Source organism: Malaya genurostris, chromosome 1 (assembly GCF_030247185.1).
Source record: "Malaya genurostris strain Urasoe2022 chromosome 1, Malgen_1.1, whole genome shotgun sequence".
Taxonomy (NCBI): Eukaryota; Metazoa; Arthropoda; class Insecta; order Diptera; family Culicidae; genus Malaya; species Malaya genurostris.
In genome coordinates, this window is record NC_080570.1 from 98,961,988 (window position 1) to 99,034,076 (window position 72,089).

The window sequence follows — 72,089 nt, forward strand, 5'->3', positions numbered from 1 at the left end:
GGTTCTCGAATTAAATGATGATGAATTTTTAAAATTCAAACCGATATAGAAGATGACAATCCCGAAAAGCTTCAAAGTTGGACTCAAAACTGTTGTAATTTATTCGTCATATGGCCATACGAATCGGTTTGGGTTATGCTGGTTCCTGAATACCGGCTCTGGAAGTACCTTGAATTACCGTAAATTCTAAAGTGGAACTTTCATACCATGACATGTTTAATCGATTATCACACTTCTAGATTAAAATTCAATCCGATTTGCAGTTTCGACATTACAGAGTAATGAGTGATTAAAATCTCAAATTGTCGCTTAAAACAACGGTCATTAAAATAATGTCATGAAAACTTAAACACCGAAGAATATTCATGCAAAAAACACATGCGGATTGATAAAAAAAAAGGTATCATCTCACTGTTAGGTGGATTAAATACGTTTTTTAAGCAAATCCCGTAGAGACGAGTATCACATACAATTCGACTCAGTTCGTCGAAATAACAACAGGTCTGTGAAGTGATTTTTAGTACCTGAATTACAGAACGACTTGGACAAAAATTTTATAAAAATATTCACTTACTTTTCTCAAATACGGCTACACTGATTTTCGCAAACATTTCCATGGTGTCTAGTGATAATTTCAATTTCAATAAAGTGTTCCTATAGGTGATTTTATAAAGAGGAGCGAGCTCTTTGGAACTGATCGGTAAAATCTCCCATTTTACAGAACTCAATATTTGATGACCAAACAAACTCACTTTGGCTATTCCTGTTCTCAATTTCTGGGTTTGGAAGCTCATAATCTTTAAATAACACCTCTTAAGAAATCACATCGATTTCTCAGCATTCATTTGAATACCACAATATTAGATTCAAGTGAAAGTCATTATGATTCCACAGTATGTTATAGAGTGTCACATGGATCTTACTTCTCGTGGTGGAATAATAAGGCGATGAGTGTTTGGTGGGACCCTGTTACTAGTTTTTCACCAAAATAATCAACGATTTTGATTATTAAGCTACACTCTCTGGAAAAATAAAACTTACGTTTAACGTAAATTCAAGCAGGCCGTAAATTTTCGGGTATTGACCGAATATTACATCTGCCTGTTTTTGTAGTGGTAAGAGGCCAAAACGCACAACAACAAAGAGGCACTCCATGCTATGGTTTTAAAAAAATCGATTTTTTATTTTTTTAAGTGATGGGTATATTTTATAAGAACACAACAACAAAAATTTCAAGTCGTATTTCGAATACTTTCGAAAATAACATTCTTCGATTTTATTGCACTACACCATGTCAGGTGTTCGTAGCAACTTTGAAGGTTGCTTCCTCGAAACAACATCCTTGGATTCCATTCATACGATATAAAATAACCTCTTCTTAATCCAACTACTTGTGTGATAATGTATTTCTCTTGTCGTTTAAAACATATTTTTTTCATTAAGATAGTTTATTTCAAGACAAATTTTTACTACTATTTTTATATCGTTTATTTTACCCTGGCCCAATCCTAGTTATGGTCGTTCACCGGGGAGATAAAAAAGAATATAATTCCAACAATTTCAATGTCACAAAGTTAACATGATTTCGTGTGTGGATGGTAAAAATAGTTTATAGATGCTCCTGCGACGCTCGTGGTCCTTTTTGGTAGATAATTTGAACTGATATCAGACGCAAATTAACTCAGATTAATTCGGGTAGTGCACAAAAGCGTGACATAGCTTGTACATTGCTTATTCGACAACATTCCGGTAACCAAAAGTATCAGCTATAATACACTTGAGCTTGATAGATAATTGGTCACTTTCTGAGGTAAAGGTAGTGCGGGGGGAGAAAAATACTATTTGTCGCATCTCCGGAACCACAAATAACAACCGTTAGATCTTTGAACTTGAATCACAACCCGAAAGAAGTTTTCAAACCTGCCTCAGATTGTTAATATTGGTTTGACAATCTCCGGGAAAATTGAGCGGAGAGATATTATATTGCGGGAATCAGAAGTGATCATCGAACTTGATTCACAACATTAATGTAACTTCAAGTTTGTTGAAATCGGTTCAGTAATCTCGGGAACTATAAACAATAGTTAGTAGCTTTGAAGTAAGTCTATGTTTGTAGTTTGTTTTCGTCGATTACTTCATTTATACCATCATATCTCTGGAACCAAAAGTGGTAACCATTTAATCTTCTAATCTGATACATAACCTAAGAGTAGCTTTCAAACGAGTCTAAGCTTATCGAAATTGGTTCAACCGTCTCCGAGAAATTTTAGCGGAGAGAAAAAAAACATTGCAAAGTGCACACAAAAACACACAGGTATTTTCCAATCTCGTTGAGGTAAGTCCAATGGTAACTATAGGTACCGTTCACGACAAGTAACGCCATTAGTTGTGAATAGGCGAAATAAGTCTACCATAGCAAAGTTACCATTTGTTTACGCTGAATAAAATAGTCAAAAACAGTTTCAATAAATTTATTGTTTGTTGTCAGTCTTGTGACTCTTATATCCAATATAGGTACGTCCAACTGACTGCCCGTGAGTTTGCTAGCATTTCTACGATTGCAATTTATTTCCTTCCTCCACTCTAAAGCCGTGGACCATCCCGCGAATTATTTGAACTTTTAGGTAAAATTTAACAATCGAACAGTTATTATAAAAAGAAATTACACAGAAGCAATTTTTACTAAAGGTCTAAAATTAGAATTTTTTTATATTGTGATATTTCGAGCTAATTAATCGTTCTCAAAACCGATAGACATCAACAATCTTACGCTCGTTTGAAAGGTATTACTGTTCATCGATCAAACTTGAAGATGGAAGGCACTTCTGGTTCCGGTGATAGAATCATATAAGAGTTGTAGCTAACAATCTGAAATTTTACTCTACCTGCTCACTTTAGTCAATCTAGAGCCCGTTAACGTTTGCATTTATTGCATTTATTTGAAAAAAATTCCCGATTTTTTTATGGGTGCAGCATCAATCATAGTAACCCATGAGTCAACAGACAAAATTTGACAGCTGTATCAGTCGAACTCTAACCGTGATGGCAAAAACAGGGAAGCAACTCCGTTCAGAAGCGTTCAAAGAATGGCTGCTCATCGCATCGAAAACAAACATCGTTCGGCACTTTGTGGACGCCGAATACGTCCGTTCCGGTATCTACAACATTTGGCACTATTAGACAACAATCGAAGCATCGAAAGAAAACCCGGTTCCGGATGGCCGACGAACCTGAGAAATAAGAAGAAAGCTGAAAACAAAGACAAATACAATGAAAAAGTACCTGACGAACATGAACAAACATGTCAGGGATCGGAAGTCGCGTCTACTGGTTTCGGAGCTGCAGACAATGACGCAGCGGTAGCGGCTGAATAAGATGGTCAACTCGACTTTCCCGGCGAATCGCGACGTGACGGTTGTGACTGATGACAAGATCTATCTCAACCTTAATGGCACCGACTGGCAGGGCACTTTGTGTTTTACGTCCCCCACGAAAGAAAAGTTCTCCGAAAAGGTGCTGCTGAGGCTGACAATCACTGAGAAGGGGATGTCAAAACCGCTTTTCTTTCATTCAGGAATGGCCGTAAACGGGGAAGTTTATAGTACGAAATCATCAAGAAATTTATCAAGAAATAGCATAAAGGAGAAGACGCGGTGTTCTGGTCTGATCTGGCGTCGGCCCACTACTCGAAGCGATCGTTGGAAGAGATGGAGCGGCTGAATATCGATGTGGTACTCAAGTCGGTGAACCTGCCCACCTGCGTCTCGTCGAGAATCTCTGGGCCAACCTGGAGCGTAAGATCAACTCCAACAATTTTGTCGCGAAAACTGAGGAGTAATTGATAAATAAAACGAAAAAAGAACTCAAAAATATGCCCGGTTAACTGCCGGATGTTTTTGCAAGTAAGCTTAAAGAGTTACCTCCCTTCGAGAAATTTATGAAAAGCAATTATCAGTCTTAGCCTTTTTTATCTCCATTCGAAAAAAGTCCATTTTTTAAATGCAAACGTTAGAACACTATTGTGAAGTATTATTTTATGTTTAAATAACAAATCACATTCTGGTTCCAAAAGTTATAACCGAAAAAGTGACGTTATCGACAAACTGTATCCGGATTCGACTTCCGGCTACGCAATTACAAAACGTCGTTTCAAAGTGACGATGCGAAAAATGGATTTAGAAAATTCTCTAAATTTGGCTCAATACTGGTAGCAAATGTAAAATGTTATACTATTTCATACCCAAATAAACATTCTTGTTTTCCTTCAAGAGTCTATAAAAAGGTATGTTTTCATTCAAGATTTATGTAACTCATATTTTTATTAACATTCTAAAGAATCTTTTAGTACTATTTACAAAAATTGAGTAATATGAGCAAGGCATCATTACACCACTAGGTGGATTAAATAGGTTTTAGTAGAAATAACAACAACAAATTTTAATTTGTTTATATATGTATATACTATGTATATGTATATACTGTATACTAAATTCTTGAAGTATACAAAGTTAATGCACTTGAGACAAACCTCGTGATTAATTTGATTGATCATTTGTATGTACACTGAGGTCTTTTTTATGCGGTCTTTTGTCGTGAATACGACTTACTTTACTATGGGGCGCCTTTTAAAAATTCACCCTTTGAGAGAGTGATAAGTTTTTGATCGTGAATATCTCTTGTTGTATCTAACAAATCAACATAATTTTTGCTACATGCCATCGGAAATATGATCACAATTTTATGATAAAATTTTCAGTTGTGTGACAAAAATTCAAAATAAACTTTTCTGAAATGTTTGGTATCAACGAGTATCGAAGAGGAAAACACATGACGCCTGTTTACCTTTCTTCTATTTTGAAAGCTCATAGCTCATTGATCTGTGGAAGGATTTATGAAATCTAACTACCAATAGAATCGAAATTTTTCAACTTAAGCGTGTACAGCAACAGCATTGAAGTATTTCTATAGTGCACTATTAAAAAACCTGTCTCATTTAACCCATGTCAACACCAGCCAATCAGAACGCGTTCTGAGGAAGAGAACAAAATATCTGCTGTTGTACAAGAGATCGTTCGAGAAAAATGTTCCGAACAGTGCTTAATATCGTAGTGAGTTCCACAATTTGGTCCTTATGAAAGGCAGGAATGAATCCCGTACAGAATTCTGATAGTTTCTTTCAATGAATTTTTCAAATTCGAAATGAAATAATCGACATTAAAATTCTGTATGCGGCTATTTTATAGCCGTTAGGACCGCCCATTAGTGAAAAAGCTACAAACGAAATTACGTAAAAAGACACCTCTTAACAAAAATTGGACCAGTTTGGATTATATCGCCACTGCGAGAAAATGTATTGTGTGTCGTTCGCAAAGCTAGTTTCGCTTCCGACAAGAGCGATTACGTCACAGTTGCTAGTCGTTTGCATTGGTGAAAAAACAACGAATGGAGACAACGGTGGGAAGCATCACACAAAATCAGTCGTTCTAATGGCTCTAAATGTTTCCTAAAGAACTATTAGGATTTCTTCTTCACAAATCGAAGGTAAAAACCTCTTTTTAGTGCCAATCTAGAACAGTTTGATTAGATTTGTGCCCTTTTCGCTGTGTGAAATTTACAGTAATCGAGATCAAGTGAAACCTTCTTTGTTTTTGCGAAAGAATGTGAAAATGGGGAACGCTTGCATAATTCATACAATTGATCAACTAATTGATATTCGGAAGTGTTAAGGAACATGTCAGTTGTTTTCGTATTCACGACATCCAGTTATGTCTCTGACTTTACCCACCCGCCTCTTTTTTATGTGTTTTTTGCGACTTTTTTTATGCGAATTTTCATGCGGTTATGCGGTTTTTTCTATGCGAAGTTTCAGAGTTTTGCGGTTTTTTATGTGGTAGGTAAACTCGCATAAAAAAGACTTCAGTGTATAAGACTTCAACTTCAGATGACATTTTAGGAACGGGAACATAATGTTTTTATAATCAACAAGATGCTTGACATGCTCGCTATCTTGAATTATTTGTATTTAAATTTTGTCTCTTCTCTTTTCTGTTTCTGTACAATAGAATAAAAAAACTGACCATTTTACTAGTTTTACATGCTTTCTAGAAATGTTAAATAAGTTCTCTTCATCTATGACGTTGCATCGGTATTTAGTTTATGTAGTGTTTCTAGCCTTATGTTTCTAGGTGACAGTCACTCCTCTGACGACCGTTTTGACTTGAATAATCCTTAACGTTTTCCATTCGGATTTATTTTTGGACGCAGCTTTTTTCTTACCCGATCTTGCATATAAACTTTCATATTCCATTTGAAATGAACAATCCGTAGTCTCTCTTTTTTTTAAGAGTTGTTTTCGGAACTGAATTTTAACAGACCTAAAATTTAATGAGGCAATCTGGTCTTTTAGTTACTGTTGAATATTCGAAACTAATTTCCGTTTTTCCAGTGCTCAACAAGAGTGTCCTACAAATAGCTACAATTCATCTCTGCTTAGTCGTTTATGTTAAACTACTAGGCGATATAACAGTCTCACATAGATTAGTATGGATTCATGGCTTGAAGATGAAACATAAACAAAATGAGTATTAGTGTAACAACATCAATTTCAAAATTGTATTCTGTTCCCATCCCCGTCATAAAATTTACCTGGTCAGAAGAGTCAAATGACCTTAAAGTTAAAGCATTTATAATCGAAATAAAAACAATCGTATTTCCATAAGTAAATGCCAGTAAATACTCAAAGTTTGCAGATCTTGATAGTTGATAATCAAACAAATTCCTTTTGGCTATTCTCGTTCCGGAGGTACCGAAGAGCTTTTCGGTTTCGGAATAACAACATTAATTTTAAACCGTCATATAAATGACGACGTACAATATTCGAACCTGTCCAAAAATTCAATTCCCATTTAATTTTCCAAGCTTTGTGATAGCTACATAGATTCACTGCTCCTATAATTGCTTTTGATTTTCGGTTTCGGTGGTAGGTGTTAAAAGTTTCCGGAATGGTACAGAAATTTTGAAACAGCACTCAGGAATCTCTTTCTTACCTTGTTTCTGCACAGGCTGTATTCTTAATTCGTATCGTAAAAATGCTAATAAGAGATTAGATATCGTTTATTTTACCCCGGTTTCAACTATTTAGTCTTTTACCGGGGCCTAAATACTAATTTCGTTTTTATTGGTCTATGTTGTTAGATCAATTAAAAGTAATTGCAGTGTAAATAATTAGATATAAGCGGCCCTTACACGAGCATTATTTTTGTCATTTTTAATGATTTTTTTTTTTTCATAAATACGTTTATTTCATAGGCAATATACATAAGTTTTTCTTCGCCGTGGCATCCACAATACATAGTAGTTTAAACCTAATACATTTCGAATATCATATTAGTATGTTGGTACTCATTAGTTAATCTAAACACTGTTTTTATCAAGCGAGTTGCTATTTTAAATTACATTAAATAAAATACATTTATTTTGTACATGATCTTATAACTATTTCAGGATTGTTTGTATCAGTTCACCACTTATATTCAATATCCTATAGTTGGCTATTGGTTGAACTCATGGAAGAGAAAACAGTTTAACATAAAATAAAATTTAAATTGGAACTCCAATGGATTTAATGAAATGATAAAGAAGTTTCATGTATGGAAGGTCACGACAAGCAAGAATGTCGCGAACTGGGACATTGGATAGTCTACCTTGGGTACGCAAGGAATTTATTAGTTGAGATCTGACATCACGAAACTCCACGCATGTCCAAACAACATGGTCAATATCGCGGTAACCTTCGCCGCAAGCACAATGATTAGTCTCGGAAAGTCCAATTCGAAGGAGATGTGCATCTAACGTGTAGTGATTGGACATGAGTCTGGACATCACACGAATGAAATCTCTACTCACATCCAGTCCCCTGAACCATGCCTTTGTCGATATTTTAGGAATAATTGAGTGCATCCACCGACCCAGATCATCTTTATCCCAAGAAGCTTGCCAGCTGGCAAGTGTTCTTTGGCGAGACGCGCTATAGAATTCGTTGAAAGCAATCGGTCTCTCATAAATTTCACCCTCAATAGCACCACGTTTGGCTAAAATATCGGCTCTTTCATTGCCTGGAATGGAGCAATGAGCCGGAACCCAAACTATTGTGATTAGATAATTGTTATTCAATATGTCGTTCAGACACTGTTTTATTTTACCCAAGAAAAACGGTTCATTTTTGCCAGCAGCGTTTGAGCGAATGGCTTCAATTGCATTCAGACTATCTGTGAAGAGGAAATAATGGTTTAGAGATAATGTGACGATTACCTTCAAGCTATAATGAACTGCTGCTAACTCTGCTATATAAACAGATGCAGGTTCTTGAAGCTTGAATGAGGCCGAAACATTATTGTTGAACATACCAAACCCTGTCGCTTCTTCCATTCGCGATCCGTCCGTGTAAAACATTTTCTCAGAGTTAATATGCCTGAACTTACTTGAAAATATTTTTGGGATTTCCATAGAGCGTAGGTGGTCCGGGATTCCACGCACTTCGCGCTGCATGGATGTGTCGAAAAATAAAGTTGAGTCAGGTACATTTAGGAGGCTGACACGGATAGGAATATATCTTGAAGGGTTGATTTCCTGTGACATATGGTTAAAATATACTGTCATGAATTTTGTTTGAGATCGAAGCTCGACTAGTCGTTCGAAATTATTAATTACCATGGGATTCAGCACATCACATCTTATTAGCAGGCGTGATGAAAGCTCCCAAAATCGATCTTTTAATGGAAGAACTCCCGCCAGAACTTCAAGACTCATTGTATGTGTCGAATGCATGCAGCCTAAAGCAATTCGCAAACAACGGTACTGAATTCGCTCAAGTTTGATAATATGAGAATTTGCAGCGGAACGAAAACAAACGCATCCATATTCCATCACTGAAAGTATCGTTGTCTGATACAATTTTATTAGATCTTGCGGATGAGCACCCCACCAAGACCCTGTTATTGTTCGAAGAAAATTTACTCTTTGTTGGCATTTCGTTATCAGATACCTAATGTGTCCTCCCCACGTGCATTTGGAATCAAACCACACCCCGAGGTATTTGAAAGTCAAAACCTGTTCGATTATTCTTCCCATCATATGAAGCTGAAGTTGCGCGGGATCATGCTTTTTTGAAAAGACGACCAGCTCTGTTTTCTCCGCAGAGAATTCGATACCAAGATGAACAGCCCAAACGGACAATTTATCTAAGGTATCTTGCAATGGTTTTTGCAGATCAATAGCTTTGGATCCAGTAACTGAAACCACGCCATCATCTGCCAATTGTCTTAGTGTACATGGGGTTACTAGACAGCTGTCAATGTCATTCACGTAAAAATTATATAGGAGCGGACTGAGGCATGAGCCTTGCGGGAGACCCATGTAGCTAATTCTGGTTGTTGCCAAATCGCCATGTGAAAAATGCATGCGTTTCTCTGACAAAAGGTTGTGCAAATAATTATTTATAACCGCTGGGAGTCCATGTTGGTGGAGCTTGTCTGAAAGAACATCAATGGAAACTGAATCAAATGCTCCTTTAATGTCTAAAAATACAGATGCCATTTGTTGCTTTTGAGCGAAGGCAATTTGGATGTCAGACGAAAGTAATGCAAGGCAATCATTCGTCCCTTTATTTCTACGGAAGCCAAACTGAGTATCTGACAACAAACCGTTCGTCTCGACCCAAGTGTCGAGACGTCGTAGAATAATTTTTTCGAACAATTTTCTGATGCAGGACAACATCGCAATGGGTCTATATGAGTTGTGATTGGAAGCTGGTTTCCCCGGCTTTTGAATGGCGATAACTTTCACTTGTCTCCAGTCAGGTGGAACAATATTTTGCTCAAGAAACTTGTTGAACAATTCCAACAAACGTCTTTTTGCGAGGTCGGGCAGATTCTTCACCAAGTTGAATTTAATTCTGTCCAATCCAGGAGCGTTATTGTTACAAGACATGAGTGCTATGGAAAATTCCATCATTGAAAAGGGGCTATCAATGGAATCATCATTTGAAGAAGACTCCCTAACAATGCTATGCGTAGGAACGGAATCTGGACAAACTTTCCTCGCAAAATCAAATATCCATCGATTCGAGTACTCCTCACTCTCATTTCCTACGTTACGATTCCTCATTCGTCTGGCCGTATTCCAAAGAGTGCTCATTGAGGTTTCTCTTGACAAACCTTCCACAAAATGTCTCCAATAGCTGCATTTCTTAACCCGAAGTATGTTCTTGTACTTGGTTTCTAAAACCAAGAATTTTTCAAAATTCTGAGGAGTTCCTCCTCCTCGTTTTAAAAACGTCTTGAAAGCATTTTGTTTCGCGTGTTTAGCATCTGAGCACTCTTTGTCCCACCAAGGATTTGGAGGTCTTCTGTTAGACGATGGACCAAGAAATCGTTTGGTTTGGGCTTGTTCTGCGGCCTCCAGAATCGAACAAACGAGGAAGTCATATTCTTCAAGTGGGGGAAGCTCTTCCATTGAAGTTAAGACACTTGAAATATTACTTTGGTATTTAATCCAGTCAATATTTTTTGTCAAATCATATGGAATATTAACTGAATTAGCAATGCCTTTGTTACTGCTAATTGAGATGATGATTGGTAAATGATCGCTACCATGTAAATCAGGAAATACTTTCCAGGTGCAATCTAGTCGAATTGAAGTCGAACAAAGAGATAAATCTAATGCACTTGGACGTGCAGGAGGTCTTGGGATCCGTGTCATGCTACCCATATTTAGTACCGTCATGCTAAAATTGTCGCAAATATTATATATTAGAGATGATCTGCTATCATTGTAAACGGAACCCCACATCATTCCGTGCGAATTGAAATCTCCTAAAATCAAACGTGGAGCAGGAAGGGCTTCGACAATTTCATTAAGCTGTCGTTGTCCAACTTGAGCTCTTGGAGGAATATATACCGAAGCAATGCAAATGTCCTTTCCTTTAATGTTTATTTGACAAGCAACAACTTCTATACTAGAAGTCGAAGGAATGTTTAATCTATAAAAGGAATAACATTTCTTAATTCCTAAAAGCACTCCACCATACGGGGAGTCTCTGTCGAGACGTATAATGTTAAAGTCATTAAAATTTAAGGCTATGTTTGATGTAAGCCATGTTTCGCACAAAGCAAATACATCACATTTTTGACTATGCAACAAAACTTTAAATGAATCAAGTTTTGGCATGATGCTTCGACAATTCCACTGCAGGACAGTGATTGAATCATTTGCGGCGGATGATAAATTATCCATCAAATGATACAAAACCTGAAAGAGCTGGCCATTGAGCTGATAACTGTTTCAAAAAAGTTCTAGCTATTGGAAGGAATGCTGTTATGATGGTCTTTAGAGGTTCAGAAATATTGAATGCAGCGAAAATCCATTCTACAATTTCCGAAAATTTCAGTAATCCTGTTGGTGAATGTGAAATGGAGCCCACTGGATTATTGTCTTTTCTTGAGCTAGTTCCTGGATTGGTTTGTGAATTTGACAAACCGGGAGGCACAGTTTTTGGTTTTAAATTTGGCTTTTTAGCTTTAACACGGGGATCTTTTTTTGAAGGTATAATTTTAGGTGTCTTTTTTGGTATTTTGTGGTTTGTTAATCTCCTCTTAACAGACCCTTGAGGAGTGACAAACGAGGTATCTTCACTATTTCCGTCAGAGTCAGATTCCTCTGGCTCCGCAAGATTTGAAAAACCGTTTTCGGTTTCCAAAGGGGAGACATGTATGACCGTTTTGAGCATTTCTGCATATGTGCGCTTAGACCGTGCTTTTAAAGAAAGCTTCATTTTGTCTTTACGCAGCTTAAATGCAGCGCACACTGAAAGATCATCATGAGGGCTTTCCCCACAATAAACACATTTTTCAACATCTTTATCGCAAAGATTATCCTTATGAGGCCCTTGACATTTGATACATTTGGACTTATTACTACAGTAAGTAGCTGTATGTCCGAATTTTTTACAGTTCGTGCAATTCATAACATGCGGTACGAAAAGCCGAACAGGAAGACGAATTTTATCGATATAGACATGGCTAGGCAATGCAGATCCGGCAAATGTTACGCGAAACGAATCTGAGGGACGATAAGACTTTTTTCCATCGACAATAGATGCTGAGTACAATTGTTTGCACTCGAGTATCTTAACTCCCTCAAGCATGGAGTTTTTAAAACGGCCAACTCCATTTTTAAGTAAATCATCTGCTGTCAGACTTGCTTCAGTCACAACACCGTCAATTTCTACCTCCTTCGATGGAATGTAAACTCGATATTCAATAGCAAATAATTTACAGGTTACAATATCGTTTGCCTGTTTCAAGTCGTTAACTACAACTCGAATTTTATCTCTATTAACCTTACAGATTTCTTTAACTTCAGAGAAATGTGATGTCAAATCCTTTGTAATTTGCATCAAGTTTAAAATCTTTTCTTTTTTTCGAAGATAGACTATCCATGGCCCAGTGGTACCCTGTGGATAATGTTTAGCCCTCGGAGTATTTAAACTTTTACTAGTATCCGGAATCGGATTCGGATGATCTTCCATGAGATCATCCATTACATTAAATTTTTTTTGTAAATTAATAATACCAAAATAAAAACTTATGTTTAGTAAAATTTCAGATATAAGAAATAAAAAATAAATTAAATTAAATCTACCTTGTAGCTGATGTCTCTGTTCCTTTATCGTGAAGAACGACGTGAAGCTCTTCCAACGATTTCCAATTGGCAGTCTTTTGCTGTTTCCAATTGGCAGTCTTCTGTCGTTTACTGCTATCTCAGTTGCTCTGCCGTCGTTGTGAACACCACTGCACTTGCTGTACCTGACCCCAGGTACAGTGCTTTTGCTCTTGGTGGCGATCAAATGCGATGCTTGCAGTGTAGCACCTCGCGATATATGCCGTCTCTTTTGATCCTACGCAGCGTACAAATTCTGGTACCTGGTAGATCAGCACTGGGTTGCTTTAGCACCTCTGTGCCTTTGCACCCCTTCGTCTTCGCACCTTTATGCGATGGCACCTCTGTGACTCGTCACTTCTATGCTCTCGCACCTCTGTGTCTCTACACCTCTGTGCGTATGAACGGGATGGCCTTCGTTGCTAGCTTTCCAGTCGGGAAACGCCCCGAATATTGCGTTTGCTATGGGCAGTTTAACTACCTGAAGCTTAGAATTGTCTCGGTAGCAGCCGTTAACTCACGAGCCAGTACAATCGAAACACAACCTCTTCGCTTGAATGGTTTTTACTGAATGATTTTTTTTTTTTTTTTTTTTTTTTTTTTTTTAATGATGACTAAGTAATGATGTATTTCAAATTTGATAGAAATCTCGTCATTACTGCACCATTACACGTTTATTAAAATGATACTATTTTATAGTAATGACATTTTTAATGACTCGTGTAAGGGCCGCTATATCGTTTAGTCGAATCCGCATTGATTGGAAACATCCAACAATTACTTATTAAAATCAAATTACAGCAAGAAAAATCAGAAAAATGTGCTCTTTCCTAAGCACAACAGAACATGAGAAATCATCTTGAAGGTTACAAATTAAAACACACATCAGATATACATATAGAAGATATAGATATAGAATAATAATAATAAAATCGCACAACACGTGATTTGAATATATCACATCACATTCAATTCAATTTCAATTTCTTTTCGGTTCTACTTCGAAAAAATGCAAATGCAGCAGATACTGATCGAATCAAAATACAGAGGTCAATAGCAATGAATAACAGAATCTATTCGAATGTAGATGGCAACAAGAGAACAAAAACGATTGCAATAAACAACACCAGATGGCAGAAAAAGCGTAAATTATCAAAAGCTCAGCTGAGCTTTATCTGTAAGAGTTGAGCTTCTACTAGAATTCCTAGTCGCACCATCTACCGGGTTTTATCAAGGAAAGCTTAAATCATTACTAATCAATTTTGGGTGAGATTCATTAAAACGAAAATGAAAAAGATGATCATCACACAATTCGTTTGAGTAAAAAGAGATAGAGTAAGGCATATTCCATCATTTGTGATCATTCAAAATGTTACTGATAGTATTAAATTAAATACCCGCTAGAAGTGTGCTCGTCCAGTATGTATGTGTATGTCAGGTGAGGTAAAATCGAAACATAACCACAATGGGAGGCAAAGCAGTTAAAATCGTTTTGGGAAAGAGTTCACTTAAATCGCTTGAGCATATATAGTCTAATATTCTTACACTAACCGAAAAATTATTTTATCAGGTTAAAAAAGCATTTGTAATTTGTTTAATAGGGGAAAGGCGGGTAATCGTAATCGGTATATATCATCGCGAGCTCCTGTTAAAGTTAATCACTATATTTTAACGATAAACATTTGTATTTTATTATATTAACTTCATTCGGCTATATTTCACCTTCAGTGTTAATTTTATATCTATACGGAAAACGTAAATATAAAATCTGATATTCTCTTAGCTTATTTGGGTCGCAGAAAATGAGCACTATATCGTTTATTTCATATACAATTACGTTTTTCTTGGATTAGTGCCGCATCAAATTTCAAATTATACTCGTAATTCACAATTCACAATTTTCTTTTCTTTGCGTGTACAAGTGCGAAGCGTTTATTGTTGTCATGAGCGAATTTTTTGTTTCGCGCAGCTTAGAGAAAAACCGCGAATTGGATAGCGTTTTCCACATTTTTCAAGAAAAAATAGTGGTATACGTTGACATGAACATCAATCAGAACGCTGCCGTATGTTTTAAATGCAAATTAAAACATGAAATTTTTTTAATAAACCTAGTGGTGTAATGATGCCTTTCTCATATTACTTATATTTTCAAAAATATTTTGCATCGTCGCTCTAAATGACGGTGTATGTATGTATGAATGTATGTATATATGTATGTATGTTTGAAGCCACCATCAGTTCAAGGCATTACCAGTGTATGCGGGTAGACTTACAGTAGATCCGAATTTGATTATCAGATAGCTTTCATATAATGACTGTTAAGAAGGCCAAAATGGGTTTTGAGGACCCGGCGCCTTCCAGCAAGAACATCCGTCCATTTAATAAAGAATTTCGCTGTACCAGCTTAAACCCGCCTGATGGTTTGTTTGTTAGAAGGGTGCGTCTCACTCATTTCAGACCTTCAGGGAGAAACACAAAGCTTCCCCCGCGTGACTCAGGTTGGCAATCCACTCCATCATCCAGTCATTCACTTGTAAGATACCCTGATGCATTCCCTGCCCCTCCCCGTTGTCGATATACGTGAGCATAATACAATATAATATAATATAATATAATATAATATAATATAATATAATATAATATAATATAAATTTATATTAAAAAATATAATATAATACAGTACAATATAAAATATCACATCCTAATGCAATACAAAACAATACAATATGATATAATTCATTAAACACAACACAATATATCATAATATAACATAATATAACATAATTTAATGCAATACAGTATACTACCAAGATAGCACAAACATTTTTAAAAAGCTGTGTAAAGCATACAAGAGAAAATCCTTTAAAAATCACCGTTGCACACGACTTTGCACGTATGAATGTCTGTTGGATATCTGTTTTCTGTGATATAACATAATATAATATAATGTAATGTAATAAAATATAACATAATATAACACAGTATAATATAATATAATAAATCACAATATAGTATTACATTACACAATATATTCTAACAATATATTATAACATAATACAATATAACACAATACATAAACTTATAATAAAATATAATACAATATAATATGATATAATGCAATACAGTATAATACCATACAACATAATATAAAATAACACAAAATACTATATGAAATAATATGCTATGATACAATGTACAACAGTTGAGTAACAGTAAGTTATGCTCTTCTTTCGTCGCAGTACTGCAGGAAATATAATATTTCTTTGTTAATCATAATAATAATTACAATAATAGTAAGAATAATCATAATAATAATAGTAATAATAATGATAATAATAATATTAATAATAATAATAACAACAATATATAATACAATGTAATATAATTCAATTCAATATATAACAAATAATGCAACAAACAACAGAACCACATGTGACAATATACTACCATAAATATTGCACTTTAGGATGAGCTTCAAACTACAAGCCATTTCGCACCCTCTCATTCTGCTACTAACGTAGAAGGCGATAGTACCCAGTTAACGCCGTTCTATTGACCAAGTGTCATCATAGATGCTCTGGGAGGCATGAGATAGGAACTTGTGAGGACTTAGTTATCTCACCATTTGACGACCAAATCGTCGCTCTAAATGACGGTGTGCAATTTTAAACACATTTTACCCTATGAAAGCATGATGAAATTCAATAGAAACCTATGGAGCTATGAGATTTTTTATTTTACGAGTAACATTATTTGACGCACACTCACACACATACATACACACTTAGTCTTCCGGGCCAATTTTCCTTAGTCAATTTTTCAAGTGATTGCATAAACTTTTTATATGAGAAAGGCAATAAGTGTACTTTTATAGAAAAAGCCTCGTTACCCGATCAGATGGTAATAACTGAATTGTAACAACTGGAGTAATTTATTTCAAAAATCTTTTGTAACAAATTTTGAAATAATTTTGGCTGGTAAGCTGTTAAATAAACAAAAATCATAACAAAAAAGACTCTATCAGTATCAAAATCGTTACAGGTTTTGAAACGTTTGTATCACAATCATTTTTGAATTTGATATAAATACAGAAGTCAGAAAGGAGAAATTTATAACAATAGTTGTAATAAATTAGATAGAATAGTCCTGAATAATATCATTTTTATGTTTGATATTGTTAATTAATGTATAAATTAGAAATAGGTTTTAGAAAATTATATCACAGCCGATTTTTAGCATTGTTCCAACCAGTGCGGTAAAATTTCATTTTCAATCGAATAATATAAGATAAAAATGAAATTTCTGGTCGCTGACCGTCAGCATATCCCTACTAATTCATTTGACTTTTGCTGCCATTTTCTAGTGAAGTTCCCGGAATTCATCGTCAGTTGAATAACCGTATCTAGTCATTTGAAGTTTTGCTTGCTCAGTTTCGAGTGCCAAATAGTGTAGCTCCTTCATTGCCTTCGCTCTTGGTAGTAAGCAAATTCGAACGAATAGAATTATAAATGGAATAAAGTATTGAAAATGAAAACTGAAGGAGGAAACAATTAATTTATGCGTATTCTGTGATTGATATTTCAGCTATCTGGTTTGTCTTTCATCTATTATCTTAAACCAATTCGAATGTTTACATGAACCTCATTTGAAGGTCGCTCTCACACTATTGAAAGAGATATTTTGTTACTTCAAGAGATCAACTGACGGTGGTTAAACTAAGCCTCGATTGAAGAGAAACGAGTGATGAACTGAATGCTGCCCGTTCGGGCCGTCAGCAAACATTGTGTGTGTCAGAGAGTGAAGTTTACTGCATTAGAGAGATCGTTAATGTGTTCCACATTTAGTTTCAACTGAATTGAATGAAGTTTTACTGCACTGGTTCCAACCATAAATTGTTAATTTTTTTTATCAAATGAATAATTTGTTTATTGATCTGGTTTCTTCTTTTAGTTTTTTAAAATTCTGATCACTATATCTCGATATAAAGCAACGGAACAACTCATTTTGTCAAATAATTAATTATTATGACTCTTGGAAATGAAAACAAAGCATTATATTTTGTTATTATATTGATATCATAAGTTTTAGCTTTCAACTGTTTTCATTTGTTAATTATCTCAAAATAACACAAATTGTTATACATATCAACTGTTGATATACTTGTGTAATGATTTTGTTATGTGCATCTGATCGGGTATCTTGGTTTTGTGATAAAACCAACAAGTACAAATTGACTAAAAGATCACAAATTTACATATTTTTCAACTGAAACATGTAGATTTAAATGAGGTAAACCTGCACGCTATACGAAATTAAACAAAGCACGTTGCGAATGGAGCAAAGCCGTACGTACCGAGGCGTACCAGTTTTGCATTTTGAATGACGATTTGAAAGTTTTGACACTCATCGCCCTATAATTTCGGAACTGGAAATCGAATCGGGATGAAATTGCACAATGAGAGCTTTAATTTGAATCATGATTCGTGAAAATCGGCTTAAAAGTCTATTCGCACTATTCCGGGACGGCCGGAGCGGGACCATCCGGGACAATCCGGGACGTTTTTGTTCCTCATCGGCGATAATTGAGTTGCCGGCATGCAGTGCTGGAACGGTTCCTTCACGTGACAGTTTTATGTGAAATTCCTAAGTTGGTACCTAAAACTGTACTGATATTTGCTTTGAATGTCGTGTGCTGGAAACTTTCATGTTGTCTACTATCCAAGCAGTCACACATGAATGTCGCGCAAACCATGTAGATGAAAGTCGCATGTGACAGTCATTAGCGAGCGCTTCATGAATGTAATGGCGACAGTATTACATTCTATTGATGACTATCAGACAGTAGTCTGATAGTCATCAATAGAATCGGCTGCATTTTGCTTTCGGTGCGAATTTCATTTCTGGTAATTATCTTTCATGATGAAATTGAAAATGGAGTCATTTGTGGCTGTTTTCATCTTGATACTGTCCCATGAAATAGTTAAATTTCATACCATTATTGCAAAAGGAAAATGTCAATGTCAATAAAAAATCGCGGGTTAGGGTTGTCAATCAACGAAGATTGACAATTTAAAAAAAAAATTGCAAACATGAATTCAATGGAAAAGTAAGTGAATATTTATCGAAAATCACAACATTTAATCGTTTACTAGATGCACAGGGTTGTTAACCAGCGCATATTTTCAATTTTTGAAAAAAATGTAAACCAATAATTGATTGAATAAGCAAGATATCAGATTTTCAATATAAAATTTGTATCTTATGTGCTTTTTTTATATAAAAGATGTTTTTCTTCAGGCCTATTTGCGTACAAGCTTTACGTGGCCGGTTTATCGATACTCGTTACAAACCGTCACAATATGAGTATTTTTCGAACGGGTTACTCATGTTGTGATGGTTTGTAACTAATATCGATATGCCGGAAGTCGCCATCTTGGCTTTGAAACGACTTCCAACATCGTTTTCCGACTTCCACTTATCAAGTCTTTAATTTTTTTTCATTCAATTGATATTTGATAGTTTTTCAAAATTTCCCTTTTTGCATTCTTTGGCAACCCTACGCATCTTGACAAAGCTTAACACTACGATATTTGATCGACTCCACAGCAGCAATTTGAATTTGGTATACACGAGTATCAAAGAGGATACTTCATAAGGCGCGTTTGCTTTCTCGTATTTTTAAAGCTCATAGCTCAGTGATTTGTGAAAGGATTTATATAATCTAACTACTAATAGAATCGAAGTTTTTCAACTTAAGCGTGTAAAGAAAAAGCATTGAAGCATTTCAATAGTACACTATTGGAAAATCTGTCTCATTTGATCCATGTCAACACCAGCCAATCAGAACGCGTTCTGAGGAAGAGAACAAAATATCTGCTGCTGTACAACAAATCGTTCGAGAAAATGTTCCAAACAGTGTTTAATATCGTAGTGAGTTCCACAACTTGGTCCTTCTGAAAGGCAGGAATGAATCCTGTACAGCATCCGGATAGTTTCTTTCAATGAAATGCGAATCCGAAATGAAATATTGAAATTAAAATTCAGTATGCGGCTTTTTTTATAGCCGTTAGGACCGCCTATTAGTGAAAAAGTTACAAACGAAATCAGGTAAAAACAAGCCTCTCAACAAAAATTGGATCAGTTTGGATTCTATCGTCACTGCGAGCAGATGTATTTTGTGTCGTTTGCAAAACTAGTTTCGCTTCCGACAAAAGCGATAACGTCACAGCTACCATTCATTTGCATTGGTGGAGAGCATTACACAAAATCAGCCGTTCTAATAGCCCTAAAATTTTTCTAAAGAACATTTAGGATTTGTTGTTCGCAAATCGAAAGGAAATATTCTCAGTTTAGTGCAAATCTAGAACAGTTTGGTTAGATTTTTGCACTTTTCGCTGTATGAAATTCACAGTAATCGAGATCAAGTGAAGCCTCTTTGTTTTTTGCAAAAAATGTGTAAAAGGGGAATGCTTGCATAATTCATACAAATGATCAACTAATTGATATTCGGAAGTGTTAAGGAACATGTCAGTTGTTTTCGTATTCACGACATCCAGTTTTGTCTCTGACATTACCCACCCGCCTTTTTTTTTAGTGCTAAATAAGTATGTGCGAGATCCAGCAGGATATCTTTCTCATTTGCAGAATCTTGTCCAAATATGTTCAGCTCGCGCACTTTATCTTTCCAGTCATCCAGTGCAATTAAGTGTCTTATGATTATTATTATGTATCGTTTATTTTGCCCCGTACTTAATTTCCATTTTATTTAGTTTGGCACTGTTCACTTCAAAAACTTTTGTGTTGCTGTTTCTGGGGTACGTACATGATTTTACTAGTTTATTTGAGGATGTTTTAAAGCAAGGTTTGCATTTTCCAAAGACATATTCACGATCTTGAAAAAAAATATATATATATTATAATATTTATTTGTAATACTTAAAAAAAACTATGGTGCGCACTAATCGCTACATCCTACATCCTCTGCCAATTGGGTGGGTGACAAAGAGATATGGGAAAACTTGTCTGCATATACAACAAAATGGAAAGTGTAGAAAAACGATACAAAAAAAACTTTAGCATTATAGTCTTTTATCGTCTACAATTGAACTCAATTGTTAACTATGTATGTATTTTATCATTATGAAACTCTCCCCTCACGCTCTTCGACCGCCTGTTTAATTTATTCAATAAGGAACTTAAATTGACAAAAAATCATTCTCTTTGACAGGTACGGTTTACTTTTGTGATATTAAATAAAACACAAAATTTTCGATTAATGTAATTTTACAAACGAATCGGCTGACACCAAAAATATACAATACATACAAATATGCAATGAAAATAGGAATTCTATTTCTATACATTTTATGAAAATCTATGATGCTACCGATTAATAAAACGAAATTAAATAAAAAGTAACATTTTCTAGGAAATTACATCGAGTTCAGTCGTATCAGCCTTTGATTGTTTTTAATATCATTTTAATCGACACAAGGACACAATACAATTTTTATATTACTTATTCATTTATTGTTTGAATTTAACGAAAGGAGTTCCGAGAAAAAAGATTAAGTCCCAAATTACGACGACGGATGCCAAAATATAACTGCTGCAGGAGATCCACGGAATCAACTCGTGATTGAATACAATTCTCAACGAAAACAGCTATGATAATATCTCAGCGAACTGATAGAAGATCTAGGTTTATGACCAGAATGATGTATAGGTCAGTCCGGTGATTCTGGTTTAAGCATGACTTCCGGTCATCGGGCACCAGATGACTCGAAACCGATGTAGTGGCGACTAATCGACTTGTCCAAACGAAGATGGTGTGCGAGCAGTGGTAAAATCACCGAGGGCCTGGAAGGTTAGCATAAATCTTTTACATCGCGATACCTCTTATATTGCTCACATTGTTTTTTTAATCAGCCTTATTATAGACACACTCTTAAAAACAAAATGAAAATTACACATGACGTAAATCCAAGCATGCCGTATTTTCTTAGGCGGTGTACATGAATCCTTTTTATAAAATTACATGTTGCATCATTTTCGATGTCAAATTCAGATAAAGACTGTCTCAGAAAGTATGGACGCACTTTGATTTCGCTGTAAATAATTCACAAGTGTTATGTCGTTTTTCATTGAGAACACTCGTGGAGTGTTTTGCTCAATTCGTGCATTTTTCGTGCAGTCGGGCAATCAAAACAGATGCACTGTGTTTCATTGATTTGCACCGCACGAAAAAAATGCACTTTCGGAGCAATTCTCGGGGAACTATTTTGCACCCGTTTTCTTTTCAGAGCAGCAAGCGTGCAAACCAAACTTTACAAAACCGTTTCATTGATCAACTGTCAGGGCAAAACACTGGCACCGAGCGAGTGGAATCAATGAAAAACGACATTAGATATTCAAATTTTATTCGATATACTGATACTATTAGACTACAACAACAGAATATTATTCTCAAACTTTGCAACTTAGCCATTGTAGACTAGCTGGCGCATCTTCTTGTGAACGTTCCTCATTAATTTCCGTACAGACTTATTGGCGACAAGTTTTGACACTTTTTGTCAATCTTTTTCGAACTGTTGAATGGTTTCGGCTGCCGAGACATGTTTCCTAAGATGTGCCTTCGTTAATTCCCAAAATTCCTCAATTGGTCGAAGGTGTGGGCAATTTGGTGGATTCATGTTTTTTGGGACGAAAGTGTCATTTTTGGTAGTATACCATTCTACCGTTGAGTAGTGGCAAGAAGCGAGATCTAGCCAGAAGACGTAGGTTTCGTCGTCCATGATTATGCAGTTCAAATTTCCAGCAAGAATCGTATTGTACAGCTTTCGAACCCTCGCACAGTGGTTCGAAAGCTGTACAATATATATTGTATTGGTTGCATATAATTACTTTTAAGAAATTATTTACAAATATATACCGCGTGATTTGATTCCATCCCTAATTGTTCATGGCCTACTTTGACAAAAAATATAACCATAACTTTTTTTTCTGTAGAGATAGAAAGTTTTTTTCTTCTGCAAAGTTTTAGAACTATTGAAAATAATTTACTTTGTCAAATATACCAAAAGTCTAGGTCACACCGTTTCGGATATACAAAGCGTTTTTATGGCAACCCCCTTAAAATCAGTTTTTTATTCATAACTTGTTTCGAGTTATTTTTTTATGCATACTTTGTTTGGAATAATGGAAGATAATAAAAAATCACATATTTTTGTTGAAGATAGTGCATAAGTTTGTTGTTTCCTGGCAAAGTTATACAACATTTTACCATTTTTTAACCTATGATAAAACCTCTCACCAAAGCGAAATATGCAACTTTATGCAGTTGATTTTTACAAAATTTATAGGAAAAGATATTCCCAACACTACAAAAAAATATCTAAGTGGAACTCGATGGAACTTTTTTTTAAGGCCTTTTCAAAGTTAGTTTTAGTTATTGAATTATGACAACCCTCTTAAAACTAGTTTTTTAATCATAACTTGTTTCAAGTTATTTTTTAGTTTTTACTTTGTTTGGAATAGTTGTAGAAAATATAAAATCCCATAATTTTGTAGAAGGTAATGCATAAGTTCACTCTTTTCTGAAAAAGTTATACATCGTTTTACCTATTTTTACCTAAGAAACCTTGTACCGAAGCGAAATATGCAACTTAATGCAACAAACTTTTACAATGTTTATAGGAAAATATATTCCTAATCCAATTTATTTTCCAATGAGAATATCCTGAGTACTATTCGTGTGATTAATTTTCACTATGGCCATGCTGAAACCATGAATGGTTAAGAAAGGGAGGGCGTCACGCGACTGCTATTTCTGTAACTCACTTTTGCAGTGAGCGTAGAGATGGTCAATTCGCTCCTGAGCTATTCCAGTGAATCGAATCTTTAAAGTGAGCTGATATCTCACAGCTCTTTTTAAAAAACCGCACCGCACTGGTATACATGGATGCCAGGATCAAAGATTAATCTGTGTTTCACAGATTTTCAACCTTTTGCACAGATTTAAAAAATGGCACAAATTTTCACAGATTTCTAAAAAGAGTCACAGATTTACACAGATTCTGAAATCGATCACCGTTATGAGCTGCTTCGCACAGCTCTAAGTGAGCGTCTCACGATCAATATATCATCTTGAAAAACGTGTTGCTTCGCGATAACTCAATTTATTTACACGTTTAAAAATGAAATCTCTCCGTAAAGGTTTGTACTTTTGCAATACTTTTTCATATTTTGATTGGAAAACATTTTTCCATTTTTTTAATATGTGTTGAACTTTTCATAATTTTTCGGATTTTCAATATTTGAATCTCACTTTGAAAAGGCCTAAAAGATTGCATCGAGTTCCATTTAGATTTTTTCTAATATTGTTAATTGTCAAAAAGTAAACAGAATAAAAATCACAACAATTTGCTTAAGTTACGCGTGCAAGCATGAGCATGTTTATGCGTGTTTACGCGTACTTTGTAGTAGATCCTTAGGTAATAGAGGTAGGTTCTACGTAGATAAATCCAAAAAAACTGTTTTTAAAATAAAGTGACAAACTCAAAAAATAATTTTTTTACATTATTTCTATCTTCAGCAAAAATATTTCAAATGTTTTACCTTTTTTTATATATATAAAAAATAGGTATAGAATTCGCTCAAACTTTCGAAAAATTTTCCGAGGCCCGGAGGGCCGAATGTCATATACCAATCGATTCAGCTCGACGAACTGAGCAAATGTCTGTGTGTGTGTCTGTATGTGTGTTGTCAACTAAGAGGTCGAGATCTCAGAGATGGCTGGACCGATTTTGATCAAACTAGTCGCAAATGAAAGGTCTCCCCGTCACCCAGAACGCTATTGAATGGTTTTGAGATCGGATGTTTACTTTTTGAGTTATACGAAGTTTTATGTCAAAATTTTCAGTTTTTCGACAGTATCTGTCACATTTGACCTTGAAAACAGAATATGTTTCCAGACTTAGATTTCGCTCGGTAATACCTATCCAACAAGCCATAGATTGTTAAAATCCGTCCATTTTTAACGGAGATATCGATATTTTTGTGTAAGCCTTATTCCAGTAGAAGGAATTTTGAGCGCTGTATGAAAAAGCAATGCTTGGGAGCAACATGAAATACGATTTTTTATACTGTTACATATAATTGTTTCTAAGTACCAAAAAGACTGTGTACAGCATCCTTTTTTATGACAATTTGCCACGGACCAATTTTAGCACGGTTCATTTTTGGCAACATAATCTTTCGAATATGGCATGTGTAAACCAGATGATACCAGCATTGGAAGTAATTCCATAATTATATTGATTTAAACTATTTACAGCAATAAATGCTGGAAGAACATGACTTCCATATACCATACGACTCAGTTCGTCGAGATCAGCAAATGCGTGTGTGACAAATAATTTCACTCAATTTTCTCGGAGATGACTAAACCTTTTTCTACCAACTCATATGAAAAGTCGTATTCTCCCAAACAAGGCTTCTGAATTATGTTTGGATCCGACTTCGGATTGCGGAATTACAGAATGATATGTGAAACGAAATTGAAATAATGCAATTAATTTTTCTCGTAGATGGCTGAACCGATCTAAGATTCAAATGAAATCTAAGAATCATCTATGATTCAAATGAGAGGTCTTAAAATCCTATAAAACCTCTTACTTTTTAGTCAGATCCGACTTCTGGTTTAGAAAATGCAGGGTGATTAGTATAAAAATGTCCATTTCACATAAATTAATCAGGTTTATCGGGTTTGCAAATTTGGATAGTTGATTACCAAATAAATTTATTTCAGTTTAAGCGGTATTCTTTTTTGGATTCGGAATGTACCCCCAAATTTTAATTCGCACTACAATTTCTCAAAGATGTCTACACACTGCTCAGGTGAATTTAACTGATTTCGGCTACACCGATTTTAGAATTCCGGTTCCAGTATCGAATCGATTCTCAAAGCTCAATCATTTTCTCAAAAAAGACCAAATCGAACTTCAAAAACAAATATTACAGGACTTAAGGTCCCATACAAAATTGGTGAATTTTATCCGATTCTGGAATTACAGATGATGAGTTTATAAAGTTCATGTAAATTGTTTGGCGTAATAATTTATGGCCATTCGAATCATTTTGGGCTATGCTAATTCCTGAATACCGGCTCTGGAAGTACCATAAATAATGACGAAAAACTCTGAAGTGGAACTTACTTCGACATCTCATGGAATGTTCAATCGATTGTCGCACGCTATGATTGAAATTCGATAAAATAATGTCATGAGAACTAAAACACCTAAGAATATCCATGCAAAAACACATGCTTATTGATAAAAAAAAGGTATCATCTCACTGCTAGGTGGATTAATCACGTTTTTTTTTCTTTAAAATGAGATAGAAAACAAAATTTTTTTTGTGAAAAAAAAATTATGTTGTATTCGAAATTGGTACTACCCCCTTAACAAAAATTAAGGTGCCACTTTCAAAAGAAGCGTAATATAATCTTGTAAAACTTCTTCGAAGACACGTTAGCCCTTAAAAATCAGAGAAAGTCAGTACAGACTTTTGACCGTCTTTTTCCAGTTTTGGACCACTGTGCGTCGCCTTGGCGGCTTTATGCCGTCGAGCCATCTTGGCTTCGCTGATGTGGCTGCGCCATACAGGAGTTATAATAACACGAAAAATAATAATATGATGTATTCGAAATTACCCTTTCGGCGAAATGTCCTTTTCGGCGAAATGACCCTTTCGACGAAACGACTTTCGGCGAAATGACTTATTAGGCGAAACGACTTTCGGCGAAATGGCATTCGGTGAAATATCTTTTAGCGAAATGGCTTTCGGCGAAATGACCCGCTCCCTCGATTAATTGGCGTGCTTTGAGATCTAACGTTTCTTGGTGCAAGTCGCACTGTTGTTATCGATCTTTTGTCTTTTATTTCATTAGATTTCAGACCATGTAATTTTCAAATCACACAATTTTACATGTTCTTGAATGTAAATTTGTGTGAAATAAGACACTCCATTGATGTGCATTTTATAAGATGCCAAATCACAAGATTTGTTCGAGCTGTGTACTTGTCATGTAGAATAACATACGTTGTTGACACACTTGAACGATACACCGAAACTACACAGCAAAAAATATGGAATTTACATGTGACGTAAATCAGCACACGAGTTATATTATAAACACTTAATTCGTCAATGACTAAATTTAACTAGTATTACTTAAATATGTTGCAAACATACACACACAGAAAAATATGAATTTAACATGTGACCTAATTCTACGTACGATACAATTCATAAAAAAAACCCTAACTTATATAGATAAGGTAATAGATTCCATTCGTATTTACTTTTACAGTCTCTGACTGTGTAATTTGCACTTGGCTAGCAAGTTCCGTTGTATGGATTTGTATGAACCAATTATCCGTCGAATAGATGTGTGCTTTGGTGACTCAGACGATTGAAGGGCATACTTTGTGATCTAATGTTTCTTGGTTCTAGTCGCCCTATTGTTGTTTTATATTAAAGCCATGTAATTTTCAAATCAACTGTAGAAGTGTGTGTCATTATGAACGCTGTGTAAGATGATGTAAATCTACATGAATTTTTCTAAGTGTGTAAATCTCTTGACAAGTTGAGGTTAAGAAAGTTTACAACAAATAAGGATGAAAATATGAATGGAATACTGATCTCAATCTCATTTCATGTTCAATTTTTGTACAGTTACATTTTATATAGGAAATTCACATTGAATAATGTTTGAATCGAGTTTGCTCCTTAGTCTAGACTAGCAGTATAATATCATTTCCATTCATATTTTTCCACTTTCGATTCACAATGTGCCATTGTCATATCCGAAAGAAGGAAAAAGACGGCATGTCAGCTATCTGTTCTCTATTTCCATTTCACTTTGAACTGTAATATATCCCATTCTAGCAATTCAAATATTCGAGCATGCGCAAATCAGTATTCAACATACACCGCAAGTGACAGCATTGTGAATGCGTCCTCAGCTTATTCGCAGATACTATAGGTAAAAGATGCTAGGGCTTGTGGTCTATCATTCCGTTTTCTTTACGTGATTAGCGACATATGTTGTGTGGCGAGCACAGTTGGCATTATCCATAAAACACGAATAACATGCAAAGTATGTTATGAAAGCATTTATTATTTATAGTGAGATTATTTCGTGGAATCTTGGAATTCGGTTATACACACCGCAATGTCGGGATATTTGATGGCTGCGATGCGAGCTACTATCTTTATACACACTATTATCGTTTGATTATTGAATGACCTAATTGATCAACTCCTTATTAGTCAACAACGATGGTTTATTTACTATAAATTGAAATGATAGACTTGTTGATGTTTTTCAACTTGTTGATTGCTTTTGTCTAAAAAATCCACTAAAGTCTAAATTCATGTACAGTAATTTTGAAAAGGTTCAATCGATTTATACATTAGGTTCAAACTGCCGGACTTCGGAACTGATTTTTGAAGAAATAGTTATTACTGTCTTCTGTTAGATTCCAATCTATAATGAGGTTTAGAATATTCTCCGAGAAACTTTTATATACCAACCGCAATGGTGCAATGCACCGTCAATGATGGAGTTCCCAGTACGAGGCTTATCAGCAGAATATAATTTCTTACTTTCAAGCAATAATGTGCTTGTTTTTGAGAGTTCAAAGAGTTCAATTTTAACGCTGGCCACGTCCAAATTCAGATCTACTGGGGGAGGGAAGGATTTTAAATCAATGCATGATGCTACCAGAAACCGAGCAATCCTCTGCATGTCCATGTTATTTACATGAATGGGTGGTGTAAAGGAAATTTCTCCATGTTATAATCAATTGTTTAAGGCGACTGCCAATTATATAGGGTGATTTTTTAAGAGCTTGAGAACTTTTTTAAACAATAAAACGCATAAAATTTGCAAAATCTCATCGGTTCTTTATTTTAAACGTTAGATTGGTACATGACATTTACTTTTTGAAGATAATTTCATTTAAATGTTGACCGCGGCTGCGTCTTAGGTGGTCCATTCGGAAAGTCCAATTTTGGGCAACTTTTTCGAGCATTTCGGCCGGAATAGCCCGAATTTCTTCGGAAATGTTGTCTTCCAAAGCTGGAATAGTTACTGGCTTATTTCTGTAGACTTTAGACTTGACGTAGCCCCACAAAAAATAGTCTAAAGGCGTCAAGTCGCATGATCTTGGTGGCCAACTTACCGGTCCATTTCTTGAGATGAATTGTTCTCCGAAGTTTTCCCTCAAAATGGCCATAGAATCGCGAGCTGTGTGGCATGTAGCGCCATCTTGTTGAAACCACATGTCAACCAAGTTCAGTTCTTCCATTTTTGGCAACAAAAAGTTTGTTAGCATCGAACGATAGCGATCGCCATTCACTGTAACGTTGCGTACAACAGCATCTTTGAAAAAATACGGTCCAATGATTCCACCAGCGTACAAACCACACCAAACAGTGCATTTTTCGGGATGCATGGGCAGTTCTTGAACGGCTTCTGGTTGCTCTTCACTCCAAATGCGGCAATTTTGCTTATTTACGTAGCCATTCAACCAGAAATGAGCCTCATCGCTGAACAAAATTTGTCGATAAAAAAGCGGACTTTCCGAATGGACCACCTAAGACGCAGCCGCGGTCAACATTTAAATGAAATTATCTTCAAAAAGTAAATGTCATGTACCAATCTAACGTTTAAAATAAAGAACCGATGAGATTTTGCAAATTTTATGCGTTTTATTGTTTAAAAAAGTTCTCAAGCTCTTAAAAAATCACCCTGTACTATAAATGAGTTTCGTTTTAGAGTTTTTGATCACTATTTCCGGAACCAGGAACTCGGAACCGATATAGCCAAAGTCGGTTCGCTTAGTAAGTAACTAATATAGCCTACAAATTAGAAGAGTTTTGAGCCAACTCTAGGAGAATTTTACCCTCTTCTGCATTGTCGCTCTAAATAACGGTGTTCGTTTTTAAAAACATTTTACTCTATAATTTCGGAAACGGACGTCGGATCAAAATGAAATTTAATTGCAACATATGGGTCCATAAAACCTTTCATTCGACCATAAATTTGTGAAAATCGGTCGAATCATCTCCGACATTATTTGACACAAACACACACAGAGACATTGCTCAGCTCGATGAGCTGTGTCGAATGGTATAAGATAGTAAAAAGAAATGATTTATAATTACATTTCAATAAATGCTACCTCTAAACAAAAAGTAGCTGTCATTTTCAGATTCGATTTAATGACTTTTTTATTTCGTTGCGCTTTAATTTCTTATCTTTTTCATATACAGATTTTCAATACAGAATTTTGATCCCCCGATACAGATTTTCCTTCTGAAAAATATAGTTTTAAATGTGGCAACCCTGCATGCTATAGGAGTTTGAACAAAGCACTATGTATGCTTTGCTCGCAAAGACGGTGATGTTTTTTTCTTCCGTATCAGCACATACCAATGCGTACCGGTTTTGCGTTGTCATTTTGTATGACGGTTTGATAGGTTTTACCCTCATCGCTATATAATTTCGAGAGCGGAACTCGAATCTGGATGAAATTGCACAGTTTCATTCAAGACAATGAGAGTTTTTATTTTTAATCGTGGGTTGTTGCAATCCGTTCATCCGTTGTTGAGAAATCGAAGTGGGTTCCGTTCTGGAGCTTTCCTTCACTATTATCGGTGCTTTCGGAACCGGAAATCGGGGACTTGTAGTCCCAAAGCAGATTTATGTATCCACAAACTAACAAAATCTGACAACCAGATCAATTTACCAATAAGTTTCACACATATTTGCACCTCGTTTCACCATCACTTGTAAAAAACCTTTTTCAATCCACCTAAAATGGTGTAATGGAACCTTTCTTCGGATTATAAGTCAGCGATACTAGCAACAATGTACGTATCCAGATACGTGTTTCGGTCACTACTATGTAAGAAATAAAACAAATATAATAACTTCAACTCGCTATGAGTATATTTCAGAGTAATAACAACTTTTATTTTTATCAAATGGTTCATATTACAATTATATGGCCTATTGTATTAATAGAAATGTAGGTACATTCAAAATCACTCACTAAAACTAGTCAAATCATGAATCATTTGCATCCTAGAGAGATTTTTTTCTCCTTTATGCCTTGAGACAGGTGGAAAATGTGAAACTTATCATACTTTCCTTGCACAAAATCAATGAGGCTATGCACTCAGTAGTTCAAAGTCCCTCCGCTTCATGTCGCATCTGTAGTGCTCGTGCAGTTGGTCTCCTTACACATTTGCAGCATGACGGTAACCGGAATGCATCCTTGTACAATTGGTTAGTTGTTGGATTAATTGCCACTAATGTTCGATAATGGTACAATTGTTTGCATTCAGTTGTGTACAAGCTTCCATGCTCCAAGATGTCGCACGGTTGATCAACATTCCTGAAATTAAAACATCAGTGAATCACAAAATTCTGACGATAGAGTATGGTTATTTTAATTATAGTGTTAGAGAACGCCTCCCCCTTCGGAAAATGTTGAGACATTTCTAATTGTATCGATATATTGTCTTCAGGAATGTGAATATTTCATAGCAATACGACTGAGAATTATATTTTTCAGGATTCGGTTAGAAGTAATGAATATTGATTGATATTAAAACGATCACATTTTCATTTTTTTTTTTTCATTTGCCTTTGAGAAAACATAGTTTCCCTGCAGCCGTATAAAATGCCTCACAAAAAATCAATGGTATACCCCACAACAGATGCATTATGCCTCGTGAAATGTTAAAATAGAAAAAGCAGAAAACGAATAATTGAAATATTGGCTAAGGAAATTATCTTCGTGATCAACTAATTTCAATTGATTGATAATCGCTATAACTCTGCTTTGGAACGAGTCATACTACTGAATTGAGAGTGAGGCATAATATCCATATAGTGAGTATTAAGAAAAATAATAATAGGGTAAATTCTCAAATATTTATTTATGAGGGTACTGGTATAGTGTGATGGGTGAGTCAGTGCTTTTCACGCAGCTTGCCTTGGTTTGATTCCTAACCCCGCACATAGGGTATATTTGGAGTCAAACTTTTTCTCCAACAGGCATAAAACCTCCTCTTCTTTTGCATCAACAGATTACAATCATCCAAATGATACATTTCACTCAAACATAGTATTTCTAAACTAAAACTAAAATTTATTAGATAGTAACCCTATGAACAATTTCTTGATAACGTTTCGTGATAGATTAAAGTCGAATGAATTGGAACAGTGTAAGAATTCCGGCGCAGTCTATTCTGGATTGTAGGAAAGTTGCCACAAATGTACAATATTTTAGTCCAGGAGGACACCAAGATCCTTTACAGACGATGTACGTTCCAGAACAATTTGCGAAATATTAAAGTCGAAACTGACTACAGACTGTTTGCGACTAAAAGAAATGATGGAGCATTTGGAGGCGTTCAAAACCATTCTGTTGATGTTACACCAATTAGTCAAATTATTCAACTGATTTTGTAGGAACTCTGTGTCGGCTGTGGATTGATGACATGAAAAAAATTGAAGTCATCAGCGAACGATATTTTCATTCACTTGATCGAAAAATTTAGATCGTTGAGATAAAGTAAAAATATAAACGGTCCATGGTAACTTCCTTGAGCAACTCTAGAGGTAACAGTGAATGGTAAGGTTTCCTATTTTCACTATCAATTTGGAACACGCCTTTTCAATGATAGCGTGCCAATCAATTGAAGAGATACTTTGATGATTGCCTTAGATTGAAGAGGAACTTTGATGATTGCGTAGGAAATCTAATCATTCGATAAGGTTTTATTCAAGAATATCTTATGGCTATATCGTTGAAATTGGTTGCAAATAATTAGTACAGCCGATGAGTCTGCGTTACCAAGAATCAACCGGTTGGAAGTTGATTCTTAACCTTTAAAAGCGTAGTGTTGTTTTAAAACAGTATACCAGAAACGCCTCAACATAAAATATTGGAAAGTAATAACATTTTAATGGTGTGGATTTATCTTCAACCAACCTGTTGTTATGTTATCTCACACAAACTATACACTTATTATCTAATTGCCATAACATTCCTTTTGTGGAATTTGGCCTTTCTGTTTCAACAGACTTAGCTAGTACTATGGATCCTACTGACGCTAAGAATCCTTCCAGGTCGTGGCTCGAACATACGACAACTGGTAACTGTAAGACCAGCGTCCTATGCATTGAACCACCAACCCGGGACAATTTCGATAACTGCTCATAAATAGATGAACTAATATTAACTATCTTAGCCTTATAGTCCAAAGAACTTTAATTAATTTCAGCCCCGGGCATAGCGAGGGAGTGGAGAAACGGGAGGTACATCAACACTGCACGCCACCTAGGATGGTCATCTCCGACTTATGAAACCACAAAAAGACAAAAAACCACGAACTCGACATCATCAACGATGTTGAAACCGCGGACCATCCGCAGGGGGCACCCCCTAACCATAGGGTGTTCCTCGCGGCCCCGAAAACAACAACGCCGAACCCAACTGGAAATCATCAGCGTCAAAGAACCCGCGGGACACCTACAGGTGAAATGAGCCCCACCCTTATCGATTATTTTCTGAACTACTTAAGCCTATAATTGTAAGCTTATTATTTAATTTTGTTTGGATCGGACTTTTGGTTCCGGGATCACAGAATGAAATATTTGTGCTGGCTTTAAACTAAATGAAAATGTATAGATCTTTCAAGTCGAAAGCAAAACATCGGTTACATCGGTTCTCAGTTTCCGTTTCCGGATGCTCAGAAGAGGATGGTATTAGGACATTTTTTTATGCATGTATTTTAAGAATGAAAGTCTTGGGATTCCTTTCGTGGAATTTTACCATTCTGTTTAATCCGATCTCGCAGATGATTCGAAGCGTACAAAACCAATGGTTAGGGCAACGAATCTACTGAACTTTCTTCAAATCAGAGCTCGAAAATTCGACAATAGACTTGTAAGACTTATGGATTGAACTGCCAACCCGGGACGATTAAAATTCTTAATTTCAAAGTTTTTGATTTTTTGTACTACAAACCGTCAAGTAAGTATTTTGTTTGCTACAAACGTACATTAAATAGGATTGATATGCGGGTATGTGAGTTACGGTTCAATGATTGAAAATCTGTGCAACAAGTTGTTTAATAATGAAATAAATCATTAGCTTGAACCATTAGCTTGAACAACGAAAAAAGAAGTAACTCACGAACATGTTTCCATTCGCACACCCTGTACGTAGTTAGCAGTGTTGACGATCATCACAGTCTGATCGTCCTTGTTGAGTCCGCTCTTAGGATGAATCAAACGCTCCTCACTCCTGCAAAGAAATTCATCGTCGGAAGTATCGAACCGCTGCACCAGTTTATCTCCACTGCTTACTACTATATCTTCGCCGAAAAATTCTTTGAACTGCTGTCCGTGACTGTCGATAATATCGTTCACCAGCTGCTCCGGGTAATTTATGACGTCAGAACACACCGAATCTTTTGGATGACATCGATTCACATCTATCTTAGGAGTTAATTCATTAGGAAACACGAAGTCACTGGATTCTGAACTAGAAGCTGCAATTTAAGAGAAAAAATCATTGTCGATATGTTTAAGTTATTGATGCTAATCAATTGCATCAGATTGTTCAGTATTTCCTCGATATTAAACTTTTTACTTTAATTCAATATTATTGAAAAATCATGTTTCCTCCAATCAATGTAAAGATTAGCGATTTTGTTTCAATCATATAGAGCGGATGATATATCAGCAGGGAATTACTCAACAAAACAATTTGTGTGTATGTGTATTATGTCCGTACTGCAATTTTTGTGCAAACAACGCCTACTTCGATACGTCACATCGCCAGTCGCCTTCTCCGAAACATCATTTGTGCCGGCCGTAGTGGACGCAATTTTCTCTGGGAATACGTAGGAAATCGATCCGTTTGCGTGCTTTATTACGTACGATTGACTTGGGTCGAAGTCCTTACTAATTTTCTGCACGGGTCGTCGCGTTCTATTGTTTGTAGAACTATCCTGAGAAAAAATGAGTGGTCGATTGAGCCAATATAGAAATTTTCTCCAAAAGATAAATTGTTCCAAAAGTCTCTGAAGTTTAAAAAAAAAACATACAAGTCTGGTCGTCAATACCGCCGGCATAGATTCTTCTGGGTAATCTTCGGGATCAGGGGCTGGGTTCGAATACCCTTTACGTTTATAAATTTCCTGTATTCTTGTCTTTAATTCTTCATCACTTGTTTCATCATTACCCGGTGGAATTTCTCGTTCTCTCACTAATGGACGAAATTGTGCGGCTGAGTATGTCGGCTGAAATACAAAGTTTAAAAAAAATATAGTTACTATATAGTATAGTAGCATAAATCAAATAAACATATGCCGTTTTTCATTGAAAAACACTGGTGGCGTGGATTGCTCTGGTTTTGCACTTTCGAGCAGAAATGCAACATTCTGACGGTGTTTCATTGCGATTTCTGCTCAAAAGTGCAAAACCAGAGCAATCCTCGCCACCAGTGTTTTTCAATGAAAAACGCCAATAGATTTCCCACTGTACGGTGACACTAACAGCACCTCTAGTGAGAAACGGGTGTATTTTTTTCCATTAGCTACTGTGGTTGTGTTAAATGTGGAGGCAACTTTATGCATGCATTTTAGGAGCACTTACGCACCCATTCTCCACCAGCTTTTGGTGTCACGGGTTGCTCAACTACATTACTATTACACTGGGAAATCTATGTTTATTTGATTAATTATATTAGTGCAAATTATAGTCAGTTTTATTAATAAAATCATAAGTAAGTCATATCATACTAGAATATGGTTTTTAGTAAATACCATAAAACTCTTTCAATTGGTTGGTTTTGTTTATTGATGATCAAAGCAAAATTTATATCGATTTTAGTCCGGTTTCAGAAGTTTTGTAAATAGTCATCAAAACTTTGAAATGAAACTCAAATAGATTTGTAAGGATGGCTGGACCGATCCTAGCAAACCTTAATACAATTCAAATATATTTTGGTCTACCCGGCAGTTATTGAATTTCATCCGGTTCCTACTTCCGGCGACAGAGAAAAAAGTCTATTCGCACTATGCCGGGACGGCCGATCCGGAACTATCTGGGTCTAAGCTGCCGGCGTGTGCATGTATTTGAATGCCGGATTCGGCATAAAGTCCATTTGGTTGTCACCGATATTCCTCGCCGAGTTTTTCGGTGACATGATATTCCTCGGCGAGGAATATCGGTGGCAACCAAATAGATTTTATGCCGGATCCGGCATTCCAATATAGCTTAGTCATCGCCGGCAGCTTAGTCATCGCCGATGAGGAAAAAAATGTCCCGGATTGTCAAGGATCGGCCGTCCCGGCATAGCGCGAGTAGACTTTAAAAGTTAATACAAGTGTATTTTTGTCAAATATTTGAATTCGAAAAGGAATTCCAGAAGACTCGTTGCTCGCTTAAAGCTCGTCATAACAACAAACGAAGAAGTCTTGATCTTAGTTTTCTTGTGTTCAATATAATACTTAATTCAAAGTATCTCTCCCACGCACTAACATACACGAACGCTTTGAAATAGGTCAAATACAATTTTTGCTAAATGCGTTTTATTTATTGCCTAGCTATAAAGATAATAGAATTGCTTCAAAAACCCGACTTTCGAACGGAGCCTCCTAGACCCATAGTGCAACATACGATTTGACTCGGCTCGACGAGATTTATGTGTGTATGCGTCTGTATGTGTGTGTTTGTGTGTGCACCCTTCAATGATTTTTTGTACCAATTTCAACAAACTTTGGCTCATTTGAAGGCTACTATTGGACTATTAATCAAATTCGAAGATCAAATGGCCATGGCTTCTGATTCCGAAGATATAATGGTATAGATGACGTAACCGACACAACGCGTTGTGTTTTACCGCTCATTTTCTTCAGAGATAGAGGATCCAATTTTAACAAACTTAGACTTTTCTGAACTAACCGAAATAATCTGAATGAATTTGGTTAAAAAATTAGCCCAAATTCGTGTCAATAATTATTATAACGACAACAAATTTTTCAATGAGACTGTTTGAATGACAAGAGAAAGTCAATATCACACCACTAGGTGGATTACCAAGAGATTTTTTTGTTTTCAATTGAATGCAAACTATCTCGAGAACATTGTTTCAAAATTTCGACGAAGTTATTTTTATTTTTATAGCGTTGGAATTTAATACCTACATTCTTAGGAAAATTACAGGATTGTACCGATCACGATGACATGAAAAATGCACAAACAACTTTCTGTACGGCATTCTCGAACCGCATCGAGTGTAAGTCGGTTCGATACTGATTCTTAATGGCAATCTAATGTCGAACCAATTTTACCTAACGCACCATCTAAGTTTAATTATTTGGACCTTACTTAGGAAAACGATTGAATTTTATGCTGACTACACAATAAACTTCATTCGGTAATTTTCCAACTTTTGACGAGTTTAGAACCTTAAGGTACTGCTGTGATGAGATGTAAATTTTGTAATGTATTATTCCGAAAATTATCATGTCTGCAGTTGTGGTTGACCACGATTTTTTGGTTTATTCAATAAGAATAGATATCAGTAGTGAAAGCTACCGTGGAATAAACGAAAAAACGGAAGGGAGAAAATTAATTTCAACGACATTATTACTACTTTTTCTAGTGTGAATTACTATTAAACATAGGAAATCCTCAGAAATGTGCAAAATTTGATTAGGTTAGTTTTTTTTACGAACGAGCATGTTTTTAAACAGAAACCAATTGTTGTAATGTAATGTAATGTTGATATATCAAGTACTAGAATGTTAGCAATCGAGAAAAATTTATGTAGGATATTTGGGATAGTCTCCAGCATTTTAAAAGCGGTATTGAACCAAGTATAACGCTTCATTCTAAATAAACTTTAGTTTTTGCCCAATGAATTAATATCGTCCATCTCCGCGAAAGAACATTTTCTTATACTTGATTCTTATACTCTATGATGATTTAAATTAATTTACTCGTTAGTCGTTAAAAGCATGAACTTATTTAAAACCTACCGATCTGACAGCTCTTGCTGAAAATATCATCTTTAAACGACCAGCGCCTTTGCTTTGCATTTCTACGTCAAAGTGCTAATGCGAAATCTTATGATTTTAAGTACTTTGTTCAATTTTGGGATCTATTACAAGAACTGCTCATTTCGAAATGTAAAAAAATTTATTTTCTATTGTTTCGTATAATCATTTTTTATTTTATTAGATTATATGTGGACCAATATCGTGATCCGGAATCTGTTTCGATTCGGTTAAGGTTACTTTGGACGCTAAAGGACTAAACCGAAAGGCGGACTTTTTTTGGGTTAGGTGTGGCAAATGACATTTCATAATGTAAAGCAAAGCCTTGGTATTACATTCCTGTAGAGGAATTTGACCTTTTGTATCAACAGACTTCGCAGCTGTGTACAGAACCAGTATGGCTGTTGCTACGATTCTACCGACACTGCGAATCCTTCCAGGTCGGGGTTCGAACATACGACAACTGGTTTGTAAGACCAGTGCCCTATGCATTGAACCGCCAACCCGGGACACATTTCATAAATATACGACGAATAAAATCATTTGAAAATTAACAACATAAAATTTTCGCAAATGTTGAAATCGGAACTGAAAATTTCATAGTTTGAAACAGAGTTTTGGGTGCTGCAAAAATAAAATTAGATCGCCCATTCTATTGGAGAGATTTTCTTATACGCGAACACACATTGAAAATTAATTCCGTTCATGCAAGAATACATAAAATGAACCCATATAATATCTTCTCTACGGCATTATTGAGACGCACCGAGAGCAAATCGGTTCGATACAGAACACCGCAAACCGAGACACTGACAATTGGTGGATCTGATGATAAAGCGAATATTTCACCCATCCACTCAGGCAGTCGTTTACTGAGCAAAAAATTGTGACTGAGCCTATACTGATAGATTCTTTTTTGTGCGAAAGTCCGTACTGTGCAGAACGGTGGAATATTTTTTCATGCTTAATGCTTATTATTCAAACCGATTTCCAATGGTGAACTGACTGTAAACAAACCAAATAATGTTCGTATGACAAACTGAGGACGTCAAACTCTAAGAAAACTACAATGATTTTCATCACACGCGACTTGATAGTCCCTATTGTAGAAATACAAGTAGCAATTTTTGCATTCTTCAACACGATACAAGACTACGAAATTATAAAGGATAAAGAAAAGTTTGCTATATACCATAAGTTACAATTTTTTGTAAAGTAACATAAAATAACAGTTTTACAACTGACGGGCAATCGAACATTTATTCCAATAATACTATTTTAGAAGTTCGTTAATATAAAGACAAATTTACCTTAGCGAAATATACTCACTTGGCGGAGATTCTTATTTTACACTAACGCGATTTAACTTAACACTTATTTATCATAAACCGCATTTGCTCTATTTGCCATCCATAGAGTAAATACTAGTTCGCCGGTGCTCCTTTTTCCGTCAGGCAAAGAGCACCGATTTACAAGCGTTAGTACATATCAGATGGCGCCATTCCATACGTACACATATTAATGATCATTAAAACTAACACCGCATTGTAGAAGAAAAACAGGAAGCTTAAAGAACAGGAGAGTTATGTCCTCCGGTGTAGTTTTTAGTTTCTGGTATTTCCCGAGGCTTAGTCTTCGTATTGCCTTCGCTAGTAAGTAACTATGCAGCGGAGCAAAGGACGCTAATATCATAAATTAGGTCCCATATGCAGGAATGTTTCTGAACGTGCAAGACACACCAGGACAAAGACGAAACAAGCGCTACGGTCTTCTGCATTCAAAAGTGGAGGAATATGTGGGGAATTTTTCATTATGGGTAATTTTAGTTTTGGGTGCGTTTGTAATGCGCATTGCATTAGTAGTAGCAAATTCATATCTCATCATGAAATGAAGTTCATCAAGTTAATTTATTATAGCAAATATTGATTACATATTTTGTTTTTGATGTTTTATGTCTATTGTTTGACGGTTTTCACTATTATGCAAATTTCAATTATATTGTTATCAATCTGCCAAACAGAATATTAATTTGTACAATTTAGATTTCCATCAATTACTCATTGTTGTTCCTTTAATATTGTTGATATCAGTATTTACCATACTCCCGAAATCAAAAACAGATATATAATTATTTAGAAGATCTCAGACATGTGTTACAAAAATAACAAGACAGTAAACGTAAAGAAATGTAATACCATAACAGTTCCGGTGAAAAGGTTTAAAGTGTCTGTTAAAACACCCGTAAAAGGAACACCGAGAATAAGGTCCATCAGCAATCTTCAGTAACATTAGTTTTTTTATCTTTGGGTCCTCCCGAAAAGATATCCTGGGTATGGGCCTGTGCCACAGCCTAAGTTGTAAACTTTGTTATTGTACTGCTTTTCTTTATTCTACTCGTAACAACCATGCGTTCAGAAAAGTGCACTTTGCTTATATGATGTGCAACAATTTTCGGGTTTGATATGTTTCACTGTAGTAATATTTGTTAGGTAAAAATCACTGCTCAAACGAACATTCTGTAAGTCAGTTAGAAAAGCCTATTTTGAACATTAATTTCAACAAGTTACAATTGGAAATATCAACATCATGAGTGTAACCAAACGACTATGCAGTTTAACCCTTTCCAAGATTTGAAGATACTCGAGAGTGCCCCGTTACTCGGACGCAAAACATCACTCTATCCTATTTATCATTGCTTTTACCAACGGCGCCAGTGTTTCCAGGAAGCCATATTTGTACATAATCTTCTATAGCGGAAAGTCGACAAAAGAGGATTTGGGAGAGTACCTTGCAAGCGACGTTGAACAATGTGAACAATGAACACTCCTTTCATACATTCGTACGGGATAGTCACCTCATTCTAAGTCTTAAGAATTATCCAATGCAGTACTTTAGTCAGTAGCTTTCCTCGATGTTTGAGCAGATTGCCTGGTGACACCAAAGATAAATAATAAAGACATGTACGTGCATATAAATATTTTTGAAAAATGTGGTTCGTTCCCGGTACCTTCTCAAATGACCGCACTCACCGCTTGGTGGAGCGCGAGATTAATTGCATTGTTATCATTTGAACCAAAGTGTGCCATAAAATCTCAATATATACAAATGAGCTACCGAATCGAAACGGTTCTCACGGTTTGACATTTGCATTAGGAATGTATGATGGGAACTCAGCAGTGCAACCAATTTATCACCATTGGTGCCAGTTTCACGGAGGACCGTAGATGTGCGCCAAAAAAAGATCGTGACTGTCATGTCTGGAAATTCGTTTGTGGTGACACGTTAATTCATCCGGAAATGTGCCATCGCTGATCTCTATCGAATGAGTCGATTATTTAAAGTCAATAAATAGACGATGCAAAACCCATCATTTTTATCAAACTTAAACTCGATTCCAGTTACGCGTATGTAGTTCTCAATTTTCATATTATAATATTAGTTTAACGGCTACATATAATGTATACTATAAGATGGGGCTCATTCAAAACGGGCACCTTTTTTCTGACTAAAAATGTTGGCTGAGCTTCAGTTTCTCAGATATCGAGAACGCGTAATTATGAGATTATCCGAAGTATTGATAGCAGGTGCAATTCACAGTCAACTATTGATTTATAACAACAGTTTTCTTGACATCTTCTGTCACTTTAGACTATATTCCATCCCAGTTTATGGAAATCGAAAATAGTCCTGATTCCGATTAACCGTGCAACAATATATTGCTATAGTTTGATTAACTAGCGTTTGTTACGCTGTCGATCGGAACGCAAAGGCGATAAATAAATCGATGAGTTTCCAGCCCTGTACTAATTGAAGCATCCGAGTTGCTTCATTTCACCATTCCATCATTATAAATGTTTGCAGCACTTGCAGTTTGCAGTAGACTTGGGAACTGCAAATCGATTCACGATAAGCCACGAGGGACGCTGTTTTATGCTTCATTAAAATTTATTGGCAATGTAAAAATAGGATTTATTTTAAAAATATACACGAACCATGAAAATTGAATTTATGCTAACCGAACAGCACGGTAAATCGAGTGAAACGCATATTTTTGTATGTTTAATTGTTTCTGAATTATCACGTTATTTCGCCGGTACATAAATCTTATACTCGATCTTTAAAACTCATTAAAGTTGACAAATTTTCGAATTGTTGGAGTAGTAAAATTTTGAACTTACCTAAAACGGGTAGCTTTTAAGCTTACTTCAATGAACCTTAATCACTGTCTAGCAAACGAAATGCATTTGATAAATTTTCGGCCTTCTCTATAGAAAGATGCTTCGAGATGGTTCAACTGATTTCTACAAGATTTTGGTGAAATGAATGTGAGTTCCGTTTAGAGATATAGCGGTATAACGTAACGTAGATAACGTAACTGACAAAGTTCTTTTTTTTTAGCTCCACTCAATATTCTCAATTAATTTCAACACGCTTAGGTTGCGGGTAATTCATTATCAGTTAGCACATCCATCTAACATTTTTATATTTAATGAGAATAACAATTGCCAGTAGTTGCAACATTACTCAGGAAAAAATATAATAGGGGTCAAAACCGGGATTAGTTAGATACATAATAATAGAGGAATGTGTTCGGTTGTCTGCAGTGTTCGATTACCGGCACCCCACTGTAACTTTTGACAGAAAGCAGATAGCGTCATTCCGACAAATGTCATGTATGTGTAAAAGCAGCACGTTCTTTTTGTACCGAATACTAAAGCGAACAGATGCTTTCTTTTTTTTGCTGCGCTCAAAACAAATTTTAACTGCATGAAAATCAACACAAAAGTTTCATCTGACTTTTTTATAGTATCATAAATTTAAAAGCATCAATCGAAAAGGTGAGTGGATTGAATATTTAAGAGGTGAAATTTCGTGATTTAATTTTCGTGAGCCGATGTTAGTTACCGGCATCCTAAGGTTTTTCGGTTACCGACACCCCATTTTTTTCGACAAATCGTGCAAAATTGTCAGTGACATGCAGAGATGCCAAATCTGCAAATTTGTCTGTAAATTTTCAAATTTTGTAGTTAACCTGCAAACCTTTTTCGTCTGAAGACCTTTTACAGACTTTTGAAATTTCGATTGTTCGCCGACATTCGTCAGAATTGAAAATTGGCGCGATCTTTTTGTTTTTACTAGCTAAATTTATTGTTCAGCTGGCATTACTGGTGATATGCAACACATGGACAAATTGACAGCTGCCATATATCCGTCATATAAGAAAAAATTTGGTTCTCTAGTTCTATTCGCAATGGCGACTCCAAACAAATCGTCAATGTCAAAGATAAAGAAACTTTAATGCACTGATTAATGCCATAAATTAATTCGACTGCAGTAACGTATTAAATACCGCGAAGTTGGTGGAAGACCGACCAAATCAACACCAAAGGCGCTACCATCCAAATCATCGACCAAGAGAGCCAAGGCGAAGTCACCATAAGGCAATGAAGACTTTTGTCTAAAAGGCATCCGAAAAGAATAAATTCCGTTTTTTCTTTGAATAATTGCAGTCTTAACTTATATTTTTTCCATTTTTAGTGAAATTCCTTCGGGTACCGGTAACTGAACACCTTTTTTAAATGGCCAAAATTTATCACTTTACTAAATTGATAATAAATTTTTTACAATCAAATAAATCAACTTAGTTTCTTATTCATTTGTTAGCTAGGGACTTTAGCTTTAATGTATATATGTCCGCATAATGTGCACTTAGTCAGAAGTTATAATCTTAAAATAAAAGGGTGCCGGTAACCGAACACTCTCCTCTAACAATAACTATAAGATGGCGACGGAAAGTAAGACTAGATACAGTCACGCTAGTGTTTGGCTCACGATTTTTTATTTGGTTGTATGCCATAAGTTGTATGCTTGCTAACGAGGCTCCCTCGTATAGGGAAACAGTCGTTTATTTGTCCTATTTATAAAAGTGGCGATCGACGTAATGTAGCGAATTATCGCGGAATAACAAGCCTCTCGGCATTGTCGAAATTATTCGAGATAATTGTGAGCGGTGCAATTCTGGATTGCGCAAAGAATTATATTCCATTCGATCAGCATGGTTTCATGCCTGGGAGATCAGTTACAACGAATTTGTTGACCTTCACATCCCAGTGCATAAATAGTATGGAAGCTAAAACACAAATGGATGTTATCTATATCTATATCTAAGCTGCTTTTAATATAAAAAAATACCTCGCCTTGGACTATCATCGCAACTCGTGTCTTGGTTGGACTCATATCTTTCCGATAGGAAGCTACGCGTGAAAATAGACCACAGCATAGCATCTGAGGTTTTGAATAAATCAAATGTCCCACAAGGTAGTAATTTAGGACCCTTGTTGCTCGTATTACTCTTCAACGATGTGGTGTTGCTTTTGGGAGCTGCATGTTTATTTGTCTACACAGATGATTTAAAACTGTACCTCGTTATTCGTAGTGTAGATTATTGCCAGCTACTACAATGTCTGCTTACATTGTTCATCGATTGGTGTAGGAAAACAAACTCATCATAAATATGCCATGTTATTTCATCGGATTTCATCTCCGGTCATATTTGACAATTACATTGATAGTACAATTATCTATAGAGTGGATCAAGTATGTGATCTTGGAGTACAGCTAGATGCCAAACTGACGTTCGATGTTCATCGGTCACAAATCGTTTCGAAAACTACACGTCAATTGGGTTTCTTCGCTTAAGGCTTTGTATTGCTCACTCGTCCGCCCAATTCTCGAAAACGCGTCGGTAATCTGGAGTCCGCATCAAGTATCGTGGAGCCTTAGAATTGAACGAGTGCAGAAACGATTTGTTCGTATAGCATTGAGAAATTTACCGTGGAGAGATCCAGTAAACTTGCCACCATATTCAGATAGATAATTGCTAAGTTGATCAACGGAGAGAGCCTTATGACCATAATTTTCGAATACCGGATAGATCACTGCGTAACACAAACATGCTTCAGCACAGATTCCACAGGCCTGTGCAGGGCCGCCGATAGAAAATTCGGTCCCGGGGGACAGCAATATTACGGGACCCGAAACATGAGTATTAAAAATCATTGTGAGCAGAAATATCATCGAATCAAGAGATTTTTAAATATATTATTTTAACAAAATAATTCGCAAGACGAGTTTGTTTCGATTTCTCTTGTTATTAAGAATGGAAAAAAACAATTTTCAATCTTCGCATTTCAGGGCCCCAGAAAAGTGCGGGCCCGGGGGATTCCTCCCTGCCCCCCTCCATTCTCGGCGGCCCTGTGCCTGTATTCCAATACAACGAGCCAATTAACGCATGCATAAGAACATTAACTGCATTGGAAAAGTTGGTTGAGTTTGGAGAGCCTTCCCACCGCTTCGTTGACAAAATTAAGCGATCTGCAATAATTTGACTACAGATACTTTATTATAATTTAATTTGCCATAAGTTTTTTGTACTAGCTTTTAAGTTGTTTTGTAGTTACCAGGTAATTGTTTGTGATTGTTTTTAAAAGATAGTGGTTTTTCACACCTATCTTGATGGCTTTTTTCATTGAAAAACATTGGTGGCAAGGATTGTTCTGGTTTTGCACTTTCGAGCAGAAATAGCAAAGAAACACCATCATAATATTGCATTTCTATTCAAAAGTGTAAAACCAGAGCAATCCACGGTACTAGTGTTTTTCATTGAAAAACGGCATGAGAATGACATAAATTTGTTGCAACTCAGATGGGCTTTGTCCCAGTCTGTTAGTACTTTTATACATTAGTCCGATGGATTTCGTTTAATAAATAAATAAAGAAATTTAAATATCAACAACATCCAATAGCAGAAGATGAAATCGGAATCATTTTTCTCTTATTAGCGATTCATATAGAAGAAAATGTAAGACATTGGTAAGAGGTGTATCTCCTTTTTTAGTGCATACGATATAGCATAACATTGTATGATTATTGCAATTCAATAACCCAGAGTAACTACCCCACCCAAGTGCAACGGAATTTATAATACATATTATTTCTCTTAACCTATATCTCTAGTCTACAAAGCTTAGCATGTAACAGAAAAGTGCTATCAACACTGGAAAAGCCACTGAGACTCAACGGCTGGATAGAGTGTGAGCTAGTTCATGAGAACGAACTAAGCTGAGGCTTCAATACCACAGCGCCATCTAATGACTCATCATCTTACTGACACGAAAAAAAAGTTTAAATTTGTTTAAATTCGAATCATTGAAAAGATTGAACGCTGGCAGCGAAAGGTGAACACAGGTTAAAAAATCATAAAAAACGAAAACTGCACATCTTCCAGGAATCATATCTTTGTTTATGATAGACGCAACGTATATTAATCACCTGCTTACTGAGAACATGATGAAGCTGGTGCTGTATCATACGTTGCTCCAAAAGTAGTGCTCGCATATTACTTCACACAAATCTCTGGTTTCCTCTAGATGATACCGATGTTCCCATTTCCATGGCTGCTCATTACTCCCGACAGCGATAGAAAATTATTTCGTCCTATTCCTACGTCTAAATGAACGAATTCCAGCGTACCATATGAAAAATACAATTCAAGGAACACGTAAGGTATACGAAAGTTCACTGTATCTGCTACGACATGATACGATAACGTAGTATTTCACTTGCTACTAAATATTATTCTCAGAACATGCATATGGCTACATGGGCAATCAGTAGACTCTATTAGTTCATTTTCCATGCAACTATTATAGCTTCATTTCAAGACATTATTGTATAACTCGGCTAACATGCAAGCACTCGAAATTTTCAGAACTATCGTGTCAATCGCGGAAGAGTAAATCAATAAACGGACTCGAATTCATGAGTACATCCTATGTACAACGGCCACCATATACCAGATTCACAAATTATTTCATTGAATATTATCGATATGAAATATCTGCGTATAACTTCAGCAGGCTATCGAACTGAAAACATACGAAACCGACAAGATTTCAGCGTTGGATACGAGAAAGACAGTGAAAACAGCATCATGCGGAAACTAGTAAACTAACACAGCCGATTACAATGAGGGATCATCATCGCGACGTTCAACATGGCTTGTTACGCGTTAATCGTCCCAGCATCAAAAGCTTTGTTGTTGATGACCTGATTGTTCTAGTTTGCATGAGTGACTTCTATTTCCGGTATATAATAATAGTTACTTGATTGCCTAGAAGATATTTTCGCTTCAAGAGAGTGAGAGAGAGAAAGAACTGGGCTCAATGTGACGTCATAGTGTGATTTTCCACAAATTTAATCACCTGTCCATTGGTAGATGAACTGACGGAATAGCGTTAACGTATACAAAACTATCCGGTAGGGTGTTACGACTACTACCTATTATTATCTATTTCTAATATCATCTAAGGAACTCAGCGGTGCAATATTTGCTGGTTGGTCATTTTTTTTTATGAAACGAAGCAACTTATAGCTTATGAACTAGACTCTCACATTTATATTCAACACTTAAATTTGATTGAATAATTTTTTATTTTTCTCATATAGGAAGGATATGCAATTACTGTGAAAACTGACTTTCCGACCGAGGCTCGGAAGGTAAAGTTTCACATATCATTCGAATCAGTTCGCTGGGATCGCAAAATGTTTGTGTGTGTATATATGTAACCAAAATATGCACTTGATTATCTCGGAGATGGCAGAACCTACTTTAACAACCTTAGATCCATATGATAACTTTTTCTTTCCCATAGAACGCTATTGAATTTTATCCGCATCCGACTCCCGGTTCTGGAATTGCAGAGTGACATGTGTAAAAAATGCAAAGTATATGCTTTCAATTTTTTCACCCAGAATGACCGAAATCAGGATTTTGGCAAAAAAAAATAGTTGATGGCCCTTATTACCGTTCTCACTTCCACTTTCACATTCACTTCACTTACATGTCACTTCACTTAATTTTCCCTATTACCAGTATCACGCATAGTGAAGTGATCACTGTAGTGGGAAAAACTAATTTTTTCAACGAAATGTTGATGGCGTGATGTTCATAATGACATCAAGTTCATCCAAATAATTACTTTTATCTTTGAAGTGACTTCCGTACTAAGGACCTAAATTCACTTCACTCGATTTTCACCGTGAAGTGATACCGATAATAAGGTTCACAATCCCTTCACTTGGTTTTCGCCGTGTAGTGATACCGGTAATAAGGGCCGATTTTCTGATTTTAGTTTGTTTTTTTGAGACAGCTAAAAAAATCATCAAATTCATTTTTGGTTTCTTTGTGCTGTCTTTCAGCAGTGATGGTGACAGACAGATAGATTCCAATATTCTGACTTAATTCACAAAATTAGTTGCCAATGAGAATTTAGTGTTGGATTAAAATTTTGATGGTTTGTGCCCAGGATATTCGCCAACTAAACACATTCTTCAAAAACAAAAGTTTGTTTTTAGTAAAGTAAATTCTGAATTTCAATTTATTTAATAGTAATTTTGAAAATTTTGTTGTTAAAATTAGCGCTTATTTCGGTCGTTTCGTGTGGACATGGCTAAGCCGACTTAAACAAATTTAATTTCAAACGAAAGGCCGTACAATTTCATATAACATTATTGAGTTCTGTCTTGACACGACTTCCGGTTCCGGAATTACAAGGTGATAAGTAAAAAATATTCGATCTCGAATTTTTTGTAATATACATGATGACTTGAAAAGTCTTTTGAAAAAGACTTTGAAATATTGTGAATGTTTTGATAGTTAATGGCCAAAAATATTGATTTTCAATGTATCGGTTCCCAGTTCCCGGTTTCGGAAGTACCGAAAATAGTGGTCAAGAACTCTAAAATGGAACTCACTTCACTTTCTCAGAGATGTCTAAGCCGATTTCTACAAACTTAGGGTTGAATGAAAAGTATTGTAATCTCATGAACTACTGTACAGTTTCATTGGAATCCGACTTCCGGTTCCAAAATTCTAGAGTGAAGTGTGTTTAAACTCTCATACCGTAGTTGAGATCGAATATCGAAATTTTTTTTTCTAAATTTGGATCAAAACTATTTCAAATTGTAGTTTGTTTCAGTTGCTGGCCAAACGAACCGGTTATTTCGGCTTCTAGTTTCTTGTTTTAGCTGCTGTGGAGTTTCATTTTGATCCGACTTCCCGTTCCGAAATTACAAGCGAATTATTGTTTAAAATTTCGTACGGTCATTAACAACGATGGTGCAAATTAGGGAATAATTCTTCTAAATTTTACTCAAAACTGGTTCAAATGGAAGTTCGTTTTGGTTGTTGGCCAAACGAATCGATTTCTGCTACATCAGTTCCAAGTTCCCAGTCCCGGAAGTATCGGAAATAATGGTCAAAAGCTAATACATTGTCATTAGACAAGTATGGAGGTTTATTTAATACAACCATTATACAGACTAATCATTGTTCTTGTGGCGAAGGTTATCGCGATATTGATCATGTTGTTTGGTCATGCGTGGAGTATCGTGGCATCACGGTTTCATCTAATAAATTCATTGCGTACCCAGAGTAGACTATCCAATGTCTCAGCTCGCGACATCCTTGCTTGTCTTGGCCTTCCGTTCATGAAACTTCATCATCATTTCAATAAGCCAATTTAAGTAATTTAAATATCCCTTGTTGGTCGCCTTCTTCTTCTTCCATGAGTTCAATCAATCTATCGAACTTTGAACAGAAATGATGTACTGATACAAAAAAACTTGAAGCAGTTATAAGATGATGAACAGAATAAACAAAAACAATTGTTTGATGAAAATAGTTTTTTTAAGGTCAACCGATGAATACCGAAATAGTAATACGATATTTAAAAATAGTAGTAGTATCATGTGATATAAAATACAAATCTATTCACATTGAAAATATATTAGGTTTAATGTACTAATTACAATTGATGCTAAGGTGAAGAAAATTATAAATCGTTTTAATAGACCTAGTAGTGTAAAGGTATTTGATTACTAATATTTTCATAAATATTATTAAGGTATTCTTCCACTTTCGAGGCTTTTGACCTCCAAAAACTCCCCACGGGACTGTGAAACTGTCATAATGTTATTTGGGATTCATTTCTAGTTTTTAAAGGTGCCATATTATGGAATTTTCTGCCATATTAAACACTGCTCGGTGCATTATTCTTGAACTCTAAGCAACTGAATGTTGATTTTATTTGCATTCGTTTAATTTCAAAGAAGAATATGTTAATTCTAATTGTCCTTTGGGAAACCCTTAAAATGGCCGATTAATTGATGGGTATAGCGTGATGGGTAAGTCGATGTCTATCACGTAGCCCACCTGGGCTCGGTTCCAAACCCCGCACATAGGTATTAAACACTGATCGGAACATTTTACTCGAACGCGATCAACGCACAAAGCTAATCAAATTGTTCAAGATTTGCACTAATCTGATGATTTTTACCTTCGATTTGCAAAGAAGCATTCTTAATAGTTCTTTGGATAATTTGTTGTCCACTTTTCGTTTTCTTTTTCTCCAATGCAAACGACCACCAGCAAGATGATGCAATTACTTTTGTTTGAAGCGAAACTCACACTGCGAATGTCCAACATCAGATATGCTTACAGAAGAACCAGTTGTTGTTTTTCTGCGTTTAGGCTTGAGGAACGGAATCTCATATTCGCAATGACTGAAAAATCAGTTGAATAATGCTTGGTGTTGTTCCACTTTCTTGGTGTAGATGGCAGCATGCGTACTCGATGTGTCTCCGTTCATTAATTATCACAGACTGAAGCTAGCAAACGTGCAACATGGTCTATTTATAGATTCGGTTAATTTTAATGTTTTATTTTTTTCACTATTTAAACAGTGTTTTCGTAATAAACGTATTATTACCAAAAATCTTATATCTTTTTCCATTCGTTTCGTGAAAGAATTAGAGAAAATACTCAATCAGGAAAACAGTTATTAAGAAATCAAATCTGGAGTACTTTCGTTACACTTTCGTGTCGTGAAATTTTGAAAATGCACCCAAGTGAGCACAGTTAAGAAAAACCTAGTCCTATGTCAAATGTGCGCAATGTTTTCTCACAGCTGATTCAAAACAACTTATCACCAGGGCCGCCGAGATGGGAGGGGGAAAGGGAGAATCTCCCCGGGCACGGATTTTCTCAGGGGGCCGGAAATTCGAAGATTCAAAATTGTTTTTTTAATTCTTCATAACAAAATAAAGTATAAAAAATCTAAACAAATTTGACTTGCGAATTAGTTTGTTAAAATAATGTATTTAAGAATATCTTGACTCGATGATATTTCCATATTCACAATACTTTTTAATTCTCATAATCCCGTCACGTTTCAGTCTCCCAGGGCCCAAGTTTTCTCTCGGCGATTCTGCTTATCGCTAAATTTCATGAATTGAGATTCGAATTTCAGCCGCATCCATCATATTTGACAGATTCAAGTCCCGGAAAAGTATCTCTGTTCTTATATTTGTAAAATATGCTTGCTCGAAATAGTATCGAATGATTTATTTATCGTTGAAATTGAAGCGTGCTTTGAGACTAAGAAGAAATCGTGGTATAAACAAGTGTACACACTCAAAACTAAACTCAAAATTTGTGTCGTTTTCTTTGTTAGATAAATAGTGATCTCTAATTTTTCAAACGGTAAATCACAGATGCTTTTGCACTTCAAAAAAGTCTCTATGCGAAATTAAAAACTAAATAAGTGATGCAGCCCAGCGGTCAAAGTCTGAAAATATTCTAAGCTATATAAAATCTCTAAGATAAATTTTTTTTTGATATCAGATATATTAGAAATGCATGAAACGTTGAGGTCATTTTACTGAGAAACTTTTGAATTAAAATGAAACTAAAGTTTGAATGGAAATGATGGTTCGAAATGATCTGAAAGACGTTTGAATACTGTTGAGTAGAGTCATCCAACTATTTCTTTAAAAGCTGCGAATTCAATCTCCATTTTCTTGTAATTAAAAAACTTTTTATGTCTCAAAGTCAATTTATGTGCTTCTAAGACATCTAACATCTTTAAAATTTATCACGTATATAGAGAGCAATAACTTCAAAATTTGATTCGGACTATTTACGATGTAGCTCAAATTATGTATACGCACTTTTTCTGAGTAACCAAATCTTGTAGTAACTACCGCTTTATGAAATCCAATGGTCACCCATCTTCCATACATCCAAATGGCACCCTAATATAGATATTAGGTTTTGCACGAACATGACATAACCTCATAAAATTAATTGAATGGACATCATTTGGAAGCTATCGGTGGTTTGTTTACATGTTGATTCTAATTTGAATACGTGTTATTAGAAATGTAAACAAATCACTAGTAAATGTCAAAAATTAACTTTATTCCTCATGACATAACCTCACAAAATGAGCTGAGGTGTTCATCCGTTTACCAGCTATTAGTGGTGTGTGTATGTGTTTATTTTAATTTGAATACGTGTTATCTGAAATGTAAACAAACCACCGATAGCTGTCAAAGATGAATTTGATTCATCAACAGTTCATTTGTGTCGTCATTGTGCAAAATCTAATACAATAAATCTTGAATGTCAAGCTTCAAAAACACATTCCTCGAGGATGCATAAAATGAACAGTTAATTCCCCATTCATTTTAATTTAATGAGAAAGCATCTATGAAATGAGTACTAAGTAAACAATTTAGTTTATTCAAGATTATCAAAGAATGGTATGTAAATCTTGATATCTGAAATGTCAATATTTTATAACATCCGATTTAAAAAAAATTTTTATACAAATAATAACTTTTGCCTATCTTTAAAGAAAGGTTATGCTATTACTGCAAAAACTAACATTAAAACCATACTTGTCAGAAAACGATGTTGGAGGTGGTTCTGAATTCCAAGATGGCGACTTCCTGTTTATTGATATTCTTTGAAAACCCTTACAATATGGGTATTTTGGAACGGGTTTGATGAGTAGATGTCGGAAAACAATGTTTGAGGTGGTTCTGAATTCCAAGATGGCATAGCATAGTTTGAATAGTCTTGATAATCTGGAACTGATTTGTCTGGTATTTTAATCTTTCTTCTACTAAATCCGGCAATAATTTAGATCTCCCGCAAAAATTAGGCTACTGTTTCAAAAATGTTACCTCTTACTAATGAAAACCGTTCCGAAAATATGCATATTGTGAAGGTATTCGAGCAATTCAAAAAATATCGACACAAATTGTAAGAGTTATCAAGGAATAACCGGAAGCCGCCATTTTCGATTTCAGAACGACCTTAAACATCGTCTTCCTACATCTACTCATCAAACCCGTTTTGGAAATATTATAAAGGTTTTCAAGTAATATCAATAAACCGGAAGTCGCCCTTTTGGAAATTGATGCGACCTAGAACATCCTTTTCCTGCAAATACTAAAAATATTTGTTCCATAGTCATCCATTATATTATACATATCCAATAATATACATACATAGGGAAAACTTTTTTCCGTTGAAAATTCCAAATAACGTAAACCTTTTTCACGTTGAAAATTCCAAATAACGTAAACTTTTTATACGTCATAATTCAATTTACGAAGTCCCGATTATTACGTAAATGGAGGTTTGGGTGTACTGTACAGTGTTTGGAGCATGGTTTGTCACTTAAAAATAATCTTTATACTCTGCTGAGTAACTATCGTGAAGATATCAAACAACTCATATCAACCGTTAAAGCACATTAAAAGGAAGTCACATTATATTACTTTCACCAGCAGCAGTGGTGCTAGATATATTAAGGAATGAGATATTGTTCGGACCTTGTGCCGGTTTTCCTTTAATAACTTTTTCTACAAACGTCGGATTGTTTTGCGGTCTTCTAAAGTATTCTTCCTCGTTAAATTTCCTACGAAAATAATACATGCACTGATTTTTAGAGTACAAAAGTTGATCTCCAGCATATTTTTTTGTAAAAAGTTAAATTTCTCCATACTAAATCCCATAAAAACTTTAAACCTCGGGCGCGAAAATATAGTTTCTCCGATCGAGCTAAAATTTTGCGTGGTGCTTATTGGACCCAAAAAGAATAGGAAAAGTTTGGTGGAGCTGAAATCAATATTTTGTCCCACCCTACTGTACACGTATTGCTATTAGTGTCCAAAGAATGTTCTACATACCCACTGGTGCCACAAAGAAGGATGTATAACGAAAACTGATCACAGAATGATCAAGTCAGTAGTGGTCATTACAGAAAAGATCACATGTGACCATCATCCGTAGTGATTACGAATTGATGATATAACAATACCTGTGCCTAAAAATGCAGAAATCATCCATGGGGGGGGGGGGGGTGGTTTCAAGGGGAGAGGGTTGTGTCCAAAAGGCGAAAAGGCGCCTCATCCACTTCAAATTATGTCAGTTTATAAATTGATAAAAATATTGATAAAAAAAAATATGAATTTGTCAAGTTATTTGCACTTTAATATAATAAGTACTCCATTGTTCATGAAACTTAATTTAAAAAAAACTTAATTCTTCATGGGGAATGCCAAGGAATCATGTTTGCTATAGATTAAATCAAATCTTATTACATAGTAACTGATTAAGCTATCCTTCATATCCGAGCGGTGTATTTATTGGTACAGATAATTTTTGTGCAATCCCAAAATAACAATTCATCCGCGAATTCCAATATTTCGACCTACAATCATTCTCAACACGTATAAGGATTACAAGCGCTACAGTAAATTTACCACAAAGCTCTGAAATCCCATTGATTGCAACGAAGCGGGTGCTGTAGGTCAGCGGACGAAACCTGTTGGATCCCCGTAGATCAACCTGCTTCGATGCAGTGGTACTGACTGAATAATTCATTATCTGAAACTGTGTCTCGCTGTTTTATAAATACAGGGGAACGAAGCACTCATGACAGCAACAAATACCAAGTCAATGATGGTAATTTCACACTTCACACCTTATGGGCTCCAGACATATTTTCGGACGCTTGAAAGTGATGATATTGATCATGTTTCGTGATGTATGTTGCTAACTCATAATCTCGGAAGTTGATTTATTTTTGATGTGGAGAATAAGCTATCCAAAACTAAATCCTAAATTGATGTCTACTCAAGTTTCAACTGAAATAAAAATACAGATGGGACAAATATATGATCATAGACGCTACCGAATGTGAGTAGCAAAAAATAGTTTTTTTGCTTTGATTTCTCGCAAAGGAGAATGAAAAATATGAAGATAATTTATATCTTTGCGTAATCGCCAGAATATTTCTGTAAATGCTTCAAATTTACCAGAATGACTCCTGAAACAGGTTTTCGAATTGAGTTGTACAAAAGTAAGCATTATATAGATTTGTTTGCCAACCAGTATTTAGCTAGTCATATCAACAACAAACATGTTCAAGTTTAAGCTTTGGGTTGTTCGAGGAAAGATCTGATTTGATCTATTTTTGTGTACATAAGAGTGTTGATTAAATTTATTGATTTAATCAATAGAAAGCTAAGGTATTGATTCATTATTTCTTTTAATTAAATGGTTAAACCTTCACATATAAAAATCGTAGTAATGACCGTTTTAAATCATCCACCAACTTGTTCTACAAACTGGATCGACTTCATTACCGTTTTTATAGATTTTCTACTCTTTCGCATTATAGATATGAATCAGAGTTTGTGAGAATCGGCTTAACCATGCTTGAACAAACGACATAAACCCCATTTGGGAGTTTCGGACCTCTGCTTCCGGGGCTTGCAGAATCGAATACCGGGAGCCAATATAACCAAGATGATTTTTTTTAGTTTAAACAGTCTGGTATACATTTTTTTAGATTTTTTTACTTTTTCGCGCATTCATTAGTATGACATTCATTAGTTAACAATACTTAAGAACCTATGGCTCCGGAATCGGTTGTCGGGTCTGGATAAAATTCGATATCTGGCTTTGTGGTCATAGGACCTTTAACACATTCATGACCAATGTACACTTTTGCGCCCACTCCATATGTTTTAGATTACCGTGCCGGTGAATTCACGCTCTTCATCTGTTGGAACAAAGCAGATACCTATCAGATCGACAAAGCCGTAAAAAGTGTATAACAAAAAGCTGATTTCGTAGCAAGTGCTGATATAAATCTGGTTTCATTAGTAGTTAAATTATTAAAACTTTATAACAAGTGTTAAAAAAAAGAAATAGTTCATATACAACATGGGCCTAAATTACTTAATTTAATTAGTTAATTTGAAATTTGTGAAAATTAAAAATTAAAATTAATTAGTAAATTTGTCAAAATCACTCTTTGAGAAAGTTGTGGTGGTGGTGAGATCACTTTGTCCGCGTCCCTTGTCGCTATTTTTTCGAATACCGATTCATCAGCAATGCTATCATTTTTTCCACCAGGTCATACTTAATTACCAATTTAAATTGTGTTGTTATTTGATCATCAGTTGCAAGTTTTATGTCGTACGTGAAAGTGATGACATTGTAAGGGAGCACGTATCCACCGGGTGACGCCAATAAAGCGCACACATTTTCTGAATAAAATTACTTACAATACTACATCAATTGGAGCGAGAGCACCAGGATATCAGGACATCTGAGGAACTTATTGAATGGTACATATTACACTGTAATGAACTATTATCTATTATAATATATTGTCTTGTATTGTATTATATTATATTATAATGTATTATATTTTATTATATCTTATTATATTATATTACATTGTAATATATTAATATGAAACATTTATCATGGGGACGTAATGAGAGCATCAGGGCATAGAACGAATTGATGACTGGATGAAGGATTGTGGATTTGTTTCATTTAACCTCTTTCCAAAAGTCGGTTTCTACAGTGATTGCATATCCTTTCCTTATAAGAAAGGCAAATTCTTATATTATTAGAAAAGAACTGAGTGATATTTTCATCATTAAGGCTATTTTGGAATTAACAACAACCACTGTAATTAGTGTCAAGGAATTAAAATAATGCAACTTTCTTCTGTTGAAAAGCTTAGAGCCTAAGATATTATCAGTAGCAATTCATTCATTATAGAAGGAAAGTCATAACACAAGCTAGTCAAAACACAAGCTAGTTTAATTTTCACTATAATGATCCAAAAAGTGCACGCCAGTGTTAACGTTGATTCAATGAATTGTGATTCGAAGATTTTAAGGTTAAAATGCATTACGCACTGGTAGACCGTCGGAGGTCTTTGTAGATCAAATCATATAAATGATTCAACTGAAACAAAACTACCGCCTCACAACGCGGTAACAAAAGCAAACTATAATTGGTGATAAAACATGGACAGTTTACAAACACTTGTACTGAAAACGAATGTTTTCTTAAACCCGAACCGACACGATTCAAAATAAAAAAAAAATTCATCCGTACCTGACCCAAACCCGAGAATAACTTTTCTTTCAAACCCGCACCCGACCCGTACTCGAGAAAAAATAAAAATATTTGTCCGAACCCGAAAAAATTCGAACATTTTGGGTTCGAAACTTGACCAAATTTTTAAACCCGTACCCGACCCGTAACCGTTAAAAATGAAAAAAATCGTCACTTATAATTTTATGTAATTTTAATTCCTTGCTCCAGGTATGTGCATGAAAATAGATGCAAATATTTTTATTTCTGTATTTGGCCATTTATGTTAAACCTGATTGGAGCTGAATTTAGAAACTATGTCAGTTACACAATGTAATGCCAATTATGTTGATGTGTGTATCGCTAATTTCAAAACTTTGTAACATATTACATTGGAATCGTATTGTCGTGAATAATGACCTTAAAGTTCACTGATCGTGGAATTTGCCGGCTGATCAAAAGATGGATAAAAATGATCGATTAAAGTGCATCACATTTCATTGAGTAATATCCAAACATAATGTCAATAAATTGCTCTCGAATTGGATGGAAAAACCTGATTAAAACTACTGGAAACCTTGTCAAAAGTTAGAACTTCTGAATGCTACCAGATTGTTTACGTACATTCAAACTGTTCCGAATCGTACCGCCGCTTAAGTCTCCGATTATTATTCTGACTTATCAGCAAACTTTTCCGGTAAATCTATGAAAATTTGTACTGGAATTGTAATGTCTATATAGTATCTATGTAGCATAGGTATAAATATTCCAAAGCAATGAAATGAATGTTTGCTTTGATGCGCTAATCAAAATTGTTCAGAATGAAACGCATATTCTACTACCGTTCAGTTCAACAACTTGTTTCGAGGAATAGCGTAGTTCCCGTTCAGTTATAATTAGCTCACCATTATTCTTTTTTTTGTTGGTCACCAACTTCCAAGCGAGTTTTTAATTGGTACGCATGTGGAAAAATGACCATTCCCTTTTCTTGAGGTGATTGTCAGTGTTTAAATTCATTCTGGTCCGCTTGGAAAGTGAAAATGTTTAAAATCTAAAGCAGCAGAATATTTATGCTCAACCTGATTACTATTCAAGTTCAACCACTTGCAGCAACGAATGATCAGTGTTTACATAATTCTGCGACTAGTCACTTTGTAATAGTAGTTGTAAGCCTTTAACTCTGATCGAGGGGGATTTTCGATGGAATTGGATTAACCATTCGAGAAGGATTTATACGTGTGTATCTGACATGTAGATCTTACCGGTATCATTAGCATGATTGTACACATAAACAGAAAAATTATCACCAATCCAGATGATAACCAGATTGCCAATGGGACTCTCTGTATCATGTTTAGGTTTACACTTTCACCGAAGTATTCGTTTCTGCTATTTCTGGCAGGAACTTGTTTTGATGGTACCTCCATTAACGTTCTTCTTTCTTTTAGCCAATATTCGTTTTTCAGAACATGGTATCAATATGCGTTATATTCGAACGACATCACTGCTCATCGAACAACGAAACTTTATTATTCAAACAAACAGCACCAGTTTGACAGCAACCACTTGCGCACTTATTAAATCACAAATACTCAAATACTGCTTGCCACCTCGTAAAGGTAATGCAAAGTATATACTTTGCTACTTAGAGCAGGCACCAACAGTCTTGAACACACGTTTTGTGGATGACACGACAGACCGCTAATCACTCCCGTCCGCAGACGTCCGGCGCGATCAGAGAGCTTAGCACGACGAGTGCGAGTGTTAGTGGTGATTAAGTAGCTACACGCACAGGCGAGGCACCTGTGTACTCTCCAGTGTATTTCGCTTCGCGACTCAACTTCACGCGACCGATCGGAGCCACTCATAGAAATAAACTGATCGGGTCAGCGAGGGGTTGAGTGTTATTTTAATACTGAGAAAGCCAACGACGCTTTAGCTTTGTCGATTATTTGCGTTAGAGCTTTTGTCAAAAGTTTATGATCGTTTGATAAGAACAGTGAGTTCTTGAATGAGAGAAAGCAATTGACGCCAATGCTAATCGAATTAAGAATTGATGCGAGCTTTGGGATTACTGTATAATGGACTATTTTTTTTGTAATGGTTAAATAAGTAAGCTTACTTTTTGTGTGGAATAATAACTCAGACTAGATTTTCGACATGGCGACTGATTTTATCCACCTAGTGATTTACAGATGTCTTTCTCATATCTACATTATATGTAATTTTAAATAATTCTTATATTAACAAAAAATAATGAAAAAAAATCTCTGTTTCATCTTATAATTCTTAGAAATCAATGGGAGTTTTGTTCGATTTAATTAAGTTTTTAAGAACTACTTTCGGGTGGTAGTGATCGAATAGCGTTAGTATGGCTATCAACACGCAAGTGGACTGTGAACTGGAAGAAACTCCCTGATTCCCACGGTAGCGATTAAGACCATCGGAGACAATCAATGTCTCGTATGACCTCACACGAAATATTGATTGGAAGTGCTACGCAAGTTTGATACCTGAGAAACTAAAAACAACACATGAACTTCCTGCGAAGGAAGAGTACACGTTTTTGGCTGGCTTGATTCTCAACTCCGCGATTCAAGCTCAGACGAAACGTGTACCCGGCGCGAAAACAAGCATCCGTCCTCCGAACCCCTGGTGGGACAAATAGTGCTCAGAATTAAACGCGAAGAGGGCTTCATCATTTATCGAGATTAGGAAAAACGGAACACCTGATAATTATAGAAACTATGCGGCATTAGACGCTGAAATGAAAAACTTTATTAAAGCGAAGAAAAGCGGTAATTGGCGTCGATTCGTAGACGGATCATCGAGAGAAACATCAATGAGCACTCTTTGGAACACGACCCGACGAATGCGTACCCATAACACTACGAACGAAAATGATGAATATTCTAACCGCTGGATATTCGATTTCGCTAAAAAAAGTATGTCCTGACTCTGTTACGGAACAGACGATCATGCGCGTCGCCTCATCAAACAGAAACGAAACACCTTTTTCATTGGTAGAATTCTCACTTGCGCTCTTGTCGTGTAACAATAAAGGGTTAGACAAAATCAAATTCAACTTGTTGAAAAATTTGCCTGACTCTGCCAAAAGGCGCTTATTGAATTTATTCATTGTCTTGAGGCTTCTTGAGGATAATATTGTCCCACATGACTTGTCTCCAAGTAAGAGTTATCGCCATTCAAAAACCAGGGAAACCAGCCTGCGATCACAATTCGTATCGGCATTCATTATCCGAGAAGTTGCATCAGCATGGTCTTTCACCCATTTTGAATAACATTTTGTATAATCTATTGTCCGAGAAATACATGTATTTCGCGCATGGTGATTTGTCGACAATACGATTCAGTTACATGGGTCTTCCTCAGGGCTCATGCTTAAGCCCCCTTTTATACAACTTTTACGTGAACAACATTGATGAATGTATCAACACATCTTGCACGCTGAGACAACTTGCCGTCGACAACGTTGTGTCTATTATAGGACCCAAAGCTGCCGATCTCCAAGGATCATTACAAGATACCCTCGACAATTTGTCGACATGGGCTCTTCAAATGGGTATCGAGTTCTCTACGGAGAAAACTGAGCTAGTTGTATTTTCAAGGAAGCGAGAACCAGCACAATTACAGCTTCAACTAGGGGGTGGAACCATAGCTCAGGTCTTCACATTTAAATATCGGGTTTCTCGTTCAACTCCAAAGGCACCTGGGGATGTCATATCAGGTATCTGGAACAAAAATGTCAGCAGAGAATCAGTTTTCTTCGCACAATAACCGGAACTTGGTGGGGTGCCCACCCAGAAGACCTGATCAGGTTGTACCAAACAACGATATTGTCCGTTGGCGAGTCGGGATAGTTTATATATGCTTCTCATATACCAGTACCTTAAACACATTGATATACAAGTGTAATGTGTTATTCCTCGCTCAGAAAGTATAAACTCAACCTACAGGTTCGACACTAACATCCACCCGATTCTCTCGATCCCCGTCCCTGTCCACCATCTTCATTGGAACTAACAAGATTTTTTTTTTTGTCACTAACTGTTTCGTTCCCCCTTCCCTGTTTCTTCACCATCTCGATGGCAACTAATTAGATCTCTGTCGTTTACAGACATTTTGTTCCCACATCCCCTTTTTACCACGTTTTCCATAATATTTACTTCTCTTTCATTCTCTTCGGCAATATCATCATCACCGCCCACGGACGACCGCTTCAGTCGATGACCACCATGCGGGCCACCCGCCGGGCCTTCGTAGCCTGAGGATGTTTCCCGCGGACCCACAGGGAGCGAAGGATGCGGCCAACATGGATATTCACCAACGCCACATGGAAGACCCTGATGCAATATTCAATTCACCGGCCACTGCCGATCGCCAGCTGAATTCTCGAGAATCCGCTACCCCGATACTACATATATTACATAATAAAGGGTGATTTTTTAAGAGCTTGAGAACTTTTTTAAACAATAAAACGCATAAAATTTGCAAAATCTCATCGGTTCTTTATTTTAAACGTTAGATTGGTACATGACATTTACTTTTTGAAGATAATTTCATTTAAATATTGACCGCGGCTGCGTCTTAGGTGGTCCATTCGGAAAGTCCGCTTTTTTATCGACAAATTTTGTTCAGCGATGAGGCTCATTTCTGGTTGAATGGCTACGTAAATAAGCAAAATTGCCGCATTTGGAGTGAAGAGCAACCAGAAGCCGTTCAAGAACTGCCCATGCATCCCGAAAAATGCACTGTTTGGTGTGGTTTGTACGCTGGTGGAATCATTGGACCGTATTTTTTCAAAGATGCTGTTGGACGCAACGTTACAGTGAATGGCGATCGCTATCGTTCGATGCTAACAAACTTTTTGTTGCCAAAAATGGAAGAACTGAACTTGGTTGACATGTGGTTTCAACAAGATGGCGCTACATGCCACACAGCTCGCGATTCTATGGCCATTTTGAGGGAAAACTTCGGAGAACAATTCATCTCAAGAAATGGACCGGTAAGTTGGCCTCCAAGATCATGCGATTTGACGCCTTTAGACTATTTTTTGTGGGGCTACGTCAAGTCTAAAGTCTACAGAAATAAGCCAGTAACTATTCCAGCTTTGGAAGACAACATTTCCGAAGAAATTCGGGCTATTCCGGCCGAAATGCTCGAAAAAGTTGCCCAAAATTGGACTTTCCGAATGGACCACCTAAGACGCAGCCGCGGTCAACATTTAAATGAAATTATCTTCAAAAAGTAAATGTCATGTACCAATCTAACGTTTAAAATAAAGAACCGATGAGATTTTGCAAATTTTATGCGTTTTATTGTTTAAAAAAGTTCTCAAGCTCTTAAAAAATCACCCTGTATTACTATTCTAGTTTTAAAACTAAATGCCCCCAAAAAGAAAAATATTATATACGCTATTTGAAAGGGTTTATATTGGAGATGATTTTCAGAAAATTTTAACCCTTTTAATGCCATATTGGTGAAGTTTGGGGGGGTTCTTCAGATTTTCATTTTATTTAAATTTTCCAAAAACCTCTTTAGCAAAAATAATTTAAAAAAAATCAGGAATGTTTTAAGAATTATAGGTAACCTTTCTGATTTTTCTCAGAATTTTTAAAATGTATTTCATGTGGAAAAAAATATTCAAAATTTTCGAATTTTTTTAATCGCACTTACAATTTTGATATCACTCTACATTTTACATCAAAAATGAATCATTTTTGAGTACATTACGCTCTATTTTTTCAGATTTTATAGAAAAGTGGACGGATATAATATCAGACTTTAAAAAAATAAATCATTCGGGAAACCATGCGTCTCCATCAATTTGTCATCATCCGATAGAGACGCATGGTATTTAGTTCTAAAATCATATATCACATGTTATTTGAACTAAATACCATGCGTTTCCATCTACAACTTGAGCTCAGGGCTAGAGTATTGACGTAATTAATAATGACAAAAGAATTTCATTCCTTATGGTATTTACACACGCCGGCACGCCTGTCTCGATTTACCAAGCAATTATGTAGGGAATGCATTAGTGAATATGTGTGCCAACGGACGGATGGATTGTAATTCGTTTCTAACTTCAACATCTAGCGGGATAGTCTGGAGGTTTCGAGGTTAGCTATTAGCATTATTCCTAAGAAATACTATAAATCAGATAAAAATCAAGTCGAAGCGTCTGCAGCAAGTTCCTAAGACCCAAAAAGAACGTAATAATTCGCATAGATGATTTTCTATACAAACAACTTTTTTTTTTAAACAGGCATAAAACCTTCTCATTATTTGTATCAACAGATTACAATGATCCAACAGATACATTTGGACTTATTACTAACAATTGAAACTAACAATTAAAACTAAATCTATAACCCTATAACTAATTGATGACGCTAAGCTTTACATGGCAGTAATAGTACTCTTGCTTAAAAAGTGAGTGAGAAGAAAAGAGTGGGAATATATACAAGGGTTGGTGGAGAAGGTGGTAGACGAGCGTGGGCTAGCAACTGTGTTAGAATCGGCATGAAGATCTAATTAGTGACCAAAAAGATGGTGGAAGGCAGAGAAAACGACGGGTTTAGAATCGGCATGTAGATCTAATTAGTGATCGAAGAAAGCATGGTGGAAGACAGAGAGAAAGAAGAAATGACGACCGGGTTAATTTCGGCGGGCGAATCTAGTTAGTTTCCAATGGAGAATGATGGAGAGGAGTGGGCGTTGAACGAAAATACAATAATGTATGTATGCATGTATGTGAAGCAGGGAAAAGCTCACTGGAGTTGAGCATTTTTAAACCTCTGCCTCCAGTAGGCATAAAACCTCCCCATCTTTGATTCTAAAACTAACATGATAAGTGACTAAGAAACAACCGTTTGATTACATTTCGAGATACATGAAAATCGAAGACATTATATAAGTTAACGAAACATGTTCTTTTAAACTTAATATTTTCAGTTTTGTGCTATTTCCTTAAGAGGACCCCTTTATTAAATAGTTTTGAAAAATCGTATTGTTTTATTCCTTGAATCGAAATATGTATTAGCTAAGAATGAATGAGAAACTGAGCTATGTATGAAAATTGAATTTCAAACGCTTTCGTAAAGGTGATTTTTCACCTGCGAGCAGCTGGTTCAAAGGCAACAAAGAAAGGGTTTTTTACATCGAAATGTTACTGGGGATGAAAAATGAATATTCTATGATAACCCCAAGAAGAAAAAAAACTACGCTATGGTCAGTTGTTACCATTGACCTCAACTTCAACACCAAAGCTGAATATGCATGGTTCGAAGGTCATGTTGTGCATCTGGTGGGACCAAAAACTGTATAGACTACAATTGATACGTTGGAGTCGTGCGTTACGAGAAGAACGGCCGGAATACAAGCTTCTTCTTCTTCTTCTTTCTTTGTTTGATTGGAAAGGTTACAATGACCATACATCCAGCGGTTTTGTTTATAGTCACATGGATTTTACTATTTTTGACTACCGATGGTATCTCGCGACGTCGCATCACCGAGCCACTGCAGCACTCGACATATTTTCCTGATATTGCTTCTGATTACTGGTTGTTTCGACGGATGCAGAACGATCTGACTAGTCAACGGCTTACTTCTTTTGCTGAAATCGAAAGTTGACTTCAAACTTGAATCACCCCGAAAGACGAAACATTTTCCCGAGATCAAATTCGAAAATTGCCTGAGAAGTGGGAAAAAGTAGTAACTAGCGATGGACGATACTTTGATTATTCTTTAAGTGAATATCTTGAGTTGTACTAAACGCAACAACATAATTCTTTCTCCATGCGATAAGAAATATAATCAGTAATTTGTGATTAGATTTTCAACATTGTGCAATATCCATAATTCTCGTCCTCCAGTAATGTCTAAGACATTACCCACTCGCCTTTTCTTAGATATATATTTTTCAATTTGACTTAAATTTGGCAGAAGTATCTTTACGTGACCAAAAAGAACAATTTGTGTCATCAGTTTACAGTTTTACTTCAAGCCTTACTTTTGAGCAGTGCGGTAAAGAATCATTTTTAATCATATATTATTTGTTGAAAATGAGGTTTGTGGCCTTTGAATATAAGTATATCCCTTTTCATTCATTTTACTTTTGTTACCATACTCAAATGAAGCTCTCAGAATTCATCGTCAGTTGAATAACCGAATAACCGTTGAAGTAGTGCTTGCTCATTTTTAAGTGGCAAGTAGTCTAGCGGCTTCATTGCCTTAGCAGTTGGTGATAAGCAAACTCGAAAGAATAGGTATGTACATCAACTCGATAACCAAAATTTTCTCCGGCAAGGATTATAAATAAAGGATGGTGGTTCTCATTTGAGTTGAAAATTTAAGCTAAAAGAGGAAATAATTTATTTTTGTTGCCTTTTTCATATAGAAAGGCTTTACAATCACTGCAAAAACCGACCTTTGAACCGAGGCCCGAAGGGCCTAATTTCATATACCATTCGACTCAGCTCGACGAGTATGCGTGTGTGACAAATATTGTCACTCACTTTGCTCGGAGATGGCTAAATCGATTTTCACAAACTTAGATTCAAATTAAAGGTCTCATAGTAAAAAATTCCTGAATTTCATTTGGATCCGACTTCCGGTTCCGGAATTACAGGGTGATATTCACCAAAAATGTTAAAATAATATCACTTAATTTACTCGAAGTTGGTAGAACCGAGATTCACAAACTTAGATTCAAATTAGAGATCTCATGATTCCAAACAATGTTCCGAAATTTCATATGTATCCAACTTGATAGAAAATATGGAAATAGTGCATTAAAATGTGGATATAATGTCACTCACTTTTCTCGGAGATGACAGAATCGATTTTCACAAACTTAGGAAGGTCTTATAGTCTCGGACAAAGTTCCGGAATTTCATTTGGTTCCAACTTCCAGTTTCAGAATTACACGGTGATATGCACAAAAAATGTGAAAATAATGTCACCCACTTTCTCGGAGATGGAAGTTCTTAAGATGTCATAAGAATATCCTAATTTTTATCCGGATCAAACCGCTGGTTTCGGAGATATCGTGCTCAGTATGAAAACGTCAATTTTAGGAATACTTTGTTCATTAGCTACCTTTTTATATTGGCTAGTGATTTTCTCTAGTTTGCAGACCATGAGACTCTGTAACCAAATAAACCATTGATAGTCCATCAAATGATCCGACTACCGCTACATTTTTTCCCACATTCAAAACGTCATAGAGAACCGTAAATAAATTTGTAGTTCATGTTAGTGTTTGGTTGAATGAAAATTTCATGAACATTCTGAAAAACATATATCTCGAAACGGTTGATCGGGTGTTTTAGGTAATGTTTGTCTTTCTCCATAGAAAGGTAATAGAATTGCTGGAGAAACCGACATTTGATCGGAGCTCCGGAGACTCCTAGTGTTATATACCGTTCGACTCAACTCGACGAGTTCGGAAAATGTCTGCGTGTGCATCTGTTTAAAGATTTTCTCTCCAAACAATTGGCTGAACCGATTTTAACAAATTTAGGCTCGTTTGAAAATTACTTTTGGGTTGTAAGGCAAGTTCGAAAATCAAATAGCTGCCACCTCCGGTTCCGGAGATATATTGATACAAGTGGCGTAACCGACAAAACGCATTTTTTTACTATTTTATCGGAGATGGCTGAATTGATTGTAATAAACTTAGACCCGTTTGAAAGCTACGTGACCGACAAAATGCGTTTTTTCTATCCGCAATTTTTTGCTTTTCTCATATAGAAAGGTTATGCAATCACTGTGATAACCGACTTTTGATCCAAGGCTTGGAGGGTCGAGTGTCATATACCATTCGACTCAGTTCGTCGAGTACGCAAAATGTCTATGTGTGTATGTATGTTTGTATGTACGTATGTGTGTATGTAACGTTTCTTTGCATTAACTTTTCTCGGAGATTGCTGGAACGGTTTTCACAAACTTAAATTAAAATGAAAGGTATTGTGGTCCCATACAAAATTCCCGAATATTATTTGGATCGAACTTCCGGTTCCGGAATTATGAGGCAAAAAGTGCAAAAAATTGTGAAAATATGTGCACCAACTTTTTTGGAGATGGCTGATCTGATTTTCACGAACTTGAATTCAAATCAAAGCTCTTTAGATCCCATACTAAACTCCTGAATTTCATTTTGACTGACTTCCGGTAATGTGCAAAAAATGAAAACATGTTTTCTAGCTTTTCTCATAGATAGCGCGAACGATTTACACAAACTTAGGTTCAAATGAAAGGTTCTGTGGTCCCATACGGAATTCTTAATTTCATCCGAATCCGACTTCCGGATCCGGAAATATTTGGTAAAGTGTGTTAAAAATTTGTATACCATCACTGAAAAGGGCGAAAAACCCTTAAAAAATTTCTAAATCGACCTCAAAACTTTTTATCAGTAGACGGTCAAACAAACCGATTTCGGTTTTACGAATCGAAGAAAATTATTTTGAAGAATACCACAGTATTATATATGATGATAGTATGATTGAAATGAGAAGGCATCATTACATCACTAGGTGGATTAAAACAGGTTTGTTTTTTATTTTGGTATGCTAATTGAAGTAGTTTTTTGAATTCTAGGACAAGATATAGAAACAATGGGAAATTAAGTCATATTATTTTAAAATTTAAGGATTTATACATATTGTTGATATATTTTATTCAAAATCATCTTCGAATTTTAAACAACACAAATACATTTATGATAAATTCTGTCAATCTCGAGACACAGCAATTTCAAAATATGACTTTAACTATTATAGAATAAAAACTCCATTTATTTATTAGAGTTTTGGTATACAATATAGGTGAAGCAAATTTCTGGTACTTCGTTGTTGAGAACATTTAAAAAAAATTCCACTAAAATATATGCGGAAATAAACATTTCACGCATTGTGAGATTGTACACTATTTTTCACAAATCTCACGCATGTGTGGTGGAACAGGATTCCGAGGTGTTATGAACCGGAATCTATTTAATAATCAGTTTGATTGCAAATTTTTTATCAGAACAGAATTAAAAAAGAATTAAAAGAATTAAAAGTTCTAAAATATTGTAAATTAAACAACCACTACAACAACTTTCCTATTTAACTTTGAATAAACGTACTTCTCCTGAAAAATAGAAAAACTCATGTAAAAATTAGTTTTGATTCGTGTCGATTGATTCAATATTTATTTTCTTCGTGTAAACGGTCAAAGTTTTAAGGCTATACCTCCGAAAGTGTTCGTGGTTCGGTCTTGAAACTTTGCAACTTGGTCCCAGACTATATACCTATTGATTAAAGCAATTAAAGAAATTGATTTTCCAAAACCGTTACATTCCTGAGTGTTTTACAAAACAATTAAATCACTAGGCGCCTTCACAAAAGTTTGAAATCTTTTGAATGTATTATTATATGTGTTTATACATTATCATTCTTCGTAAGTCATCAAAGTTCAAACGATCCCATTATTAGGTTCTAAATCTGGACGAAACATGATGCTTGATCACAAAACCCGATCAATTTCAAAATGCACGTATGTCTTCTCTTGATAGGCATAGAAGCCTCCTCTGAAATCGATTAATCGATCTCCAACCGGTACAATGTTCGAGTAGCTTTTACGTATATTGTAAACTGTATTTCAAAATGCATTCATCTAGGCGTTTTTTGCTGTAGCACGCATTGTCTACTTGCGGGTTTAATGTTCCATTCGACTTAATTAACCGTCAATTGTCCAACCGGTGTCGGTCGGCATCGGTATGTTAGAGTTCGAAATGAAAGGCCAACTGAGTAATGAAAGAACATTTTTTACTTTAATCAAATGGAAACGACAAATGAACACATCTCACATTCTAGTGAATGCAATCTCTGTTGCGTACCTTCTGCGTTCGTTGTCCAACTGAATCATAACGACGCGACATAGCAAAACAAATTTTACAAAAAATCCTGCACTGTTATGTCGAACATGTTGACTAGCTCAGCGCTGTTGGTATCAATCCACTTATCGATGTATTGAAACCGTCGTGTATTCGTAATGTTTTAGATTTGTAGACATTTGCAAGGAATTCAAAGTAGCGAACACTTTACACACTTAGAAAATGTTACATCTTTATAGATGCACATAAAAGGAGCGTCGCGATTCACTTACATTCACAATACAAAGCATGTAAAGATAAGTCATATCATTAACTTCACAGTTGATTTAGCTGAAACTTACACCGATACAGACGCAACAGTTATGTTCACATGTTAGTAGATGTAATATTGTGTCATCGCCGAAGAAATTACGGCATACTTGGTTTTACGTCAAGCGTAAATTTAATTTTTTCTAAGAGTGTAACATAAATCTTCAATTTCAACAATATTTTGTTGTTTCTGACGAAATACTTCTCATACACATAAATATAAACACACATTTTTTCATATCTTGACGAATTTATTGGAATGGTACCCGACAATGTTTGAAAAGTCGAGTTTTGCAGTAATTGTATGACTATTCTGTTGTGGAAAAGAACAAATTAATTGCATATGAACCTGTGTACCAGTGCCTAATCGCATTCAAACTCGCGAAAACTAAAAAAAAAGTGCATAAAAATACCCGTTACACAGGATTCAGCACTAAACTCTATACGTATATTATTCGGATGTTAGTTTGCTATATAAAAGTCAACAACATGGTAAACTAAGTAGAAAAATTGGAATAGACTGTGCGTAGCTCACAAAATAACGTACGCGTACCATCAGCATTGGCAGTTACAGCCGAGTTTGAAAAGCAGGGTAAAATCGAGATTTAGATGAAAATATTCGAACTGTAGCGTTAAAACCTATTTTTAGATTATCTTGATATCAATTTGATAACTGGAACTTATCCTTGCAGTTATCAATTTTCTTAAAATGAGTAATTTTTAATTTTTTTAGTTTTTGACACGTTGTAGCTGACAACCGATAAAGTGGAATAGTGGAACATATTTGAAATATTTTGTTTTCTCTTTTGAACGTAATTTTATGAACGTACGTAAAATTGCATGGATAAAAATCCATTGCCGGTATCATGATTAAGAAATTATGAAAATCATGAAACGAGATCATATCTATTAATAATGATATTATGAGCAAATGATTTAAAACATGTAAATGTATATGAGATTTGCTCACAAAATTATCAGTGATAAGCATGGTCTTCCGAGCAGTAATGTTTCATGATTTTAATGATTTCTTAATCATGGTTCCGGCAATGGATTTATATCCGTGTGACAAAAGACTTGAGTAAAAATTATGCTCAATGCTATCGTTCCAGAGATGCAGCGGTCTTGAATAAGAAGATTGTTGAAAATTCAGATTTTGTTGTTGATTTTGGATGTTTCTTGAGTTCATTTGAATAAGAAGCTTATTTTCATATACGAATTTCTCTTTTACTCTCCATACAATGTTGGAGAGACGTAATGGTTACAGATTTCGTATAATTTCATAATATTAAAAATTTGTCATTATCATTACAGTTTAAAAATTGCCTATCTGCTATTTGATCAATATAAGTTGATAGAAATGAACGGTTTTTTGTGTTCCTGGAATAGTAATTGTGTTTGAATATTGTTCATTAAGCTGTTGCTCAAACCTTTGTTTACGTAAACTTTTTTTTACGTTACCTCTTTTTACGAACAAAATCTCAAATAACGTAATTTTTTTGTACGAACCTACTTCGTGTAAAGAGGTTATTGCATTAAAATGACAATCATTTCCGGCTCATTTATATTCCATGGAAATTATTACAATATGGGTATTTTTGGAACGGGTTTGATAAGTAAATGTTGGAAAACGATGTTTGAGGTGGTTCTGGATTCCAAGATGGCGACTTTCGGTATATTAATATTCCTCAAAACCCCTTACAATATTCCTGAAACCCATGGGGCCGAGTGTCATATACCAATCGATTCAGCTCGACGAACTGAGCATATGTCCGTGTGTGTATGTGTGTGGGTCTGTATGTGTGTTGTCAACAAAGAGGACGAGATCTCAGAGATGGCTGAACCTATTTTGATCAAATGAAAGGTCTTTCCGTCACCCTGAACGCTATTGAATGGTTTTGAGATCGTATGTTTACTTTCTGAGTTTTACAAAGTTTTATGTCAAAATATCTGTCACAACTGACCTTGAAAAGAGAATATGTTTTAGACTTAAATTCTGCACGGTAATAGCTATCCAACAAGAAATGGATTGTCAAAATCCGTCAATTTTTAATATTTAATATTTTTGTGTAATCGATATTTTTGTGTAAACAAAATCAGTAACTCATTTTTCTCGTAGATGGCTGAACCGATCTAAGATTCAAAGGGAATCTAAGAACCATCTATCATTCAAATGAGAGGTCTTAAAATCCTAAAAAAACATCTTACTTTTTAGTCAGATCCGACTTCCGGTTTAGGAGATACAGGGTGATTAGTATAAAAATGTCCATTTCACTTAAATTAATCAGGTTTGTCGGGGTGGCAGATTTGGATAGTCGATAACCAAATAAATTTATTTCAGTATAAGCAGTATTCAGTTTTCGATTTGGAAGGTACTCAAAAATTTCATTCGCACTACAATTTCTCAAAGATGTCTACACACTCCTCAGGTGAATTTAACTGATTTCGACTACACCGATTACTACACCAGTATCGAATCGTTTCTCAAAGCTCAATCATTTTGTCAAAAAGGCCAAATCGAACTTCAAGAAAAAAATTAAATTAAAGGACCTATGATCCCATACAAAATTGGTGAATTTTATCCGATTCTGGAATTACAGTATGATGAGTTTTTAAAATTCATACCGATATAGAAGATGTAAATTGTTTGGCGTATTAATTTATGTCCATACGAATCATTATAGGTTA

At 35.6% G+C, this 72,089-nt stretch overlaps 1 protein-coding gene across 2 annotated transcripts; it reads right to left on the minus strand.

Annotated features, from left to right (window-relative positions):
- Positions 1-30,738: 30,738 nt before the first annotated feature.
- Positions 30,739-59,071, minus strand: LOC131425204 (protein spaetzle-like). Of its 2 annotated transcripts, none has more exons than XM_058586881.1 (5): positions 58,450-59,071; positions 34,912-35,106; positions 34,626-34,815; positions 33,996-34,353; positions 30,739-31,184 (listed from the first exon to the last, which is right to left on the minus strand). In XM_058586881.1, the coding sequence occupies exons 1-5, from the start codon at positions 58,612-58,614 to the stop codon at positions 30,974-30,976; spliced, it is 1,119 nt and encodes a 372-aa protein (XP_058442864.1). In that variant the 5' UTR covers positions 58,615-59,071; the 3' UTR covers positions 30,739-30,973. The 2 variants fall into 2 exon arrangements, with proteins under 2 accessions (XP_058442864.1, XP_058442863.1); XM_058586880.1 differs by having other exon boundaries at positions 34,599-34,815.
- Positions 59,072-72,089: the final 13,018 nt, after the last annotated feature.

What these genes read in the sequence shown, in the direction of transcription:
- LOC131425204 (XM_058586880.1), bottom strand. Translation starts at nt 58,614, where the DNA reads ATGGAGGTACCATCAAAACAAGTTCCTGCCAGAAATAGCAGAAACGAA. An exon ending in TTGTTTGCACAAAAATTGCA is followed by an intron (nt 34,354 to 34,598) that starts GTACGGACATAA and finishes CTTAAATTGCAG; the next exon opens with CTTCTAGTTCAGAATCCAGT. An exon ending in GTGCGAATGGAAACATGTTC is followed by an intron (nt 31,185 to 33,995) that starts GTGAGTTACTTC and finishes TTTTAATTTCAG; the next exon opens with GAATGTTGATCAACCGTGCG.